At 47.2% G+C, this 72,089-nt stretch overlaps 1 protein-coding gene across 3 annotated transcripts; it reads left to right on the top strand.

The window, feature by feature from the left end:
• The first annotated feature begins 31,102 nt into the window (after window positions 1-31,102).
• LOC136489981 (uncharacterized) lies at window positions 31,103-36,825 on the top strand. 3 transcript variants are annotated; one of them, XR_010767457.1, is made up of 6 exons: window positions 31,103-31,456; window positions 32,914-33,430; window positions 33,557-33,846; window positions 35,172-35,333; window positions 35,414-35,567; window positions 36,296-36,825. XR_010767457.1 is itself a non-coding variant. In XM_066486484.1 (6 exons), exons 3-6 carry the CDS (start codon window positions 33,481-33,483, stop codon window positions 36,328-36,330), a joined length of 717 nt encoding a protein of 238 aa, XP_066342581.1. In that variant the 5' UTR covers window positions 31,103-31,456; window positions 32,914-33,277; window positions 33,349-33,480; the 3' UTR covers window positions 36,331-36,823. The 3 variants fall into 3 exon arrangements, 2 of the variants coding, with proteins under 2 accessions (XP_066342581.1, XP_066342580.1); XM_066486484.1 differs by having other exon boundaries at window positions 32,914-33,277; window positions 33,349-33,846; window positions 36,296-36,823; XM_066486483.1 differs by having other exon boundaries at window positions 32,914-33,846; window positions 36,296-36,823.
• The last annotated feature ends 35,264 nt before the right edge of the window (window positions 36,826-72,089 follow it).

The raw sequence follows: 72,089 nt of genomic DNA, 5'->3' as shown, positions 1-72,089 counted from the left end.
CTATTGTCTGACAGTTGAGGAGGCGGCGATGGACTAGAGACCCCAGGAATAATGATGTAGCGCTTGGGCCATAGTATGAATGTCTTCTCTGCTTCTCCTAGAGTCTTCTCCCCATCACCTCCTGGAATGTCAAGAGGCAGATCACTAAAACCTTTGTTAACTCTATCCACTGAGACACTAACATGTCCAGGTGGTATTATTGCCCCATAGATTCTTGGTGTCTTGGTAGGATCTAGAGGAGAAAAAACACCGAGAGCCACTATGATTGTGGCATTCTCTTTTGGAATATGTAGCTCACATGATGTAAACGGTGCAGTGATGTCATCCACGGGGAAACGTAGCATTGCGTCATCTTGATTTGGCAACTTCGTGGAAGCGCAGCTGCTTTTCAACTGATCAGGGGGGCTAATATTAATGTTGATTCCTGGATCTGATGCCTGCCTTTGGGCACTCATTGCTATTTGCACTTGCTTTCTGATTTCGTCATGCATTCTAGCTTGCATGTCTTTTTCGCGCTCCTGTGCTTGAAGCAACGCCTCCCGTGACTCACGAACCAATTCCTCCAACCTGCTGATCCGCGATGTATCCTCATCCTTCCTTCTCTACCAGCTTCTGTAGGTATCTCTGTCGTCAGGGAAACCATGCTCCCAAGAAATATTCCGTCCTAAACCTCTCGGTCGGCCACTGTGTTCAGCGGTCCCGATGGCATACATCAGTTCATCCTTCTCTCTATTGGGCCTGAACGCACCAATAGCTTTAGCTTGTAGAGCATAAGACAATCTTTGTGTTGCTCTTTCGAGTTTTGTGCCATGAACTAGCTTCCCGGTCTCTAGGTCCAGTCTTCCCCCCATGAGCGAAAAACCAATTCTTCGCGCGTTTGGGCCAATTGAGTGATTCTGGTGTGATACCCTTGGCAAGAATGTCCGCTTCTATTTTCTCCCACTTGGGAATGGCAGTCGTGTAGCCACCTGATCCCATGCCATGGTGGTATACCTTCTGTCGGGCATTCTCTTGGTTCCTTCTCACCCGTTCCTCACGCTCTTCAGATGTCTTGTACTATACAAAATCATTCCAGTAGGGCCTCAACTTCGCGAGCGGGCCGCTAGTATTGAAATTGGGCGTTAGGTTCTTCTTAACGTATTTCGTGTATAGGGATTTCTTCCAAGTCTGGAATTGTGTGACCATCTTCTTCATAGCCCACTTTCGAACTAGTTCCTTCAATTCATCATCGTTGATAGCATCATAATCATCCGCTTGCAATGTGAAATGTTGAAGGATATCATCCCAAATTAAATTTTTATCAAGATCAGAGACAAAACTAACATGAGGCTCGTTGATCTTTTGCTTCCATTCACGGGCACTGATCGGAAGACTGCCCCTTACAAGGTACCCACAGTGTTGCATGAATTTCCTTGCATGTGGACCAAGTGGTTCGCCTGTCTCGATATTGAATTCCGATATTATGTAGCGCCCCTCCAATGGTTTTTTCGGTCCTCGAATATTTTTGCTTTTCGCCGTTGTGGTCGTCGATCCAGAGGGCTACGTATAAAAAAAGAATAAATAAATATCATGTGTACACATAATAGATGATAGATGTTCAAATATATATATATATAATATTCAAATATATATATAAATATATATACCTCGCTAGTATTTTCTTGCATAATATTTTCTTGGTTATCTTCAAGAGCCAGGTATTGACTCCCGTCATCTACATCATGCTGGTCACCACCGGCAAATTGAGTGCCGGTGTTGATAATATCCATCATTTCTTCATCCAAGTTGTCTCTCGGGTCAGCCATCTAACTTTTACTCCACTAGATATATCTACAAAAAATAAAAACTATATCTATAAAATGGACTCCTACAGGACGTGCCACCTCGAGGATAGTAACAATTGTAGATGACATTTGTAGGTCTGAAGTTATCAAATATCCATCAATTTCTAGCTCAAAAACATGTTTAAATAAGTAACCATCCGTACTAGTTGACCTTGCTTACGTGATCATCTCGGCGAGCATTTCTCCACCGGACAACACCGTACTTGGCCACGGAAGAGCTCTGTTTCTACGAGGAAGGAAACACGGTCTTCCACGATCGTTGCCGCTCTCCCTCGTAGAATCAAAGCTCCTCCTTGACGTCTATTACCGCTCGGCAGAGAACATGCTAGCCGAGATGAACACGGTCCGCAAGTTTAACTAGTACGGATTTTCTACAATTTTCTGTATTTTCATATTTTAAAATAAGGTTCTAGCTGGGGTTCTAGCTAGATAGGTGTATGAGAAATAAGGTGTAGGAAAAAGGAGCCATCGAGTCACCCACAATGAGGTTGATAGCCACATATATGTTCCGGCCAATAACCAAAACAAACTAGATAGGTACATACAAGGTGAAACGCATACATGTATCTTTGCTATGTACGGTTGATGTCGTCCGTGGATGTGTGTGATTGCGTCTCGACTTAATTGATAGCATGTGCGCTGATGTAGCTAAACATCCCTCGCCAAACTAAATAGCACTAAATATCATCATCTCTCAATCTATCCCTTGATGATGAAGAAGTGCCATATATTCTCTTTATTATGTTGGAGTCATATATTTGACAGTTACGAATTCCTATCCAAATCAGGGCTGTTTGTTTCCCTTTATTTGTTCTTTCAATGCTAAAAACTCAGGTTCGTGCCTACGAACGCCGCCGATGAAATAAAATAAACTCTAATGGTACATTGGAGATGAAGGGCGCCCGTTTGGTTCGTGCCTACGAACGCCGCCGATGATGCAGTCGCGGCAGAAACGCGACGATGAAATCGGCCTAGAAATGCAGGTTCGGCATGAACCAAACACGAGTGGATCGGAAGTCATGAACCAAACAAGTTCGGCGGTTCGGCGTGGCGAGCTGTGGCAAGGTGAAGGCATGAACCAAACACGCCCGAAGTCCTCCAGAGCTGTACTCCATGGCTGCCCCATTCCCTTGCTCCCTCTCCATGGCCGTCGGTCCGAGCACACACATACACAAATGCAATCTACAAATAAAATCTATCTATGTGCACACACTATTGCTGACGAGGATGACGAGGGTGGAGGACGACGAGGATGGCCAGAGGTGATCTCTCGATGACGAGGATACGACGGGGACAACGACGAGCGCTCTGACAAAGGGGACGACGACGAGCGCTCCGGTGAAGGGGACGACGAGCGCACGGTGATGGCAAGCGCTCCGGTGAAGAGGACGACGAGCGCACGGCGACAGCGAGCGCTCTGGTGAAGGGGACGACGAGCGCTCCGGTGAAGGGGACGACGAGCGCACGGCGTGGATCCGGGCCGCTGGTGGAGATGGCGAGAGACTGGAGAGGCGCGTGGAGGCGGCTGGAGGCTATGGGGAGCGGCGGCGGCGCGGTGGCTCTCGAGTGAAGAATGAAGACGATGGATGGGAGAAGAAGACGAGGCGATATATATATTAGGGATCTTTAGTCCCGGGTGAAGCCACGGACCTGGGACTAAAGGCCTTTAGTCCCGGGTGATGGTAAGAACCGGGACTAAAGGTCTAACCTTTAGTCCCGGGTGCATCCATTTAGTCCCGGGTGATGGTAAGAACCGGGACTAAAGGTCTGACCTTTAGTCCCGGGTGCATCCATGACCCGGGACTAAAGGTATTTTTTTGGCGGGCCGCGAAAACGTAGCCCACCTTTAGTCCCGGGTGGTTGATCGACCCGGGAGTAAAGGTGGGCTGCAGTTGGCTTCCTACCGGATCCAGAAGTTTTTCCTTTTTTTATATATTTCTTTTATATAAATATGCAGACAGTTATTAATTGCCTAATAAATAAAATATCATCCAAAAAATTATAATAAATATTCCTGGCATTGGTTTTGCATTATTATACACAACAAAAATTTGTAACCTATACTCTTTTGTTTTACTGTATAAATATTTAACATTGTGTAAATAATAATTACAATTTGCACCATGCAAAAATATACTACTTGATTAAAATCATTAAAACTATTACTTTTCGATAGGAAATAAGTTTTCACATCTTATTAACGTTGATCATTTGGTTTTTCATCACACATTCTCCACGAGGAAATCCACCGTCAAGCAGAAAATTCATTTAAACCGTAGAAAATACGAAAACACGACAAAAAAATCTGAAGTCACAATTATTACATAATAGGTCTAATACATCACTATATATATCAAGCGGGCACAGTAGTGAACTTCTTCTTAACGTATATCCCTTGGTTATGATCGCGCCGTAACCATGGAGTGTCCTCATCATTTAGCTGGATGCTTGGGTCTTTGTTCACTGTGAAGGGTGGAATTCGGTCATCCTTTTCATAATCTTCTGATATGTCTGACTTGTCTTCAATTCCGACTGATGTTTCTTTTCCCTGAAAGAACTATGTGGCGCTTTGGCTCAATGATTGGGTCGTTGTTGTTTTTCCCTCTCTTCGGTTTTGTAGACATGTCCTTGACATAGAACACCTGATTCACATCCTTGACAAGGACGAACGGTTCGTCTTTGTACCCAATATTGTTGAGGTCCACGGTTGTCATTCCATACTGGTTGTCGACTGCTACCCCGCCTCCAGTCGCCTTTACCCATTGGCACTTGAACAAAGGTACCTTAAAAGTAGGTGCATAGTTTAGTTCCCATATCTCCTCTATGCGGCCATAATATGTTTGCTTATTTCCATTAGGGTCGGTGGCATCTATGCGGACACCACTAGTTTTGGTTGGTGCTCCTTTTATCTTGGGCTACTGTGTAAAATGTATTCCCATTTATCTCGTACCCTTTGTATGTGAGGATATGCCACGATGGCTGCCTAGCCAACAAATACAGTTGGTCATCAATACTCTCATCACCCTGACATTCTTTTCGCAACCAGTCGCTGAAAGTTTCCATGTGCTGACGCGTAATCCAAGCTTCAGACTTCCCTGAAAACTCTAGATCGGAGCAACTCTTTATGTGTCTCGATATACGGTGTCACCAAGGAAGGAGTTTTGCAGAACTATGTAGTGTGCTTTATTAAAATAATTGTCCTGCATACCAATATATGTTTTCTTCCCTAGTGTCCCCTTTCCACTTAGTCTCCCCTCGTGTCGTGATTCAGGAACACCAATCGGGTCAAGGTCGGGAATAAAGTCAACACAAAACTCAATGACCTCCTCTGTTCCATAGCCCTTGACGATGCTTCCTTCTGGACGAGCACGGTTGTGAACATATTTCTTTAGGACTCCCATGAACCTCTCAAAGGGGAACATGTTGTGCAGGAACACAGGACCGAGAATGCTAATCTCCTTGACCAGGTGAACTAGAAGGTGTGTCATGATATTAAAGAAGGAAGGAGGGAACACCAACTCAAAGCTGACAAGACATTGAACCACATCATTCTGTAGTTTAGCTAGATCCATTGGATCGATTGCCTTCTGAGAAATTGCATTGAGGAATGCACATAGCTTCACGGTGGCTAGACGTACATTTGGAGGTAGAATTCCTCTTAATGCAACTGGAAGCAATTGCGTCATTAGCACAGTGGCAGTCATGGGACTTTAAGTTTAGGAATTTCTTCTCTGGCACATTTATTATACCCTTTATATTCGAGGAGAACCCAGATGGTACCTTGATGCTTGCTAGGCATTCAAACATGCTTTCCTTCTCTTCTTTGCTAAGAGTGTAGCTGGCAGGACTTAAGTAATGGCGTCCATCATCTATCTTCTCTGGATGTAGGTTGTCTCATTCTTTTAAACACCAGCAGGTCCTATCGTGCTTCAAGTGTGTCCTTAGGCTTCCCATACACACCCATGAAGCCTAGCAGGTTCACACAAAGATTCTTCGTCAGGTGCATCACGTCGATCGCGCTACGGACCTCTAGGACTTTGCCAATAGGGTAGCTCCCAAAATATGGACTTCTTCTTCCACATGGGTGCGTGACCGTCGGCGTCGTTCGGAACAGGTTCGCTGCCATGTGCCTTTCCAAATACTACTTTCACATCCTTGACCATATTGAGTACATCCTCACCAGTTCGGTTGCCCGGCTTGGTCTGGTGGTCTGCCTTACCTTTAAAATGCTTGCCTTTCTTTCTTAGGGGGTGATTCGCAGGAAGAAATCGACGATGGCCAAGGTACACTGACCTTTCGACATTTTTTCAAGAATATACCTTTAATGTCATCGAAACAGTGCTGTGCATGCATTATATCCCTTGTTTGATTGTCCTGAAAGATTACTTAGAGCAGGCCAATCATTGATTGTTACGAACAACAATGCTCGTAGGTCAAAGTGCTCCTGTTTGTGCTCATCCCACACACGTACACCTGGTCTGTTCCACAAAATTAGAAGTTCTTCAACTAGTGGCCTCAGGTACACATCGATGTCGTTGCCAGGTTGCCTTGGGCCTTGGATGAGCACTGGCATCATAATAAACTTACGCTTCATGCATAACCAGGGAGGAAGGTTGTAGATACATAGAGTAACAGGCCAAGTGCTATGACTACTGCTCTGCTCCCCTGAAAGGATTCATACCATCCGTACTTAAAGCAAACCTTAAGTTTCTTGCGTCATTTGCAAACTCCAGGAATTCTCTATCGATTGCTCTCCACTGGGACCCATCAGCAGGGTGTCTCAACATATTGTCTACCTTACGGTCTTCTTTGTGCCATCGCAACAACTTTGCATGGTCTTTGTTTCTGAACAGACGTTTCAAGCGTGGTATTATAGGAGCATACCACATAATCTTGGTAGGGATTTTCTTCGTGGGACGTTCGCCCTCAACATCACCAGGGTCATCTCGCCTGATCTTATACCGCGATGCATGACATACCGGGCATGCATCTAACTTCTCATACTCCTCACCATGGTAGAGGATGCAGTCATTAGGACATGCATGTATCTTCTGGATTTCTAATCCCAAAGGGCAGACTACCTGTTTTGCTTCGTACGTAGTGACGGGCAATTCGTTATCCTTCGGAAGCATCTTCTTTTGGATTTTCAGTAACTCCCCAAATCCCTTGTCAGATACACCATTCTTTGCCTTCCATTGCAGCAATTCCAGTGTGGTACCCAACTTTTTCTGTCCCGCATCACAAGTTGGGTATAGCAATTTCTTGTGATCCTCTAGCATGCGCTCGAACTTGATCTTCTCCTTTTCACTTTCGCATTCTCTTTGTGCGTCACGAATGGCCTGACCAAGATCATCAGCAGGCTCATCTTCTGCCACTACCTCTTCATTAGCTTCCCCCATTGCAGTATCATTGAAGGCACCATATTCAGCAATAATGTCATCATCGTCCCATTGTTCTTCTTCACCTTCTTCTATTACAACCCCGGTTTCTCCGTGTTTCGTCCAACAAATATAGTTTGGCATGAAACCCGACTTCAACAAGTGTGAATGAAGACTCCTTGAGCTAGCATATTCCTTCAAATTCTTACATATGGCACATGGGCAGCACATGAAACCATCGCGTTTGTTTGCCTCGGCCACACGTAAGAAAGAATGCACGCCCTCAATGAACTCTTGGGAGCGGCGATCAGCATTGTACATCCAATGCCGGCTCATCTGCATTACATGACATACATACCATATTAAAACCTAGAACATAATTAGTTAATTATAAGACATGCATGCCACCACACAAGGTATTAATTTATGAAAGTCTCGCTACAATGTAGACAATCCCAACTACCAGTAAAAAAACTAAAGCTAAAATGCACTTCAGCATCATAAGGATTTCGCGACCAATCCCAACTAAAACAGACAGATCATGCGTTTGTTCAACATCTATGGGCTTCTTCCGCAGGATCACTGCCTCATCAGCCGCCAGTAGCCGCCTGTGCAAGAGAGTTTTGCACGTGTTCAACATACTCTTCCTCCCAGTACCAGCCTGAACATCCAGTGCCATCCCACTGAAATTAAAACAAAAAATTAGAACTTTAATCACAATCATCATGAAAATAAGTATAAATTAACCATAATCATCAAATTCGACAAAATAACTCACATTGCGATCCGGACACTTGTAGAAGATACGGCCTTTGTTGGGACACTCCTTCCTCACCCGGTACTCCATCACAATCTTCTCCTCACACTTGCCGCATGCAATGAGAGGGAGGTCCGGCCTCAGTCGCTTTGGAACCCGATGAGAGGCCGAGGACCCAGAAGCAGTTGCCATCTACTCTCTATACTCATTTTTAATATAATATAAATTTCTCATTTTATAAACAAATAAAATTAAAAAAACTCTAAAATTCTCTATATCTCTAAACCATGAAGTTTGCTATGCATGCTAGAAATGAAAGCTGAATACTAGTTTTGAATAACTACTTTAACCTTCCTTCATCCAAATATGCAAACTTTAAAGTGATTTTGAGCTTAAATGGCTTACAAATAAAAAAAATTCCACCATAAAAAACCACATATATCTAGTCTACAAAATGAGATATGCTACTGATGAAATATGAGAGTATAAAGTTGGTAACCTTTATAACCGAAGAATCAATGGAGGAATCGAAGAAAATCTTATGATTACCGGCGATGAGGAAGAAGAGAGGCCAGTGATGAAGCAAGAACACTGAGCTCGAAGTGGCTTGGGCTCGGGTAGGAAGAAAGGCTATATAGGAGGGAACCTTTAGTCCCGGTTGGACTACCAACCGGGACTAAAGGTCCCTTTCTAGTCCCGGACAGAGTCTCCAGCCGGGAGTAGACTTTTACTCCCGGTGAGAGGTACCAACCGGGAGTAAAATTAACCTTTAGTCCCGGTTGGCAGCTCCAACCGGGACTAAAGGTCCTCTACAGCAAAAGCCTGCCGCAGTAGCCGTTGGGCAGGGACCTTTAGTCCCGGTTAGAGCTACAAACCGGAACTAAAGGTCTCTCTAGTCCCGGACAGGAAAAATACTGGGACTAAAGCCAAATTTCAAGATGGGATCAAAGGTCGTTTCTCTGCTAGTGTGGCGTCCTCGTGGCGAAACAACTTGGTTATACCTGTCGGCAACCAGCTGCTCTGCTGGGTCGACTTGGCGCGCGGCCTCCTCTTCTCCGACGACGTGTTCGACGAGAGCGCCCCAGCCTGCGGTACAAGCCGCTCCCCGAGGATGCCGATCTCAGCCTGCGGAGCGTGTGTGTCACCGCCGACGGCTGCACGATAAAGTTCGTCAACGTCTTTCCCCGTTGCTGCTGCGGTGGCGCCGGCAAATCCAAGTGCCGTGCTTCTCACCATGCCTACGCCATCCACACCTGGACGCTGAGGATGGACGTCGACATTGCCTGGGTGATGGACGGCAGTCTCGACGCCACCCAGCTCTGGGCCCTCGACGGCTACAAGGGCCTCCCACGCGTCGAGCTGGACAGCCCCGTCATGAGCATGGACAAAACCGATGCCATCTGCTTCGTGGTGTGCGAGAGACATCAAGAAAAACATGGCGACGAGACAATGTGATGGATCATGGTCGATATGAAGAGCAAGACGCTTGGATCGGTCTTTCGCTACCCCGAAGGGCGGAGGTGCAGTAGATGGGGCCGTCCCTTGCCTAGCAGAGTCTCCAAATACTTCAACTCTAAACCAAGCACGGGCCAGCCAGGTCCAGCTGCACAAACAGAAGCTATGCTAAACTTGAGGAAGAGAAGGATCAATAATAAGCTGCAAGCAATCAACAGCACTATGCAGGCAGCTTCACCTTCACCGGATACGGCGATCTTGACCGCTCTTCAAGAGATGCCTAGCTTGGATCGTGATGAATTGCTGAAAGCCTATCGGATTCTTACACATGACGATAGTGGCCGCCGGTTCAGAGCTCTTATAGGGCTGCCAATGGATTCGAGGAAGGATTGTGTGCTGATGGAGATCAAAGCCAGTGAAGCTTGTGTTTTGTGCTCTGCATGCTCAGCAGACTTGCAAATAAAAGAATGAGCACAAGAGACAGCATCAATGAACTTTTTTACTTCCGTCTATGGCCTAATAAGTTTTGAGTTATACTCTTTGTTTTTGTTTCTTTTGTATAACAGTAATTTGTTTAATTCTCATTGTCACAAGAGATGAACCTGGATTCATTTTCTTTATCTAAAAAGCGTTAGCTTATATTTATGTTAGTACTTGTATATGTATATACTAGCATTACTTTTTGGACTTGGAACATTTCTATGTGGAGATCAGTTTTAATATGGGTGATATATAATGACTATACATGTAATATGTTTTTTTGGTTGAGTTAATGATGAGAATATTATATATTATATATGATTATGTTCAATGTGCTCTATACTTGTTTATGTGATACACAACAAAAAAGCACGCTGGACTTGAAGGCGGTCGGATGGTGATGGAGGTACAATCCAGGAGTAGGTCAAGAAGCAGCGGCGGTTAAAGGCGCCCGGATTTGGGGTAACTGACCGAGGTCATGTGGATCAGTAAAGAAGGTGGGGTAGGATGGAGTGGGCAAGGACTGAGGTGGAGAAGGTGTCTAGTCACAATGTACTCGTACCTACTGGTCCATCCTGGGCTAGAGTTTCTATGGTTCTTTATTTTGCTAGTTTGTCCATAACTTAACCATTCTTCATTGTATAATTGCGATAGTTTCTCTTTGCTGGTTTGCTCGTAAATCTTATCATTCTTCACCATGTAAGCATGATTTGCTATCGTTCCTTGGGCGAAGACACATGAGATTTTAGATCTGCCCAGGATAGATCGGCCATGCCGACCCCAAAGTTGGATAGGCCTATTTCCTTGCCTCTTGCAGGCCTAGGTTGGCTAGACCTACTTGGCTCATACCCGATGCATTCTTTGTTGTGGAGCCTCTTGCAGGCCTAGGTTGGCTAGACCTACTTGGCTCCAGTGTAGCTGTGTTTGATTCTATAACCTGTGCAATATTGCCACCGTCGAACGGTCCGGTGCATATATTTTCATCGAATGTACATGCTCCAGCGTGGTGTTGTGATTGTCCAATGCACGTGTCTACACCGACGTTGGATGGTTCGATGCATACAATTTTGTCTCAGGTTCCCTGATTCGAGATCTGTGCATTCTAGCACTTTAGGTGTGCGACAAATATTCGCGTCAACACATTTTTTGATGACTTCGCTAGGGAATGATTGTTTCGGCTTTATCTCATAGCCGATTTTTTTTTATTGATCTATCTCTCTTGTGTACGCCACTTCCGTTGCATCTTGCAACAAAAGGTCAATCACATCTGGTATTGGTCATCTGTAGTTTTACTCACTATTGACCTGTTATGCTACGTTCTACTATCGTTACTGTGGAGATCAGCAAAAAGCAATTAGGGGATCAAATTCCTGTCATTGATCATGGCGTACCAAGGTGCTGCTATGAAGTATACTATTACATCAAGCCCGAGGTCCAACTTGCAAGTAAGTTCCGTGAATTATAGTGCTGGTGTTGCTAGTCATAATGATAATAGGCATGCGTGTTGCATTGCATCAGCTGATATATTTTCTGCTAGTGGTTGTCATCATGCAAATTATAATTCTGGTTATCATATGTAAGAGACAATGTCAACCTACACATACTTTAAGTCTTAATGCATATTCTCATGCATCGGCAATGGAACAAGTTCATATGTTGCTGGACAATTATGATGGCAAAACTAACTTGATGAGTTTGGCCAATCCTTATGAGGCCTCACATGTGAGAAATTATGCTAACATGCAACGCGATGATTCACACTTTAATCATCGGCAGCAAATTCACAATATGTGGTTTCACCACAAAACATGTCGGTGAATGAGAGAATTTGCTATGTTGATGCTAATTATCTAGCCAATTACTCTCAATCCTTGTACGCTGTGGAGGTTGCAACTACAAATTCAGCAACATATATATGCAAATATAACAATCATGATTTGTCTAACTCGAACTGTATTGATGAAATTTCAGCAAACAAGCATACGCCTCCATACACCAACATGTAGTTTGCCATAGAATTCTAGCATATATATGACGCATTTGATAACTACTTTGTGATTACTAACAAGAAGTCAATCAACCCCTAAGTCATCGGCTATTGATTGGGTAAAAAGGGTATTACCAGTTGATAGGATTGGCGGAAACAAAATTGATTTGGATCCAAGAAAAAAAAATAGCTACCAAAGTTGAACAACAGAACATACCATCCGAACCAATTATACCTCAAAAGATATATTCTAGCTATCTAGGTATAGAAAAACATAGGATTCGAAGAAACACAAGTAGAAATTGACCAATTACTATGTTACTATACACAAAAGAAAAAAAAACAGAGTTTTAACTCACGACTTAGGCCATAAAAGGAAGCAAAAAAGATCCTCGTGTGTCTCTAGCGCTCATTCTTTTAGTTGCAAGTCCACGGAGCATGCAGAGCACAGAACACAATCTTCACTGGCCTTGATCTCCATCAGCACACAATCCTTCCTCAAATCCATTGGCAGCCCCATAAGGGATCTGAACCGGCGGCCACTATCGTCGTGGGTAAGAATGCGATAGGCCTTCAGCATATCATCACGATCCAAGCCAGGTATCTCTTGAAGCGCGGCCATGGTCGCCGCCTCCCGTGAAGCTGCCTGCATAGTGTCCATTGCTTGCAGCTTATTGTTAATCCTTGAGCTCATCAAGTTTTGCATAGCTTCTGCTTGTGCAGCTGGACCTGGTGGCTGGCCGCTGCTTGGTTTAGAGTTGAAGTATTTGGAGACCCTGCTGGGAACGAGATGTTCCCAACTATTGCACCTCCGTTCCTTGGGGTCAGGGTAGCGAAAGACCGATCCAAGCGTCTTGCTCTTCATATCGACCATGATCCGCCACGTCGTCTCGTCACCATGTTTTTCATGATGATCCTCGCACACCACGAAGCAGATGGCATCGGGTTCGTCCATGCTCACGACGGGGTAGTCCAGCTCGACACGTGGGAGGCCCTGTAACCATCGAGTGCCCAGAGCTGTGCGGCGTCGAGAGTGCCGTCCATTGCCCAGTGTAACAACCCCGGTTTTTGGAGGAGCCAAAAATATGAACTTTTTAAAAAATTTCCTGCAATGTGTGAAGCATGTAGATGCTAGTCAAACAAAGAACAATTTATAAATAAATTGTTGCATACATATAGTGTTGCTTGTAGGAGCTTGCCAGAGTTCCTTATTTGGTTTAGGGTTTTGTGTTGGAGAGCACAAGTCCGTAGCAAATCTTTTTGACTCCTTCTGGAATCTCTCATGAATCCTTCTACCTCTCTCTCTCAATTCATCTCTTTAGTTTCGAACCCCCTTGACCTAATTTCTATAGTCAACCAACTATCTTTATCAAATCAATGCACGTGAGTTGCCGACCCTTGGCATGGATCCCCACCACCCTAGCAGACCCTTACTGGACCCCACATAGAAGGCCTTGGTTTATTTAGAAGGTAGAAAATAGAAATAGAAAGGAATAGAACAGGGAGGCAAAAAAGGAAATGGCCAAACCAGCCCAAGCAACAGAGTCGGCCCAGCTCGCCTCCTCGGCCCGTGACCACCTCACCTCCCAGCTGGCCTCTCCCACTTGAGCTGGAGGCCCAACCCGTCACCCCATCCTCTTCTGGCCCACGCGGGCAGCAGCTGCAGCCCAACAACCAAGCCCCCTCTCCTTGCCCAGCCGGCCCAAGCCGCCTCGGAGAAACCCTATCAAGCAGCCGCTCCCAGCCGCCGCCGCCAGACCGCATGCGGGCGCCCGACACCGCCCCGCGTTCCACGCCGCATGATGCGCACCGCGTGCCCCTTCTCTGCACGAAAGCCGAGGATCATCGTCCACAGTGCCTAGAGCCCTAGCCGCTCGCCCTATAAAAACGCCGCAACCGGCCACCCCTCTTCTTCTTCCTCCAAGCCCCTGCCATCCCTCTGCACGCCCCCGCGACGTCGCCCGCGCGTGCTACGCTCCTCGGGCAGCCGTTCCCGGAGATCGTGCCCTTGCCATGACGTCGTGCCATGCCTCGTCGTGCTCTGCCCCTCCTCTACGTCAAGCAGCAACCCCGCGAACCACGCCGAGCACCTTCGCCACGCTGCTCCGAAGCACGCCGAGCCGGAGCCGCTGCCAAAGCCGCGGTGCCGCCCGCGATGCCGTGCTCCCCGGCCGCCCGACGAGCGCCGTCCCGGACCTGAGGCTGAGCCCGAAGCGCCGTCCTCCATCTCCTCGCCTAAGCCTGCGTCGCGTCGACATATGTGGCCACAACACTGGCCTCGCCGCGCCGAGCCTGTCCGCCACCGCGCGTCTGCCTCTCGTCCGCGAGCACCATCTCGCCCCTACGTTCGCGTTGTCCTCGACGTCGTCCGTGGCCGCGTCTCCGCGAGCGCATCCGCGACAACCGCCGCAGGCCGAGCCCGAGGACCCCGCGACGTCCACGCAGCTGCACCACCTTGTCGACGTCCACCTCGAGCCTCTGCTCCGCGCCTCGTCCTCGGCCGTGGCCACGCCAAGCCCGACGGTGAGCACTGGACTCCCAAGCCCCCACCTTTGTTCATGCCTTTGTTGCCTGCCTGTCCCGGCCTTCGACGCCGGCTTGACCCCGGAGCATTCCTGGAGTCCGCAGCGCCTCGCCACGCCGGCAGCCACGACCACCTCGCCCCGAGCCTACAGAACTGCCGGTGCCATGCCAGGCCACTCCATCGTCCTCTGCTCTAGGCCGGTCTACGCTCGCGAGCCCCCTGGACACGCGCACGCACGCACCTACGTACATGGCCAAGGCCCTGCCTTGCCGGGCCGATGGCGCCCGGGAACACAGCCGCCACCATGCCTTGCTGTAGCCGTTCCGGCCATCTCCGGCCACCTCGTGTCGCGAGGATGCACCGTCGAGCTTCACCGTGACCCAGCGCACCCTGCCGACTCACCGGATGGGGAGGAAGCGACCCCACAACGCCACCATGCCGGAGGACGACAGCACCACCTGGCCATGTCCATCCTTGTGTCCGGCCTTCGAGCCATGCAACTCTATGTGCAAGGAAGAAACCGGCCCCTTGCGGCGTCTTTCGCGAACCATGGCCGAGCTCCGTCCAACAGCCACCACCGAGCCCCTCTTTCCAACCCTGACTTTGCTTACCGGCCATGGCGTAACAACCATGGGACGCGTAGACCGAGGCCACCTCCGGCCTTTGGACACAAGCACACACACGTGACTAACCCAAGCCAAATCGAACCGCCGGAGTTCCAAGAACACCGGTGTGGTTGCCGACTACCATTGAAGCATTCTCTAAAGCCATGCCTCGTCCATCGAGAACCACGCCCGAATGAGTCAAGCCTTGATCGCCATCTCCGACGTTGTGACGGAACTCTACCGCTCCTAGACACGCCCGCACTCACTAGCACGAGACCGGACTTAGCCAAACGGATCCACGGCGTAGGAGACGCCGGAAAGGACTTGTCGCCGATAAAACCCGTCATGGCCAAGCCATGCCGCGGTGAAGAGCTACCATGACCTCATCGTGAGCCCCGAAGCCATAATTGGACCACGTGGTATTGATCGCCGCATCATGGACTGCATGATTCCCTTTTTGGTTGCCCTGACTGTTCCGTGGAAATCTGTGCCCATGTTTCAGCACTGTTCCCGCTACCTTGAGTCACGAGAACATGCAGTCGAGATCTACTGGGACCCGCACTAAAGGCCTTTTGAAGTAGTCACATGGCACAACTCACGGACAAAGCCCTGGTATGCACCGCATGACCTAGCACCGTGCCGTCGTTGTATTGAGTCTGTTCCTGACATTCCAGCTACCTCGTTAAACGAGGGCGAGCTGTTGAGAAACCGTGTGATCCCTAGCATCATACCGATGACAAGTGGAGTCTTTCCGACGTCCCGGTCGCCTTGCCTTGCAAGTGCGTGCCGTTGAGGAGATATCATGACCCCGTCTACTGCGAGCTGTACCCTCTGGACCATGAACCCTAGTTCTATGTCTTATCGAGACCATGGAAAGCCCTATCTTGCATCTTTCTGTTTACGCATATCTACCTTGTTGGGCCCTATTCTTACGACCTATCTGTCCATGACTGTCTTACAGGATCTATCCATCACCCAGCTATGGAATGTGCTACTCCGCAGTCGTGTCGAGTTGTTGCATCTTTCGGTCATGTTTGGTTCTTAACGCTGGTTGTTGGTGTTGTTGCCTGTGTGCCGAGCTTTCGAGTCGGCTAAGGGATCGTACCTCATTCGGACGTTACGATCGTGGGATTTGTCTCGCCATGGCCGTGATGCCGAGTGTAACTCGACCCCTCGCTCTTTAGTTGACTTCATAATACTATGAGTGTTAACTCCTACCTTTGGCCCTAGGACATGGTCGCGATGGATTCGATATCGATATCGATGTGGATATCACCCGCTCACATCGAGCCTTTCGCAACCTACCCTATGGGACATGACCTGGGGGATAACAATCATGGAACGATAGATGCCAACTCGTTGGTGTAGCTTGTGGCCATGAGTTCGCCTCGCCATGACCATGGAGCTACGCCTCTCTTTCGCTTTTGTTTGCTTCTTCGTGCACAAGCCCTTGTATGCTTGTACCCCGTTCGACCATCGTGTTTCTTTTATTCTCGCGGTGACAACCGCACCGCTGCGAATCTGAGAGATGACTTAGTGCCAGTGCACCCAGGTCGGGTACCCTATGAGTGGTTTGCGCACTTGTATCCTTTAGTAAGTCGCTCCTTCCGATGCCCGTCTTTTGTCGTGGCGTGTGCGTTGGAAGCAGTAGATCTCCGCTCTCTATGGTTTCTTGCTCTAATTGCCCTGTTAGCCCGCTCTGTTTGACCCCGCCCTATCCATGGCGATTGGATCAAAGACCGGACTATTCCCCTTTTTTGTTAGCAAAGCTATGGTCTATGTCGTACCTCGGACCCGTGCGTATCGACCTGATCGACCGTCTAAAACCATCTTTCCCGAAGATGTGTCTGAGAACATGACATGGATGTGCCTAGCTAACCCCCGCATCTTTTGCCATGTTGAGCGACCCTCTTCTCGGCTCCTGACGTTATTGTGTCGTGTGGATCGAGGGGAACCGTTGATGTCCAATCTCTTTGCGCTACCGCTTTCTACCATAGCGGGTGAGCCGAAGTACATTGGAGCCAAGTCACAATAGTGTTAATCATTCTTGTATGCTACTCGTGTCCAATTGTGACTTGCGGGTTAAGGCTATAAGAGCCGAACCCCGTCGTTCTTCTTTCTTGGGGCCCGACTTCCAATCCCCGTCAATTCAATGACACCGGATCAAAAGATCGTGAGCCGTGGAGTTTGCTCTGGATAAGCTCTGGCCTAAACCGTTTAATGTAAAGCCATACTGGCTTGGCCATGACTTAAGCTTGTGCTCAGCATACCACCACTCATGTTTCTTTGGCCCGAGGAAATCGGACAACCGCCGAGAGGGCTAAGACGTGTATCTTTTATTGTCTCGTTGGTGATATTGGATCTCCCTACGCCTTGTCATATTTTTCGGGTGTCGAGTGTTCTCTTGCCTTGCGTGACGCTTAGCGAAGTAGCTGGCGATCGGACCAAGAGAATGTGAACGACGACAAGGACTGTGGACAGAGTCAACCTAGGAGGAGGAGACCCCGCTGATTGGATAATTGAACCACTACTACCTCTACATCGTAGGTGTCATGGCAGCACCCTCTTTTAGAGAATCCTATTAGACATTGCATAATATCTAGAACTGCTAGCACTTTATAATTATTCCTTTGATAATACTTTGATGCATGCTACTACCTGAGCCATTATTACCCTGATGCAACCCACTCTACCACGTCACCCTACTTTGCGCATTCGCTCGCTTATATATGCTTATTTGCCTGCTTGCTTGCATATTACACCACTATACTTATTATTAACTCCACTTCGCATTATATCGGGGATATGATGCTGGTGGTGAACCCCCTGGGGATGGTTTGGCTATGGGTGTCGGACTTGGTGGTGTGTGAGCGTGCTGCGTGTGTCTTGGGTGCGTGGAGAGTGAGGGTTGTGTCGACCGAGCTGGGATAACGACGAGCCTAGGGCGAGTCTTGTTATGTGGTGCTACCTGGGCATTTGGATATGGAATACCTGTGGCGGGTAAATGGTAATTGGAGGTGTCCTTGGGTGTGAACCTCGGAGAGGTGGAGCCCAGGATGGAGGTGCTGTGGTGGCACGTAAAATGGAAACCCTGATGACGACATTCTGGCTTGGTCAATCCCTAAGGACTTACTAGTACTCAGACTCATCGGGAATCCTTTACATCCCACTCACCCTATATGGTGCGGGACGGTCGGACTACTTGGTAGAACAATGCCACTACTGCTTGGCGAACGTGTGCAAGGAGGTACGGGGCGCGTGGTTTCCCCTACACCATTCTGAGACTTCAGGAGGCCTTGTGGACTGGGCTCTTGACATCCGGAGAGCCCCGGCTCTGTCTACGACTCACAGTATCAGCCATCCCAGACTAGACTTGGGATGTTCCAGGGCTGAGAGGTAGGGTGGCATCGTTCTAGGCTAGCAAGCAGCCAGAATCTGCCTAGACGGGGCACCGTCGAGGATGGCTATCTTGTGGGTATGTGAAACCTCTGTAGAGTGTTTGGTTGATCGATCGATACATATGCCGACTTGTCGGCTATGGACCTTTCCTGGGTTTCGCTTAAACTAGATAGGAGATGAGTCCTTTCCTCCCTCTAGGGTTGGGGTATTTTCCGGTCGCGAGCCTTGGGGGCTGCGGGCCGTTGAGACAAGGCCGAGAGGGAGTTGGCCTGTCGACCTGAGTGTGTGAGATGAGATGTGGTGTGGTGGTGTGGAGATGGTTTGGGATGGATGGTTAGCGGATGGATATGGATGGTGTGGTGGTGAATGTGTTAAAAATTGGATATTATTATTATTATATTACTAATGTTATTTACTTCTCATGCGCTAAGGATGCAAACCACCGCCAAATATTAGGATCGCCAGATCCCTTGTTTATCTTTTTCACTAAAGCTTATCGGTGCTGACCATGGCCTGCACACATCTAGCGGTGTGCAGATTTCCTGCTTCTCAGAGATGCTGACTTTAGAAGGATTAGAAGATCTCGTGCCTACGCTCAAGTTTGGTTCGGAGATGGAATCTACGCTGCACTACGCCAACTTTGATGATGCCCGTGAAGGAGGAGCCTTCACCCGATAGTCTTCTGCTAGATTAACTCTGTAATAGGTGTGTTCTCCAGTGATGTAATATCTTGTATCCTTGTAATCTTACGATGTATGACTGTGACATCGACTGAAATATGATAATATGATGGAATCAGTTCTTGGTTTTATCATATTAAAATTTATTTTGTGGATTTTCCCTTCAAGGAAAATTGAGGATGTTTAAGTTGGTATCAGAGCCATACTTGACCTTAGGACGAGACCTTTAGTACCAAACACTAGTTTAGAAGCCAAACATTCTATCTGTAGTGGAGTCATAGCTACTAACACTTGATTCCCCGTCTCTACCTTGAGTTCTACTACTAACTGACTATCCCCAATCTGAAAAGTTGACCACTAGGAAATGATTCCCTTTGTCGCCCACGCAAGATCGATAGAAGTGTGAGACTCAAAGGCTTAGGAGTCGCCTTAAGTCAACACTATGCATATAGGAGTTGTAATGTTGCTTGAGTGCTTGGATCTTTTTGCTTCTTATGCTTCTTGTGTTTATATTGCTTGAGTGAAGAATATAAAAGTATTTTATCTACGTGTGACTCCAGGCAAAAATCAAGGCCGTAATATGACTAGACAAGTGATTTTGACCACCGGTTGGACATATTAAGCCGAAACGCCATATCTTTACCCGTCCATTTCAAAATCGACTTCAATTTTCAACCAGGCATGTTAAAAATGCTCTCTCTCATTTGTTGAAAACTTCTCCCGTTTGCAAAAGCAACTCCATCATAAATGAAAACTGTTTTAAAACCCTCTAAAGCTACCAAAAGAAAGTGATTTCGACTCTTTTCCAAACCTACCTTAAATTTCAAAAGCTTTAAGGAAAGCAAATTGAAAACCAACCTTGTTTCAAAAGTGTTGTGAACTCATTTTTTAAAGACAAAAGTTTTGTTTTACACCATACCTTTAAAAAGCTTGTATTTATTCGATTCCAAAACAAAGATCTTGACTCTATTCTTAATATAAGAAGTTCGTACAAATAAACCCTACCATTGAATCAAACTAAAGATGAATTACTAAATAAAATATCTATAAAAGCGTTACTTTTCAAAATGAGAACAAAATTTCCAACTATTTTTGAAACCCTTGAGTCTTAAAACCAAAATGGGGCACAACCTACTTTAAAAGGGCATTTTTATAATGATTTCAAAATTCTTAAGGTTGTACCCTTCTTGCTTACGAAATCTATGAAACAAATTATTTGGAACAATGTTTCAAAAGTCTTCACCACCAATTTAAAACCCACTTAAAAAGAGCCTTTCTCAAATTTTCATAAAGGACTCTTTGCAAAAATTAAAATTGTGACAAACCCCGATTTGATCCTTTAAAGGATCTCTTCCTCATTTATAAAATAAAGTTTCTCCATTTAAAAAGCCGTATGCAAACAACGCTTTCCAAAAGCTCCTATTCACAACTCCAACTGCGAAACAAATGCATTGGTGCATATGACTTGACAACGAGGACCCCTCTTCTCTAGTGACACTAACCCCTAAATCTCGAGGACGAGATTCCTGTAAGGAGGGTGGACTGTAACAACTCGGGTTTTTGGAGAAGCCAAAAATACAAACTTTTTAAAAATTTTCCTGCAATGTGTGAAGCATGTAGATGCTAGGTCAAATAAAGAACAATTTATAAATAAATTGTTGCATACATATAGTGTCGCTTGTAGGAGCTTGCCAGAGTTCCTTATTTGGTTTAGGGTTTTGTGCTGGAGAGCACAAGTCCGTAGCAAATCCTTTTGACTCCTTCTGGAATCTCTCATGAATCCTTTTACCTCTCTCTCTCTCAATTCATCTCTTTAGTTTCGAACCCCCTTGACCTAATTTCTATAGTCAACCAACTATCTTTATCAAATCAATGCACGTGAGTTGCCGACCCTTGGCATGGATCCCCACCACCCTAGCTGACCCTTACTGGACCCCACATAGAAGCCCTTGGTTTATTTAGAAGGTAGAAAATAGAAATAGAAAGGAATAGAACAGGGAGGAGAAAAAGGAAATGGCCAAACCAGCCCAAGCAACAGAGTCGGCCCAGCTCGCCTCCTCGGCCCATGACCACCTCACCTCCCAGCCGGCCTCTCCCACTTGAGCTAGAGGCCCAACCCGTCACCCCATCCTCTTCTGGCCCACGTGGGCAGCAGCAGCAGCCCAACAACCGAGCCCCTCTCCTTGCCCAGCCGGCCCAAGCCGCCCCGGAGAAACCCTAGCAAGCAGCCGCTCCCAGCCGCCGCAGCCAGACCACGTGCGGGCGCCCAACACCGCCCCGCGTTCCACGCCGCACGATGCGCACCGCGTGCCCCTTCTCCACATGGAAGCCGAGGATCGCTTCCACAGTGCCTGGAGCCCTAGCCGCTCGCCCTATAAAAACGCCGCAACCGGCCGCCCCTCTTCTTCTCCCTCCAAGCCGCCGCCATCCCTCTGCACGCCCCCACGATGTCGCCCGCGCGTGCTACGCTCCTCGAGCAGCCATTCCCAAAGACCGTGCCCTTGCCATGATGCCGTGCCATGCCTCGTCGTGCTCTACCCCTCCTCTGCGTCAAGCAGCAACCCCGCGAACCACGCCGAGCACCTTTGCCACGCTGCTCTGAAGCACGTCGAGCCGGAGCCGCTGCCGAAGCCGCGGCGCCACCCACGACGCCGTGCTCCCCGGCCGCCCGACGAGCACCGTCCCGAACCTGAGGCTGAGCCCGAAGTGCCGTCATCCGTCTCCTTGCCCAAGCCTGCGTCGCGTCGACATATGTGGCCACGACACCGGCCTCACCGTGCTGAGCCTGTCCGCCACCGCGCGTCTGCCTCTCGTCCGCAAGCACCATCTCGCCCCTGCGTTCGCATTGTCCTCGACGTTGTTTGTGGCCGCGTCTCCCCAAGCGCGTCCGCGACAACCACCGCAGGCCGAGCCCGAGGACCCCGCGACGTCCACGCAGCTGCACCACCTTGTCGACGTCCACCTCGAGCCTCTGCTCCATGCCTCGTCCTCGGCCGCGGCCACACCAAGCCCGACGGTGAGCACTGGACTCCCAAGCCCCCACCTTTGTTCATGCCTTTGTTGCCTGCCTGTCCCGGCCTTTGACGCCGGCTTGACCCCAGAGCATTCCTGGAGTCCGCAGCGCCTCGCCACGCCGGCAGCCATGACCACCTCGCCTCGAGCCTACAGAACTGCCGGTGCCATGCCAGGCCGCTCCATCATCCTCTGCTCCAGGCCAGTCTGTGCTCGCGAGCCCCCTGGACATGCGCACGCACGCACCTACATACACGGCCAAGGCCCTACCTTACCGGGCCGATGGCGCCCAGGAACACAGCCGCCACCATGCCATGCCACAGCCGTTCCGGCCATCTCCGGCCACCTCGTGTCGCGAGGATGCGCCGTCGAGCTTCACCGTGACCCAGCGCACCCTGCCGACTCACCGGATGGGGAGGAAGCGACCCCGCAACGCCACCATGCCGGAGGACGACAGCACCACCTGGCCATGTCCATCCTTGTGTCCGGCCTTCGAGCCATGCAACTCTAGGTGCAGGGAAGAAATCGGCCCCTTGCGGCGTCTTTCGCGAACCATGGCCGAGCTCCATCCAACAGCCACCACCGAGCCCCTCTTTCCAACCCCGACTTTGCTTACCGGCCATGGCGTTCCAACCATGGGACGCGTAGACCGAGGCCACCTCCGGCCTTTGGACACAAGCACACACACACGTGACTAACCCAAGCCAAATCGAACCGCCGGAGTTCCAAGAACGCCGGTGTGGTTGCCGACTACCATTGAAGCATTCTCTAAAGCCATGCCTCGTCCACCGAGAACCACGCCCGAATGAGTCAAGCGTTGATCGTCGTCTCTGACGTTGCGATGGAACTCTACCGCTCCTAGACACGCCCGCACTCACTAGCACGAGACCGGACTTAGCCAAACAGATCCACGGCATAGGAGACGCCGGAAAGGACTTGTCGCCTGTAAAACCCGTCGTGGCCAAGCCATGCCGCGGCGAAGAGCTACCATGACCTCATCGTGAGCCCCGAAGCCGTAATTGGACCACGTGGTATTGATCGCCGCATCATGGACTGCAGGATTCCCTTTTTGGTTGCCCTGACGGTTCCGTGGAACCCTGTGCCCGTGTTTCACCACTGTTCCGGCTACCTCGAGTCACAAGAACATGCAGTTGAGATCTACCGGGACCCGCACTAAAGGCCTTTTGAAGTAGTCACATTGCACAACTCACGGACAAAGCCCTGGTATGCACCGCATGACCTAGCACCGTGCCGTCATTGTATTGAGTCCGTTCCCAACATTCCGGCTGCCTCGTAAAACGAGGGCGAGCTGTTGAGAAACCGTGTGATCCCTAGCATCGTACCGATGACAAGTGGAGTCTTTCCGACGTCTCGGTCGCCTTGCCTTGCAAGTGCGTGCCATTGAGGAGATATCATGACCCTGTCTACTACGAGCCGTACCCTCTGGACCATGAACCCTAGTTGTATGTCTTATCGAGGCCATGGAAAGCCCCATCTCGCATCTTTCCGTTTACGCATATCTACCTTGTTGGGCCCTATTCTTACGACCTATCTGTCCATTACTGTCTTATAGGATCTATCCATCACCCAGCTATGGAATGTGCTACTCCGCAGTCGTGTCGAGTTGTTGCGTCTTTCGGTCGTGTTTGGTTCTTAACGCTGGTTGTTGGTGTTGTTGCCTGTGTGCCGAGCTTTCGAGCCGGCTAAGGGATCGTACCTCATTTGGACGTTACGATCACGGGATTTGTCTCGCCATGGCCGTGATGCCGAGTGTAACTCGACCCCTCGCTCTTTAGTTGACTTCATAATACTATGAGTGTTAACTCCTACCTTCGGCCCTAGGACATGGTCGCGATGGATTCGATATTGATGTCGATGCGGATATCATCCGCTCACATCGAGCCTTTCGCAACCTAGCCTGTGGGAGATGACCTGGGCGATAACAATCGTGGAACGATGGATGCCAACTCGTTGGTGTAGCTTGTGGCCGTGAGTTCGCCTCGCCATGACCATGGAGCTACGCCTCTCTTTCGCTTTTGTTTGCTTCTTCGTGCACAAGCCCTTGTATGCTTGTACCCTGTTCGACCATCGCGTTTCTTTGATTCTCGCGGTGACAACCGCACCGCTGCGAATCTGAGAGATGACTTAGTGCCAGTGCACCCAGGTCGGGTACCCTATGAGTGGTTTGCGCACTTGTATCCTTTAGTAAGTCGCTCCTTCCGATGCCTGTCTTTTGTCATGTCGTGGCGTGTGCGTTCGAAGCAGTAGATCTCCGCTCTCTGTGGTTTCTTGCTCCAATTGCCCTGTTAGCCCGCTCTGTTCGACCCGCCCTGTCCATGGCGATTGGATCAAAGACCGGACTATTCCCCTTTTTTGTTAGCGAAGCTATGGTCTATGTCGTACCTTGGACCCGTGCGTGTCGACCTGATCGACCGTCTAAAACCATCTTTCCTGAATATATGTTTGAGAACATGACACAGATGTGCCTAGCTAACCCCCGCATCTTTTGCCATGTTGAGCGACCCTCTTCTCGGCTCCCGATGTTATTGTGTCGTGTGGATTGAGGGGAACCGTTGATGTCCAATCTCTTTGCGCTACCGCTTTCTACCATAGCGGGCGAGCCGAAGTACGTTGGAGCCAAGTCACAATAGTGTTAATCATCTTGTATGCTACTCGTGTCCAATTGTGACTTGCGGGTTAAGGCTATAAGAGCCGAACCCCGTCGTTCTTCTTTCTTGGGGCCCGACTTCCAATCCCCGTCAATTCAATGACACTGGATCAAAAGATCGTGAGCCGTGGTGTTTGCTCTGGATAAGCTCTGGCCTAAACCCTTTATCGTAAAGCCATACTGGCTTGGCCATGACTTAAGCTTGTGCTCAGCATACCACCACTCATGTTTCTTTTGCCCGAGGAAATCGGACAACCGCCGAGAGGGCTAAGCCATGTATCTTTTATTGTCTCGTTGGTGATATTGGATCTTCCTGCGCCTTGTCATTTTTTTCGGGTGTCGAGTGTTCTCTTGCCTTGCGTGACGCTTAGCGGAGTAGCTGGCGATCGGACCAAGAGAACGTGAACGACGACAAGGACTGTGGACAGAGTCAACCTAGGAGGAGGAGACCCCGCTGATCGGATAATTGAACCACTACTACCTCTACATCGCAGGTGTCATGGCAGCACCCTCTTTTAGAGAATCCTATTAGACATTGCATAATATCTAGAACTGCTAGCGCTTTATAATTATTCCTTTGATAATACTTTGATGCATGCTACTACCTGAGCCATTATTACCGTGATGCAACCCAGTCTACCACGTCACCCTGCTTTGCGCATTCGCTCGCTTATATATGCTTACTTGCCTGCTTGCTTGCATATTACACCACTATACTTATTATTAACTCCACTTCGCATTATATCGGGGATATGATGCTGGTGGTGAACCCCCTAGGAATGGTTTGGCTATGGGTGCCGGACTTGGTGGTGTGTGAGCGTGCTGCGTGTGTCTTGGGTGCGTGGAGAGTGAGGGTTGTGTCGACCGAGCTAGGATAACGACGAGCCTAGGGCAAGTCTTGCTATGTGGTGCTACCTGGGCATTTGGATATGGAATACCTATGGCGGGTAAATGGTAATTGGAGGTGTCCTTGGGTGTGAACCTCGGAGAGGTGGAGCCCAGGGTGGAGGTGCTGTGGTGGCACGTAAAATGGAAACCCTGATGAAGACATTCTGGCTTGGTCAATCCCTACTTCCCACTCGCCCTATATGGTGCGGGACGGTCGGACTACTTGGTAGAACAATGCCACTACTGCTAGGCGAACGTGTGCAAGGAGGTACGGGGCACACGGTTTCCCCCACACCCTTTCGAGACTTCAGGAGGCCTTGTGGACCTGGCTGTTGACATCCGGAGGGCCCCGACTCTGTCTACGACTCACAGTATCTGCCATCCCATACTAGACTTGGGATGTTCCAGGGCTGAGTGGTAGGGTGGCATCGTTCTAGGCTAGCAAGCGGTCGGAATCTGCCTAGACGGGGCACCGTCGAGGATGGCTATCTTGTGGGTATGTGAAACCTCTGCAGAGTGTTTGGTTGATCAATCGATACATATGCCGACTTGTCGGCTATGGACCTTTCCTGGGTTTCGCTTAAACTAGATAGGAGATGAGTCCTTTCCTCCCTCCAGGGTTGTGGTATTTTCCGGTCGCGAGCCTTGGGGGCTGCGGGCCGTTGAGACAAGGCCGAGAGGGAGTTGGCCTGTCGACCTGAGTGTGTGAGATGAGATGTGGTGTGGTGGTGTGGAGATGGTTTGGGATGGATGGTTAGCGGATGGATATGGATGGTGTGGTGGTGAATGTGTTAAAAATTGGATATTATTATTATTGTGCTGCCGTTGCCGGTGTGGACGGCGTAGGCATGGTGAGAAGCACGGCAGCAACGGGGAAAGACGTTAACAAACTTTATCGTGCTGCCGTTGCCGGTGACACATACGTTCCGGTAGGATGGATGGCGGAAATTGGGATCCATGGGGAGCGGCACGTACCGCAGGCTGGGGCTCTCGTCAAACACGCGGTCCGAGAAGAGGAGGCCGCGCGCCAAGTCGACCCAGCAAAGCATCTGGTCGCCGACGGGGATAACGATGCTGTTTCGCCACCAGGACGTCAGGTCCACACACTCACTGCCGTCGGCATAGCGGCTGATCACGGGCCGCTTGACGTACCACTCGCCAGAGCCGGAACGGAGCAGGTGGAGCACGGCCTCCTTGTGCTTTTGCCCGGATCCTCCCCCTCCATCACATAGTCCATCTTGAGCTCCGCCACCAAGAAATCGCCGTCGCCATGGCGCAGGAGGCCGGTGCTATCACTATCCAGGCAGTTACACTCGGGACTACGCCTCAGGTAGTGCCACTGGAGATAACGATGCTTGTCTTCTTCATAGGTGATGCAGTGAGGCGGGAGCAGCGACAGCGACGGCGGCCGCGGGGGTTCGGCGGCAGCGTCGCCCGCGCTGTAGACGAAGTGGTCAGTTGACTTGGTGCTGGAGAACGCGCCGCGGTTCGTGATCCCCGCGACCTGGACGACCACGGAGTCGCCGTGTGCCGCGAGGACCACGGCGTAGTCCACCTCGACGCCGGCGGGAAGCTGGACGCATACGCGCGACCCCTCCGGGGGCGCCGCCAGGCAGAGCGAGACGTTGATGGGATGGCCGCTGGTGGTGCGGCAGCTCGCCAGTGTGTTCGTGTCGGCAATGGAGGAGGAGCAGCCCTGGACCTCCCGCGTGCAGGAGTGCTCCAACATTACCCATGGAGGGTAGGCCGCCGCCGCCATCCGCCGTGGGTTGAGAGATGGGTTCGTGATGTTTTACTGATGATGAGTCCGGGGGATGATGGTTTGTTTTGCGGTGCGGCGTCCTACCAAGAATGCAAGATCTTCTTTTATAAACCGCTGGAATGATCTCTCCGTTTTGATCACGAACCGTATCTGCGTCCGATTACAAGGCAGATGCTATATATACGGGCAACATAATTTTTGGTATTCTTTCGGCCGACGTACCAGGGACTGTACGTGGATCTCCAATAATCAAGGGTGGATCTCCTGTCCCCTTTTGCTAGATGAACTGTCCATCGCTTCTCTTGCCAGCGAGGAACATAAATAAAACACGGAAAAAAAAATAGATGCAGTCGGCCTGTACCAACGCACCGTGCAGACTTCCACGTCATCCCACAGGCCGGCCACAGCAGCCAAAAAGCGGTCGTGGCTAAATTTGCTGCGAGGCACGTCGGCTTGCTCCCTGGCTCTCCATCCGGCTTGGCTCATCCAATGATCCAATAGACTAGAAAGCCCATTATCGCCGCAAATAACCCAGGAAAAGGCTACGACTCGAACATCGTGACTACGTGAGTGCCGACAAAAGCGGTTGGAGTTGTCATCTGCGACGCCTGTCATCGATCCGTCGCCGGCAATTCGTTTCGTCGTAAACGATCGTGGATTATTTACTGCTGGCTGGTTTGGCTCGTTTGGTGTGAGAGAAAAATACTATTCCAGCTTATAATCCACGATCGTATACGATCGTATAAGCCGAGCCAAACAGGGTGCGTCACGCCTCGCCGCTGCAATACATGGAGGACGATCCAGCCTTCGCCTCACGGCAGCAGCCGACCGCCATGGGTCATCTTCGAACATTTCAGCTCCTTTCTTCCAAGGTGGACTCACGTACTGGTCTTCTGCTTGGAGTTGAACAAGATGCCACATTGTCCAAATATTCTAGAAAGTTACACTTCAATGAATAATAGTCATTTTTGGTCTCTGAATTGTATCATTTTAATTCCAGTTTGAATTAATAGCACTCTGTAAGACTTAGCTGCATCCTGTTTGAATGCAGTTTGTTTTATTTTGGCATACAAACATTCAGTCATCAACGTTTTGGTCTTGTCAATGCAACTGTTTGAATTTCTACACTAAACGGAACATCTAGATGATGAGTTTGAGAACATCCTCTCTGTTCGATTTCAAATATAGCAATACTTACTGAATACAAGGTCATTGCAGACAATGAGCTGCTTATCCTTTTCCGCTAAGAAAAAAGACCTTATCCATTTCAAAAGAAACATCCACATGACATGCATTTGACTGCAGTCCTGGACCTGAGTTTACTATAATCAGCCTACAAAGAAGGGATACAATCATCAAACTGCAGTCTTATACAGAGTTCTAAGTCTATCACTGGCATTCCATCGAGCATGTGGTGGGCTTCGGGCGCACCGATCCTTGCTCGCACGAGGACCTTCGCCCGGCATCGTCACCGGCAGATGGACGACCCAAGGGGAACGCGGCTGACCTTCGCCCTCCATTGCCTCCCCAGAGACGCTGTCCAGCAGCACCATGGCGCGCGCATCGGCGGTGACGGCTCGTAGGGCACTGCAGGGGTAACGTGACTGACCTTCACCCTCCCTTGCCTCCTCGGAGATGCAGTCCTGCAGCGCCATGGTGCGCGCCGCGTGCGCCTCGGCCCCGTAGCGGCGCGGCGGCGGTGACGCGGTCGTAGCGCTGCAGCGTGGGCAAGCCGAGCCGTAGCCTTTGCAGCGGAGCCACTGTGCCGAGGGAAAGTAGCAGCGGACGAGCCGAACCTCACCTGACCGTGCGATGAAGTGCTAGCACACGTGCCTATCATCCGCGCTGGGCCTGCACCGAGGCGACGCTACAGCCAGCCTCCACCCAATTTTTTTCCACACATAAAACACACGCTCCTCAGGCTACATGCCTCAGCATAGAAATTACGATATTTAACATCAAATGCACACGCCACCACTTTTAACATTCAATTCGCTCGTCATTAGAAATTCAACCTTGTGTGAGATAAAAAAAAGGAATTCAACCTTGTGGCTTCGAATTATTTTGTTTAGACTTCCTCTCTTTTCATTTGTCAGGCCACCTGAAATGACCAAACCACCCTTGGCCATATAGTCCCCATCGATTGAGACTGTCCTAGATGGTTCTAATCATCCTCTCCCGATGGAGGGGTCTGGAGTCTAGGGATGGCAACAGGTAAGTACCCAACAGATAATGTTATCTCATACTCGTACCCAATAAGTGAAATTTCATCCGTCGGGTTACCCATCCCTACATGCGAGTAGGAAATATCACCATACCCGCATCCACACAGATAATGCTACCCGACGGGGTAACTCGCACTTGACTTCACACCCGTGCGGCGGTACTGTGTGAGCACGTGGGCGGTGGGTGTCGATGTTGTGCGCTGCCGCAACTGCATCACCATGTGTGATGCTTTGAGTTCTTGACCCCGATTTCGTGAGACCTCGACCTTGATTCTGTGCAGAGGTGGCCATGTAGACTTGGTGCAAAGCTACAGTGGTTCACTCGAAGTCGACACCTCTACCAAGCGCGTTGCTTGGCTCGACACAGATATAGCTGCTCCTGCAACGTGGCACGGCGAGAGGGGAAGCACTAGTCTTGCAGAGGAGAAAGAGATAGATGAATTGGAGGGTGTTTGGGCGGTGGAGGGGTGAGATGCGAGTGTATGGTTTGTGGCGGCTGGGAGATTGGGAGGGAGAAATGAGAGCTAGGGTTATAGGTTTGTCGACCATTATGTATATCAGCATGTTGTTAGGATTGGACCAAATACTTGGACTATATGGGTCAAATTTAGTAGGGGACTAGTTGTATATACATGTATTTATTACCTATAGGTAGACGGGTATGGGTAATATATACCAACATCCACACCTGCACCTACCTTACCCTATGGGTAGATGATTCCACCCATTAACGTACCTGTGGGTAGGAATGGACGGAAACGGGCAAAAAAAACTCCTCTACCGTTTCCGTTTCTATATTTTTAGCGGAAACGGGATAAAAACGGATGGAGATATATGGAAAGATGGAAACTGACAAATACGGATGAAGAGCCGAAAAATTGAGTTAGAATAACATGATCAAGATTTCTCGAGTATACATGAACGAAGTCACAAGACATTATACACGTACGAAGCTATCGGTCCAATATTCACTAACATGCCATGTGTTAACATGCTAACATAATTTGTGATTAGTAGGTTTACAACCATATCAATTTCTAGCCATATCTCACATTGATTGAAAACGGGATGAAAAACGGAATAAATATGGGTCAATTTCCGATAAAAGCGGTATTCCACATAAACGAGCTAACCCCTCTCCGGTTTTGTAAATACAGAAACGGGATCCCACAAATACGGAAACGGGCGGAACAAAATAGAAAACGGGATGGGATGAAACGGGATTTTTTTTTCGTCCGTTTTCTACCGTCGCCTTGCTTGTTCAGCAATTGGCACCGGTGTGCTCGTGGGTGCCTGTAAAAATGATGAACAAATCGCAACTTTGGGCCAGCGCACAAGTGGACAGCGAGTGTTTTCCTAATTGGGCCGAAGCAACAGTACCTTGCCATCGCCCGGCCTATTTCTCCACAAGTGCCGACGTGCGTCACCAATTCGCGAAGTTCTCCGATGCCCAAAATCCCCAATCCTCCCGAATCGGCCGAATCCAAACCCTAGCGGCCACTGCTCACCGGACAGAGGGCTAGCGGGGCGAGTGAGCAGAAGAGCAGGATCGAGGGAGCGGCACCGGCGTGGGCATCAGGCTGAGCTGGGGCGCGGCGCGGTCAGGGCCGTTGGCGTCCAGCCGTGCAGGCGACCGGCTGCCAGACGGCCGGGTGCCAGCCGGTCCGGGCGCAGGGCGGCCAGCCAGCAAAGCGGAGGCGGGTGACGGCCTGCCCCAGCCGGCCAGAGGCCAGTGCGTGAGCGACCAAGGACATGGGCTGTCTGCGAGACCAGTGCTGCCGCCGACAGTGAGGTGAGGCCGGCACCAGCCTTCCAGCGAGGTCTCCGTCTCCCTCGCCGCCTCTCGTCTGTTTGCCCCTCAGTGGGAGATTTACATATGTACCATTATTAAGATTTGACACTCATCCGAATATTACAACTTTACGAGATGGGAGAAGTTTTAGATTTAGATTTACCATGTTTGGGCACGTCGCATGCCACGCCAGCTCGACACGTTGGTGCCTAGTCAGCATGGGCACGTGAAATGTCCTTGCTACCCCTGTCTTGCTCCTCTCTCCCTCTCTGACAGCCAGGTCCCGCAGCTCCTGTCACTACCAGGTGGCCCCCACTCGTCAGCTTCGTCTTCTAGCTCCAGCAACGGTGTCCGGACATTGCACATGAGCAGGTTCTTGAGGTTGCTGAGCTTGCCGAGCTGCGGCGGGATGGACCCGGAGGCGGTTGGAGTTGAGGTAGAGGCTCTCGAGCCTGCTCTCGGGCCGGCACAGGGTGGCCTGGATCGACCCCATGAGCGTTGTTGCTGAGGTCGAGGTACACCAGAGCTGGCAGGTCCTCGAGCCGTGGCGGGATGGGGCCCGTGAGGTTGGTGCCCGTGAGCATGAGGCGCGTCAGCGTGGCGCCCACGACGGAGGCGGACAGGTCGGCCGGGACGCCGCCGTGCAGGTCGATGAACTGTAGGCTGAGCTCCGTGACCCGGCCCGCGGCGTTGCAGGACACGCCCGTCCACCGGCACGGTGACGCGTCGGTGTCCCTCCAGTCCCCCAGCGTCTCCGCGCCGCCCCGCAGCGTGCGCTTCCACGCCAGCAACGCCGCGCCCTGCGTGTCCGCGGCCAGCACGCCGCCCACGCATGCCATGACGAGCACGCATCGCAGCAGCAGCGGCGCCACGCACGAGGTCCTCCACCTGCTTCAAGTTTGACTCCTGCTGCTCTCCGACCACCTGCCAAGTCGCCAGACAGCAAGCACTACACTTGACACTGTGCTTCACTCCCAAAGCATAACTGAGCTGCTGACAAGCCTGACATTGCAAAGTGTACTACTCCTAGTACGGTACATGAAGGTGTGTGTGGGTGGCACTGGCAGGCACTCATGTGTGTCTGCGGAATCTCTAGATCCGAGGCCACCGGTTGGGTCTAGGTGCTGGAGGTGGAAGACGAAGCTGACGAGTAGGGCTCACCTGGCAGCGATAGGAGTTGCGGGACTTGGTTGTCGGAGAGGGGGAGAGAGGAGCCAGGCAGGGGCAGCAAGGACATTTGACGTGCCTATGCTGACTAGGCGCCAGCGTGTCGAGCTGGCGTGGCATGCCACATGCGCAAATATGGTAAATCTAAAACAAAAACTTCTCTCATCTGGTAAAGTTGTAAGTGTCATCCTAGGAGTGATATTCCGACGAGTGCCAATCTTAATAATGGTAAAAATGTAAATCTCCTAGCATAACTGATCCTCTTCTTCTGACCGTATCTTGTCCCGCAGTGCCAAGGCCCGGTTGCTGTTCGGCAAAATGCCTCAAGGGAAAACGGCCAAGGGAGCGGTGCTGCAGACCGCTGGTGGTAGCAGGGGCATTGAATCCCTGCCTGATGGAGTCCTTGAACACATCCTTGGCATCTTGCCATCTGAGGAGGCCGTCCGCACTAGCGTCCTTGCCCGCAGATGGCGCCACCTCTGGAAATCCGCCACGGGCCTATGGGTGGGGTCCGTCGACCCAGATCAACCGGAGCCTGTGGAGGTTCTCCGGAGCTTGGTGAACCATCTGCTGCTCCTCTGCAGAGACTCACCCCTCGAGAAATGCTATTTCGCGTTCAATGCTTAGCTCAGCAGCCATGATGATGTGTCCCACGTAAACCTCTGGTTCCAGCATGTTGTGATGTGCAAAGTTCATGTTCTCAGCCTCTCTATGTTTGTACGCAGTCAGGATGAGCCCTTTCTTCCACTAGACAACCTGCCTCTCATCTCCCAGCACCTGAGGAGGCTGGAGCTCGCTGGTGTACAGGTCCACACTTTAACTTTACAAACTGTCCATCCTTGGATCATCTAAAGCTCATGGATTGTGAGTTGTCATCGGTCAACAAGATTGTGTACGAGTCCCTGAAACATCTTATCATCATTTTTTCCATAGGCAGCTCTGATTCTCGCATCAACATTTACACCCCAAATGTTGCCTCACTGCGCCTTGAGCATTTTGGAGGGAGGACTCCCATTGTTGAGGGGATCCCCTCATTACTTGAGTCATCCGTCAAAATAACAGGGGCGTGTAGGGACCGCTGCACTAATGCAAATTACTTTTGGACTTGTGATTGTGAATCTTGTGATAGTTCTGATAGCACAGCTAATGCCAGTATCAACTGTGTGCTTCTAAGAGGTTTATCGGAGGCTAAGAGCTTGGTGTTGAAATCTGCATCTGACGTGGTATAGTTTTACTTTAAAGTTTCATCTTTAACCCTTTTTTTGTATTAGGTGTCGTCAAGTTGAAATTTGATATACGTTGCTTCTTTTTCTTTTGCATGCGCCGCCGACTATGGTTATGAATATAGATGGCCAACGGGCCGGGCCGGCCCGGCATGGCACGGGCCCGTGAAAGCATGGCCCGATGGGGGTCGGGCCGGCACGGCACGACGTGCCTCCCTGGCCGTGCCTGACAAGGCCACGGGCCTGGCCTCCGGCCTAGGCACGGCACTATAGGCCGATTTTCGTGCCGGGCCGGCCTGAGAAGCACGGCCAATTTCACAGGCCGTGCCAGCCCGAGGCCCAGTGGCTGCCGAGAGAGAGAGAGAGAGAGAGAGAGGGGAAGGGCGATGTCGCTCAAGAGGTGTAGGGGGTCGACGTCGCTCGCCGTCGAGGAGATCGACGCCGGATCCGGAGGAAGCCAGCGCGCTCGCCACTTGCCGGATCCGTTGCACCGGTGCCGGATCCGCCGCCGTTGTTCACTGGATCCGCCGGAGAAGGGAGGGAGGGAGGACGCGGGGAGCGGATCCGCCACGGAGGAGGAGATTCGCGCCGTCCAACGCTGGATCCTCGCCGCCCCTGCCCGGAGACGTTTGCGCTGGAGGAGAGCCGCCCTGCTCCGTGCTGCCAACTCCTCAGGTCGGATCTCGCCGGCCGCTTGCAGGGGAGCATCAAAGCTGCAGGGGAGCACCGGATCCCGCCGCTTCCTAGTGAGAGTGCCGTTGCAGGGGCCGCGCGAGCTCCGCCGCGGGGGGCCACGCGAGCTCCACCGCGGAGCGCCGCTGCAGGGGCCGCTCGAGAGGGAGGGAGAGGGGCGCCGTTGTTGCGCCGGGAGAGAGTGGAGGGAGGGCCGGAGGGAGAGAGAGTGGAGGAGGGAGAGATCGACGGCGCGTGAGGGAGAGAGAGGGCGCCGCATCCGCGCGGGTAGAATTTAGGGTTTGGGGTGACGTGGGAGGAGGCAGCCGAGCCGAGTCCCCGCTTATATATGCGGGCCACGAGGAGGGGGCGCGGGGAGGCTGCAGGCCGGGCCGCTAGCGGGCCGGCTGCTCTGTAGCAGGCCGTGTCGTGCCAGCCCACGTGCCTGGGGTAAGGCCCAGGCACGGCCTGCTCCTCCGGACCGGGCCAGCCTGGGCCTGCTAGCCGCCGGGCCGGTCCGTGCTTGGGCCGGGCCAAAAAAAACAGGCCTTGGGCCAGGCCGACGGGCTCGGGCTGCATGGCCAACTATGGTTATGAATCAAATATGTTCAGAGTGTTGATTATTTGATCTATGTTGTTTGCACTTTGTGCAGTTTATTTTTAAAAGAGATTTGAGATGGTGCCCTGTGTTTACAAATCTAAAGACCTTGTTGCTGAATGGCTACTGGTATGTGCCTGATGATTTCCATGCACTAGCGTGCATTTTTGAACACTCACGTGTTCTAGAGAAGCTCACTTTTGAACTCCACAACATGGTATGCACTTTACAAATGCTGAACTGCTAGTTTGTAGAGTTATTAGTTGACAGTTGATCATGCTCGGTTGTTCTCTGCAGTGGTTTAAACATAAAGTGGAAATCATACTACGTGTCAGTTCGATGAAGAGATCAACTGCAATTTCAGAACACCTTAAGATAGTCAAGATCAAGTGTGAAGTGGTTGACCATAGAGTTCTCAAGATTATGAAGTTCCTGTGTGCATTTAACATATGTAAGATAACTTGCAACGCTCCTCATGCATTTATATTCCTAACATTTAACGTAATGTCCATTTGTATGAAAGAAAGTATGCAGCCTAGTAAGTTAGTTAGGAAATCATGATTGGTTGGACCTAAGGTGCCAATTTATAGATGAATTTCAACTCTCTGCCATGAATTCTCGTTTTGTTCTAGTTTTTCCCTTGCTCCGGCTGCCATATGTGAAATTATGTTGTTACCAGTTCAAAAAGGCTGTAGTTCTGTATGATCAATCAAATGTTTATTTTTTTTTCATTTCTGTGTGTCAGTTCTTTCTGTGAGTTATGAAGTATCCGAGAATATTGTGAGATAAAAATTGCCAATACTGTCATATCCAATTTACTTTTTGTTTGGTTTATTTGTTTAATTATTGGCTTCAAAGTCTACTTTATCTGCTAGGTTTTGTATTTTTAATCCATTGTATTCTCATAATGAGCTGAATCGTTGTTTCTGCTACTAGGGTTTGTGGTGGAAATGATTAGGTGAGCACTGGTAGAAATTGATCTAATAATCATGAGAGCTAACAGCCTAACACTAACTTCATTTTAATAGAACATTTACCCAACTTTGGCATAACTGCATTGTTCTGAAGTTTAATCAAACGAAAATATGTGGTCAACCCTCAACCGTGCCCATGGCTAGATAATTTCTAATTTCTTACTCTATTCCCCTTGGATCTTATTCCTATGTTCACATTGCTCAGGTTTCAGCTTAGATGAAATGAAGACTTTGGAGTAGAAATTGGAGCCACAGGGATGCTATATTCTATTCTTCTGTCTTGTAATGTGGTTCGTGATGGGTGAAGATAGAGTCTCTAGTCACCTGCTTGGACCATCTACCTGTAACTTAAGTGCTGCCTTATATTATCAATCTCGCTTTTGTTCATCTAATGCTATTTTGCAGCTTCCATGTCTTGTAAGCTGTAAAAAAGATTGTCCAATTCCTTTTAGGCCTTGATAATCTATGTCTAGGTTGATTCGACTTCATGTACATGGTTTCAAAGGGGACCAGGTGTCCCGAAGGTGAGCTAGGTATGCCTGGATGCCTAGGTGATGCCTTTGAAACAGAGTCCATGTACATGGATCTCTCTTGCTATTAGTACTAACGTTGTTGATTCCTTGTCCAATTGTGTTATCCTTGAAGAAAGCGCACTGCCGTGAACTTGCTTCATTTGAGCAGTATTTGTATGCTTGACAAACATATCTTCGGCCTTATTGCTTAACTGCTGAGTTGATGTATGCATTGCTGAGTTTTGTTGACCTGTATCCATGTCTTATTGTCTTGCTCAAACTTTTTCTGAAATATCTTTGGACTTTCGTTGTGTGACGGATACGATTAAAATGAAACAGAGAGAGTGTGACAAGGTTTCGAACATGACTAGTGATCAATTATGGAATCTCTCATGCATGTGGATACTTTTAAAGTTTTAAGACCATGAAAACTCTTGTTAGGCTACTTAAGGCCGCGCTTGGTAGTGCTTCTGGAGCCGCTCTAGAAGTAGCTTCGCCTTGTCGCCAACCAAACGAGTCCGAATGACGCCGCTCCGCCCCGCTTCACCTGCAATTTTTGCTCTCTGGACAGTGAGGGAAAAAAAAAACTTCCACTCGGCTTCTTGTCCATGCATGCGGTCCTCTGAAATGCCCTTGCGCGGGTGAGGCCAACTGGGGTGCGGCGCCGCCGGGCCATGGAGCCGCGGGGTCGCCGGGGAGCCTGGGCACGGGGGCACAGGACCACAGAGACGCTGGTCACTGGGGTGTCGGGGCATGGAGTCGCGAGGCTGCCGGAGAGCCTGGATGTAGGGCCGTGGAGACATCGGCCACCGCGGCGCAGGTCCCGAGGGCTGCCGGTATGGAAGAACCTTTGGGCGAGGGAAGCCGGAGTGCCTCCTGTGGACAAGGAAGAAAGCAGAGAAGAACAGGAAGAAAGAAAATAAATGAAGAAAAGAAAAAAAGATTAAGGATATAATAAATGAAGAAAAAAAGATTAAGGGTATTATAAACAACTCTTTTATCTACCGTGAGAAGTTAGTTTACTAAATATTTTCAACGAAACAGTTTTAAATCCACCAATGAAGTTGATCATGGAGCCGAAGAAAAAAAAAAAGGCCCTACGTTGATGGTTTTCATGTTCGTTGATGCTACCGATACACATTCTTACAAAGTCTAGTATTATTTACCTAATAAAGGTTTAAAAGAACTGTAATGCTCCCACACGAGCGTCCTTCCATCCAGATGCCGCGTGCCCCACTCTGCCTGGCTGCTGCCGTCTCTTGCCCCGTCACACGCGCGCTCTACCTGCGCTGCTTGCTCCTATCTCTTGCCCGTCGCGTGCGCCCACCTCTGCTGGTCGGGCCGCTCGCTCCACGTCGCTCGCCTTAGCTGGTACTGGAGCTGCCGTCGCGCGCCTTAGGTCAGTCCCGGCCGAGCCAAGGGAACCCACGAGCGCGACCCATGCTGGTGGTGCTCGCACGCCGTTGGCTCCCACCCTGAGGCCGGAATCGACCGGGCCCGGCCCCCTTCCCCTATTATGCAAATGCATGTTTCAAGTGTTTCAGATGTTTTATTGGTATGTTGCGAGTGTCTCATATGGATGTTGCAAAAGTAGATCGGGATGTTGTAAGTGTTTTAGAGGCATGTTGCAAGCGTTTGTTCAAAATGTTTCATATGTTTTCAGACGTATGTTGCAAGTGTTTTGATCTGGGTGTTGTATATGTTTCACACATATGTTGCAAGAGTATGTTCAAAATGTTTCAGCTGTTTTAGTCTTATGTTGCAAATCAGTGTTTTCATGTTGCAAGTTGCAAGTGTTTTATTTGGATGTTGCATATGTTTCACACATATGTTTCAAGTGTATGTTCCAAATATTTTATCTGTTTCAGACGTATGTTGCATCCAAGTGTTTCATATTTCAGAGGTAGAGAATCATGGGGGCATGGCCCGGGCGCCAAAGGATGGGGCGTAGCGAGCCAGGGCCGATAGACGGGGCATTCTGGGGGCCAGCGGTCGAGGTGCACGGTGCACCTAGGGTCGTGCGGATGGGGCATGCTCGTCCCTATCCTAGCTCCCGCGTGGAGATAGAGGAGGGGGTTCAAGGAGAAGGAGCGGTGGGCGCGGGGAGGAAGCGCAGGCGTCTGGACTCGCGGAGAGAGAGGAGGGGGTCAGGGGGAAGGAGCGACGGGCATGGCATTTTTTGTGAGCGTCCGGACTCGCGCGAGAGAGGAGGGTGTCAGGTAGAAGGAGCGGGCGTTCGGATGCACACTTCTGTCCGAACGTCCAGGCACTAGTATCTCCCATAAAAGAAATTCGAGTGGTGGACAGTTGGTATTAACTACACAATCTGTCGTTGAGGGATTGCCACACCCGCTATTTACATCATCAAGCTAAGCTTCACGCACACAAACATGTTACTCATAGATCTACAACATAACTAGTAACTAGTAGTATCTAGCTGGATATCTTAAATTTTCTTGTACAACAACCTAATGTTCTTGCCTTATGTATGGGAAGAGTTAAAGCACAACCGGTCATGCCTTCGATGAGCATGCAACCCTTGTTGTTTGTGCCCAGTCGATCTCTTCTTCTGGAGTGCTGCCCTTGTATGTCCCATCTTCCTTGTGCACCCCTCCTCTGTCCCAATACCCTCGCACTTCCACCATTAGTGGCTCCCACTACCTCACCACCCCTCCTGCTTGTTGTCGCCTCGATCCCACCCTCCCCTAATCACAAGGTCATCAACGATCACTCACATCACTACGCCCTTGCCACCAACCTTGGCTAGCACCCTCTTGCCTCCCCACAGATTCGACAATGACCCCATCGCACTATTGGGCCGCCGCTCGCTCTAGTGTCATGAAGGAACCCAAAATCGCTTCTAGAGTTGTCGGTAAGTTGAGAAACCCAAACCCCCAACCTTCTTCTCTAGTGGTGGGTGGTGGCAGGTGGGAGCACTAGGATTAGTGGCGAAGCATGTGAAAGGTCCTAATATGACTAGAGGGGGGGGGTGAATAGCCTATTTAAAAATCTACAAACCAACTAGAGCAATTTGATTAGTATAACCAAAAGCGAAATGCAAACTTGCTCTAGCTCTATAAGGGTTGCAAGCCACCTATCCAACAATTCTAGTTGCTATGATCACTAAACACACAACTTTCTATGTCACTACTCACTAAAGAGCTCCACTAGATGAACTTAAACTACAAAGCAAGCTCTCAATTCTAGCTACACTAAAGAGCTTGCTACAACTACTTTGCAAGAATATAAATGAGTGAGTAGGGTGATTATACCGCCGTGTAGAGGAGTGAACCAATCATAAGACGAATACTAAATCAATCACCGGGAGAATACCAAAGGGCAAGAGACAACCAATTTTTCTCCCGAGGTTCACGTGGTTGCCGGCACGCTAGTCCCTGTTGTGTCGACCAACACTTGGTGGTTCAGCGGCTAAGAGGTGTTGCAGGAACCTCGTCCACATAATAGGACACCGCAAGAACCTACCCACAAGTGAGGTAACTCAATGGCACGAGCAATCCACTAGAGTTACCTTTTGGCGCACCGTCGGGGAAGGCACAAGACCCCTCACAATCACCACGATCAGAGCAAGAGACAATCACCAACCTCCGCTCGATGATCCTCGCTGCTTCAAGCCATCTAGGTGGTGGCAACCACCAAGAGAAACAAGTGAATCCCGTAGCGAAACACGAATACCAAGTGCCTCTAGATGCAATCACTCAAGCAATGCACTTTGATTCTCTCCCAATCTCACAAAGATGATGAATCAATGATGGAGATGAGTGGGAGGGCTTTGGCTAAGCTCACAAGGTTGCTATGTCAATGTAAATGGCCAAGAGAGTGAGCTTGAGCCGGCCATGGGGCTTAAATAGAGAGCCCCCACGAATAGAGCCATTAGCTCTCTGTTCTTTGAAAAGTCGGGGCGACCAGACATGCCGGTCAGATCGACCGAACGCAGGACCCCAGCATCTGGTCTCACGATACACGCCACATGTCCCCTGCTTCAAACGCGGATCGCCCAATCTCAACGGTCATCAGTACATCTAAGTTATGATCGGACGCGCTGCTTGAAAGTGACCGGATGCACGGCCCCAGCGTCCGGTCGTTTCTAGTAAGGTACCAGTCACGACCGGGCGTGTCTGGTCACGCCCGATCAGACTCACTGAGCGTCCGATCATTCTCCCTCATCTCTGTGCGCTGCCACATCAGCATGACCGGACGCTGAACAGTGTTCAGCTAGAGTTCGGTTACTTTTGAACTTAGCGTCCGGTCAAGAGACCGAGGGTGGACTTCACTGTGAGCCACTGACCGGACGCAGGACCCCAGCGTCCGGTCACTACGTGACCAGTGTCCGGTCACTCTATAAAATCCTATCTTTTCTGTATAGGGCGCCGGTGGAGTTTCAAACCCTTGCTCCCAAGTGCTAAACACAATGTGTATCACCTTCGTGCATGTGTGTTAGCATATTTTCACAAACATTTTCAAGGTTGTTAGCACTCCACTAGATCCTAAATGCATATGCAATGAGCTAGAGCATCTAGTGGCACTTTGATAACTGTATTTTGATACGAGTTTCACCCCTCTTAATAGTATGGCTATCGAACCTAAATGTGATCACACTCGCTAAGTGTCTTGATCATCGAAACAAAAAGGCTCCTACCACTTATACCTTTGCCTTGAGCCTTTTGTTTTCCATTCTCCTTTTCCAAGTCCAAGCACTTGATCATCACCATAGATCACCATCATCATGTCATAATCTTCATTTGCTTCACCACTTGGAATAGTGCTACCTATCTCATAATCACTTTAATAAACAAGGTTAGCATTTAGGGTTTCATCAATTAACCAAAACCAAACTAGAGCTTCCAGTCTCCCCCTTTTTGGTAATTGATGACAACCCTTACACAAAGATATGAATTGAGATTTAATTGAATCCATGTTGCTTGCCCAAGCATATTTACCATGTGTAAAAGGATATGGACAAGTTTCATGAATCCCATATGGTAGCAATTGCTCCCCCTACAAATGTGCTAAGAGTTTGGATTGAAGCTTGCACATATGCTTAGATTGGGAATATAGGAGACAATGTCTACCAAATGATGCTAAGATATAAGAGATAGACCTTTGAAGCGTGATACCAATCGGAGTGCACCAATATACCATCCTTAGCACCATTAGTAACTAGACATACACAAAAACTAGAATACCCCATGAGATCAACATTACAAGCAAGGGTCTAGTTTCCATAAAATGAACATAAGTCTAGTTACTTTAGCCTATGCATGCTAGTTTTTCATTTCACCATTCAAGCATATAACTAGCATACACCACACAAGCATGGATATTGAAATTTAAAACTTGTGCCATGCAAGCAAATATATGAAATGCACATTCAAATGCAACATACAAGTTTATGAGCTTGCTCCCCATACTTGTTTGCATTTTTGATTGATCCCCTTACAATGTCATTTCATTTGTTTTCATTTGATTGCTCCTCCTATTTTACTATCTTTGTGAATTTCTCTCCCCCTTTGTCAACAATTAGCACAAAAAGGTGAGCTCAAATTATAGATAGGTTGGGGTGAAACCATGTGAAATGAGGATCATTTTCCCAATTTGGTTCAATCTAGATTACTTGCAAAAGATATTTAACTTAGTTTGATCCAAGGACAAGCTTCTTCACACCTCCAAATAAGGGTTATCTTGTACCATGTTGAGTTAAACACTTATAGCTTATTTTCTAGATCAAACACTAGGTTTACAAGCCCACAAACATGTCATATGCTACCACTAGATCATTTCAAACATACAAGCAATAGTGGTACCATACAAGCATCAAATTCATTTGATTTTCATGAATGAGCCTAGGACATGATAGGAATGACTAGATGCACTAAACAAGTCCTTAGCAATGGATGTATGACATGTCAATCAACTTTACCTTGCTTTGCTTGAAGGAGAGGCATGTCATATAATGGGGGGGGGGGTGCATCAACACATATTGGAGAAGTCATGTATGTTCAATTCATTCCTTGGTTTGCAAAACCTCTTCTCATCAAGTGGCTTGGTGAAGATATCGACAAGTTGATCTTCAGTGCCCACACTCTCAATGCAAATGTCCCCTTTTTGTTGGTGATCTCTTATGAAATGATGGCGGACATCTATGTGCTTTGTTCTTGCATGTTGAACTGGATTGTTGGTTAACTTGATTGCACTCTCATTGTCATATAGCAATGGCACTTGCTTGAATTTGATTTCAAAGTCATTCAAAGTAGCCTTCATCCAAAGTAATTGAGCACAACAACTACCGGCCGAAATGTACTCCGCTTCGGTGTTTGAAAGTGCTACACTATTTTGCTTCTTTGATGACCAAGACACAAGTGATCTTTCCAATAGTTGACATGTGCCCGATGTGCTCTTTCTCTCAACTTTGCATCCCGCATAATCGGAGTCCGAATATCCAATATACTCAAATCTTGCTCCTTTGGGATACCACAATCCAACATTTTGTGTATGCTTCAAGTACCTCAATATTCTCTTTGTTGCCTTCAAATGACTTTCTCTTGGTGAGGCTTGAAATCTAGCACACATACATACACTAAACATCACATCCGTCCTTGATGCAGTCACAAGAGTAGGCTTCCAATCATAGACCGATACATCTTTTGATCCACCATGTTGCCACTAGCATCACTATCCAAGCTTCCACTTGTCCCCATTGGTGTACTAATAGCTTTAGCATCATCCATTCCAAACTTCTTGAGCATGTCCTTGATATACTTTCCTTAACTCACAAATGTGCCATTCTTCATTTGCTTGATTTGAAGACCAAGGAAGTAACTAAGCTCTCTAATCATGGACATCTCAAACTCACTTGCCATCATCTTGCCAAACTCTTCACAAAAATCTTGATTTGTTGACCCAAATATGATATCATCAACATAGATTTGTATTACAAACAAGTCATTTCCAGGCTTCTTAGTGAAGAGAGTGGCGTCAACCTTTCCCATTTTGAATCTCTTAGAGAGTAGGAAATCCCTCAATCTCTCATACCATGCTCTTGGTGCTTGTTTCAATCCATATAAAGCCTTTCTCAACTGGCAAATATGGTTGGGTTTCTTTTCATCTTCAAAACCAGGAGGTTGCTCAACATACACAAGCTCATTGATATACCCATTGAGAAATGCACTCTTCACACCCATTTGGTACAACTTGATGTTGTGGGCACAAGCATAGGCTAACAAGATCCTAATTGCTTCCAATCTTGCAACTAGGGCATATATTTCTCCAAAGTCAAGACCTTCAACTTGAGTGTAACCTTGAGCCACTAATCTTGCTTTGTTCCTTATTAGTATCCCATCTTGATCTTGCTTGTTCCAAACAACCCACTTGGTTCCAATCACATTATGATCCTTAGGCCTCTCAACTAACTCCCATACTTGGTTTCTTGTGAAGTTGTTTAGCTCTTTATGCATAGCATTGACCCAATCAACATCCTTCAAAGCTTCATCTATCTTCTTAGGTTCAATGGATGACACAAATGAGAAATGCTCACAAAATGAAACCAATCTTGATCTAGTTTGCACACCTCTTGAAATATCACCAATTATAGTGTCCAATGGATGATCTCTTGCAACATTGGTTGGTTGAAGCACTTGCACTTGATTGCTTGCATTTTGTTGATCACTTGGTTGAGATGATGAACTAGCCACTTGTTGTTGATCATGCACTTTGTCATCACTAGTACTTGCTTGAACTTGATCATGAGAACCCCTAGCTTGCATATTTGAGTTAGAGAGCACTTGATTCTTGTCATCTTCAACATCAATCACCTCTCTAGGCCTTATATCACCAATGTCCATGTTCTTCATTGCATTGACCAATTGAGTGCCTCTTACATCATCTAGATTCTCATCTTCCTCTTGGGAACCATTTGTTCAATCGATACGAGTTTCACCCTTCTTAATAGTACGACTATTGAACCTAAATGTGATCACACTCGCTAAGTGTCTTGATCACCGAAACAAAAAGGCTCCTACCACTTATACCTTTGCCTTGATCCTTTTGTTTTACTTTCTCCTTTTCCAAGTCCAAGCACTTGATCATCACCATGGAATCACCATCATCATGCCATGATCTTTATTTGCTTCACCACTTGGAATAGTGCTACCTATCTCATAATCACTTTGATAAACTAGGTTAGCACTTAGGGTTTCATTAATTAACCAAAACCAAACTAGAGCTTTCAGCATGCCAACAAATCGAGGGGGTGGGGCAATTTGGGTTGTGTGAACTAGCCCATGCAGAATCGCTTTGGCCTCTAGCTACTTGCTACACTACTATAGATTGATTTACATCACTGTTGCCACTATCACTGCCATAGTGATAGAAGCGACAGTGTGATACCTCCATCGTTGGTTGGACCGATAGGGAGGCCTCCTAAGGAAGGAAACCGACAGTTCAAACTTTTCCACCCATGGGTTAACAATAGATGTGGTAGTGGTATTTTCTCCATCGTATGAAAAGACGAGTCGACTAGGATAGGCTTTATGGCCGCCGGCCTACACAACCATTTGGTGTACCGGTGGTAGTAAATTCAGCGTGAGTTATTTCCCCATTTTCCAACTACCCACAACACAGTTGCATCACCATTAGTTTCCGATGAAGTATGCCTCATCTTCCTTGATGCGTATTAACTGCTCCTCTTCGCTTCTCCATCTTCAAGGTTGGCCTATTTAAGCCGGGGCTAGATGTGCTTCTTGGCAATCCACACACTCCTTCCTCCTTAGATATAGATAGATATAGAGAAAGGTCTTGAGCCAACTATCTATATTTTCTTCATTGCCATAGCGCTCCTTCTCCAACTCCTCTGGCGACAGCGGTGGCGTTGGGAGAATGCCTTCAAGATTGGGTACTGCCGGCATCTAGGCGCAACGAGGGCTCCTCAATCTAGGTGCTAGTGGAAGTTTTGGGATTAAGGGGGTTTGCTTATTTGGGCAAGCCAAGGGGTACTGAATTCACTTTGGTATCCCTGGTTTGGTATCCGATATGTGCAGGGCTGCTAGGAAGGTGATATGTCTATATGTACAGTTGCCACCTTTCTGCCCTGTGTATTTCTTGTACTACCGCTGATTCATCAGTCCCGATGCCCTAGTGATCCTCTCCTTCCTCTGGAGCAGCAGCGACGACGACAATGCTTCTCTTCCACGCCTCCTCTTATTGCCTCTGTCTCTCCTGACCATAAGAGGTGCAATAAGGAAGGTAAAACACCTCACTGAGATGCTAGTGGAAGTTTTGCGAGGTGCTGCCTCATCCTTAGTTTGCACTGCCTATCTCCAGACTTGACTATGGGATGTACCTGTACTCAATAGGTCTTTGTTATTTTACACCCAGTAGCTGTAACACCCTCGGTGTTACCGCTTAAACAACTTGCTAGACTATGTCATGGGCATCATGTTTTTGTGATAATGCATGTGAGAAGGTGTAAAAATAAATTTCTTGGCATGAAAAATGATTAACACAAATGATACATAAAAAGAATTCAATAGTCATGTTATATCACTTAAGTTTGAAAACCAATTTTTATTAAGCAAAAATACTATAGAACATGTATGTGACACTTAAATAAAGTTTGAAGTGCAAACTTTGTAGATGACAATGAAATACTTGCTGTAGAAAAATAATGTTACTAGCTGGTATTTCTAATAGTCTAGAAATAGAACTTGAAAACAAATCCAGCTCAAAAACTTAGAAATTTTCAAGTCGACCAAACAGCTAGACATTGCTATGTTTAGCAATTTATTGTGAGAGATTGGGTTAAAGGGTGGTGTAGTGTTATAGCTCAATTTGGTAGTCTCATATGCCATCTTGAGCATGGTGAAGCTGGTTTGGCTCCTGGAGCGACCGTTTGGTCATGTTGAGTGCTTTAAACTTCGTGCACGTCACATGTCTCAGGATTGTGGCGCTATGTGTGCGGCCACCCCACGCCGCGCCCATGACCTCATCCTGCACGATCACCCCATACCACCACGCTTGGTCGGTCATGCCGCCTGGGCTTGGTCAAGGCCGGCCACAGCGAGCCACTGGCCCCGCGCCCTGCTGCCCAGCCTCACACTGCCGCTGTTGGTGCCACCACAACCGTGCTGCGCTGCCATTGCATCCATCCACTGCTGCCTCACATCATGACGCTGCTGCTGTAGTCGCATCGTCGTCATGTCCGTGCCTATCCGCTGCATCTCTACGCTATTACTGGTCCTGTGCGTGTCGCCTCTGCCGCACGCACGTGGTCGAGCCACCGTCGCCATGTCAATTAAGACACTATGGCCGCAGGGGCCACGCCGGTCGGGCACACGTGCCTATCGGCTAGCGCCGGTGCATGATTCTTTCGATCTCACCACTCGCATCCCACCAAGGCGAGGACGAGCCAAGCCCACCTGCCGCGCCCCGTCTCTCTCTTTCTCTCTTCCTCTGCTTTCTGCCACCGTCGAGTCGCCGTCATGGCGAGTCAGAGAGCGAGCACCTCTCATCAATTCCAATTGCCCGCGTCTCCGCCTTTATGTCCTCTTGCCGACCGCCCCATCCTGCCTTGTTTATGGCCAGACCAAGCTCCAATTTTGGAGCTTTGCTTTCGCCGCCGCACAATTAAGGCCCAACCCGCCTCATCGTGGTAAGCTCCAACCTTGCCATCTCACGTCAAATTGACCGCACCACTAGCCTCACCTAGAACCCCTCTTCATCATGCGCACACTTGTCGTAGCCCTAGTGCCACCTTCACGCCGCTTACACGGCCGTGTCGCTGTGGTTCGCCGTTGAGCTCGCCGCGCGCATGCGACCAGACTTGCTCGGGGCGTTTTCGGCTAGGACACCACCACAGGTAGGATTGTGGTGCATCACTGATGCTTACCCATCACCTCTATTATCTGTTATACACTATGGCTCACCGAAACATGGTTGCCGCCACTGTAGGTTGCCGCTGCTAGGGAGAGCCCGCTCTGCTTCACCCCTGTTCGTGCAACCACCGCCCATAGGTGAGCATCGGTCCCCTAGGTCTGCAAGGGTCTCGGGTGGCCAGCGTACCGCCTAGTGCTACCGCCCGCCGTGCCAGTGAGCACGGGGTGTCTCGGGGATCTCTCCGGTGTGAAGGTGAAAAGATACGAGGGCTTTGTTGCAAAGTCGTTGTCTATAGAAATAGTACGTGTAGTGTTTGCGCTATTATCTGATAACGCGAGGGCATTTTTGGAAGAGTGCCAGCGCGCTCATGGGCTCCCTACCATGGGCCGCCTCCGTGCGTGGGCCGCACCCCGCGTGGGCCGCGTTGAGCCAAAATAGGTTTATCTTTTTCGTGGAAAATAGAAATAGCTTTTCATTTTAATTCTGAGCTAAATTTAGTAATTAATATAAAATAATGTAGATATCCAAAAATTGTGAAACAAATTTTGTTCGGTTCCTAAAATTTTTCTCTATCTGTTAGTGTATTTAGTTCATATAGGTATTTGTTGATACTAGGAGCTATTAAATCATTTGAGAGTGCTCAATATTATTAAGTTAATTATTGTAGGAATTTTTGTGGTAGATTGGTGATAGCAAAAACCCTAAAATTTTTATAGTAGATTCATTGTATTATTATGTGCTCACTATAATTTTTGTAGCCCTAAAATAGACTATTTAATATGGTAGCTAAATACCCATTAAGGCTAAATGAATAGTGGCATGATATTGGTTTATAAAAGTTAAGCACTTGTAGAATGAGCTTGGAATCTATTTAGTAGAAATAATGATTAGCTTAGTGCCTTAGTCATTAGAGCTAGCTTAGTAGCTTAGCATGTGTGTTCTTATTTTAAGAGTTGTTGTTGCCAAAATACTATGTGTTGCATCATCATTGCATGCATGTAGAGAACGAGTTGGTGGAGTTCGTGACCGTCGGAGAGCAGGAGTACGAAGAGGTGATCGAGGAGTATGAGGAGGAGGTCCTTGCGCAGGAGGAGGTCCTGGAGCTGTCACTAACTGACTTAGCTGACACCCCGCCTACCCAAGGCAAGCCCCGGTGCATAACCCTTATTTTGAATAATCACTGGATATATATGTGTGATGTGCAGTTATGTTACATGATTTATATTGAAACTACATGCATATATAACCTACCTATGAGTCCTACTAGCATAGGTCAAGTAGTTGCTATGCTTGGACTATCGATAGCGTGAGTAACCTGCCGTTACTCATAATAGGTGATTATTATTATTTCTCTCATGATAAAATGGTGAAAGGAAATGAAGACCAGGTAGGGATATGGTACGGGTATTGGTGGGTGTAATAGGTTGTGTCCCGCAGCCAATGGGGCATAGCTTGGTTACACTGTTTTCCCTATCCTTGTCGGTTAAGGACCGTCCGTTGCTGTGGATTCTAGTTAGGTCACAGACTTATTATCCTGAGCACATACTTGCTTATGGGAGCGAGAAGGATCGTTGCTCTCTTGTTGTGGGTTCTGGCTCTTTCTGGACCGACTGATTAGAGGCAGAGATGGTGGAGGTCTAAGCACCACACTAAGTTCAGGACTTAGGAGTGGGGGCTTGGAGTCCAAGTTTGGACGGGGACCTGGACCCCTTGACAGGAGAGTGGTGGGTTGGTCTTGCTTGTGCCTGGGGTACAAGCAGGGCATGTGTTTCGGGGTACCCAGCTGGAATATATTGGTTCGTGAATCACCGTGTGATACGGTATGACTTGTCTACGATCTAGCACCATAGTAATAACTGAAAGATGAAAGATGGTGAAATGGATCTGATTGCTCAACTCTTGCTTGAAAGTAGAACAGGTGCTTACATGGAATGGTTAGCTAATGAACTAATCATGACTGCTAATAAAATATATACATAAAGATTCACTACTAGTAATGCTTTTGCAAAAAGGAAACCCAACAAACCATAAAGCTTATCATATCCTTTGGAGTCGAGAAATTATTCCCACTAGTCAGGTAAGTCTTGCGAGTACATTGTGTACTCATGGTTTATTTACCCCTATTGCATGTGTAGCTTGAGGAGTGGCTATTGTGTGGAGTATTCTTCTAGTGGGCAAAGGCGGATCCTTGTATTTTATAGTTAGATGTTTATTTTAATTCCACTGTTTAAATTCCGCACTCTGAACTTGGTATTGTAATAATGTATTTCCGAGAACTCTTGTTGTATGAAATGGACTAAGTGATGCAAATTCGTTCTCATTATTGGATCCTAGGTGAAAACATGGATTGTTTGAGTTCTCCCTTGGGGTGTGCTCGATGGAACCATCCGATGTAGCTAATTTTCGGGGTGCTTAGTGTCTAGTGGAAGATGAGTGCCTCCGAAAGTGTGTTATTTTGGGCGGTTCTGCCACAGGTGGTATCAGAGCCAATAATGAGCTATGAGTTTCATAACTCTTTTCAAAACCTAAAATTTGACCAACAAAAGTTTTGTGAAAATAGGATGCGATAAAATTATGTAAATAAGTATAAGCCCTAGCAATATGGTCTATCTAGGATAGCGGCACTGGTTTTATCTAATTAGTTTTCTGCAGGTACACTAACTTACGCTGTGTAAGAAATATTTAATAAGCGGAAAGTGAGTGTGCGATGTGCCGAAAATTTTTGCGAATGCCGCTATATTCTGGCTTGAGTGAACTAGTAGGCTGATGCATGCATCATGAAAAGAGAATCTTGCTTAAACTAAACTCCCCCCACATGTATAATTTGGATTAGTGAATTGATAGGATAACCTAAAAGAATGCTTTAATAAAAACCTTGTCATTTCTCTATGTCTCTAGTTCCTAATCTGGAGGGTTGTTCCTAATGGTTGGTTCTTATCTGGTTATAGAAGAACCTAAGGTCTGGTCGGGGAGTACCAGTGCTGGGATGGGTCGTGGTCTTGGTGAAGACCAGGGTGATAACGGTTGTGGTGAGGACAATGTCAACACCAATGGGGATAGCCACGAGGCCCCACTTGTGGCTCCTCCTCCTCCACCACCACCACCTCCGATGACCCATGCAAAGATGATGGTAGAGATGCTGGCTACTCAGCATGAGTCAACCCGTGCCTTGGAGATGCTTGCCTAGGCTATCGGTGGCTTCACCCGTGGAGGCTCCGGTGGCAACGACAGGAATGGGGGTGGTGCCCGTGGTCTCGAGGGGCCTTGTTCCTACCAGGACTTCCTGAAGACACACCCACCCATGTCCACACCAACTGCTGAGCCTCTGGATGCGGAGCATTGGCTTCGTATTCTAGAGCAGAAGTTATATATGCTCACTGTGACTAAAGAGCAGAAGGTGTGCTTTGCTGCACAATAGCTTCTAGGGTCTGCCAGTGCATGGTGGGATACTTTCAATGCCATGCAGCCTATGGACCACCGTGTGACTTGGTAGGAGTTTACCACTGCTTTCTATGAGTACTATATTCCGTTGGTTTGCTGAACAGGAAGTGGACTGAGTTCCTAGATCTGAAGCAAGTGAGTATGACTATGATGGATTATGTGAACAAGTTCAACCATCTTGCACAGTATGCTGGGACCCAAGTAGACACTGATGAGAAGAAGAGGGATCATTTCTACCATGGCCTCTCTTGCATCTTACAAAAGGAGCTATACACTGGGGGATATCAGACTTTTGGTGCTTTGATGAATGCAGCCATTGCTATGGAGGGACTTTAGCGTGATTCTTAGGTGGAGTGGAAGCACAAGTGAGTGATCGCTAGATCTTCTAGTCACCCACAGGTTTAGAAGGTGCAGGTTGTCAGGAGGATGTCCTATCTCTCTAGGTGGATAGCCATCCCGTCAGACTCCATAGACGTACCAGGCACCTCCCACCCAGTATCGTGCACCTACTCAGCAGATGCAACAACAGCCTCAGGGATAGCAGGTTCCGCCTCATCAGGGACAAGGGAACAAGTCTGGTGCTTGTTTCAAGTGTGGCAAGGAGGGCCACTATGCTTGGGAGTGTCCACAGAACTAGCCTGCGTAGTCTTCCCAGCCTTCAGCCAACTCCCGTCTGGTCAAGAGGACGATTATCAAGAAGAAGGTGCTCGTAAGCCACTCTGGGCAAGTCAACTTCACTGAGGCTGAGGAGATTTTGTAGAATGAACTTGTGATGGGTGGTATGTGTACCATTGATTCCCACCCAGCATATGTGTTGTTTGATTCTAGTACATCACATTCATTCATGAGCATAGGGTTTGCACAGAGGCACAATATATCTCTTATGGCTATTTCTATTGCCTATAGAATCAGTACTCCAGGTACATAGTTATGCATTAATACTCATATGGACACAGTCAGATTAGTGCTAGCCACTCATACTTATCGCCTCCAGTTCATGGTGCTGCCCGGGCAAGGCATAGATGCAATTCTGGGCATGAACTGGTTGCGAGTTTATGGAGTAGTCTTGAACCTTAAGCAGAGAGTTGTTGAGTTACGACTTCCTTTTTCTGAGGATAGAATGTCTCTTCTTATGCCCTCTGATCTAGCTTTACCAGTTGTTGCTCAAGTTGAAGCTTCTCTTGATCTTGCTTCTACTCCTGTGGTATGTGAGATTTTGGATGTCTTTCCTGAAGATCTACCTAGGTTGCCACCTGATAGGGACATGGAGTTTACTATTGAGTTAGAACCTAGCACTGCTCCTATCTCACGGCATCCCTACCACATGGCTTTATCCATCCTAGCTCTTCACCATGGGGTTGCCTAGCTATTTTTGTGAAGAAGAAGGACGATACTCTACGGATGTGTGTGGATTACCACCCTCTCAATGCGGTAACCATTAAGAGCAAGTATCCTTTACCTCGTATTGATACTTTGTTTGATCAGTTGGATGGTGCCAGGGTGTTTTCAAAGATTGATCTTCGTTCTGGGTATCACCAAATTAAGATCTGGCCACAAGATATAACAAAGACAGCTGTTTACACCAAAATTTGGAGAGAACAACATGGGAATTCGAAGGCTTCCAAAATTGTGCCCATCAAGGAATCGATTCATGAGGATTGATATCAACTAATTCAGATACGACTCTGGTATCGGATCTCTTTAGATGACATCAGCAGATAGCGATGATGAGCTACGGTTAGCACCAAGAAATTGCATATCAGATTCTACAAAAAGGGAAAGATTAGGGCCCAAGTTATCTTAAATTAGGAATGTTGTCTTCTATGCCAAAGATTGTAACAAGTCATGCTCGAGTAGGATTCATGTTTAGGCTCCGGGTATAAATATTGGACCCCGGCTATTGTAAAAGGACACACAATCAATCAAATACAAGTTACTTTTTTTGGCTCTGGCCACCCCTTAGGAGTAGGAGTAGAGTAGATCTCGGCGAGTTCTTCAGCAAGTACGACTGCATCGATCCGGTCGACCTCCACTGCTTGTCTGTAAGTACCGTCATGGCATATACTTTTGTTCGTACGGCTGCATCGATCCGGTCAACCTCCATTGCGACTCTGGTATAAGCTAGTTATCGACTCTTGTCTAGTTTAAGTAAGGCTACATCGATCCGGTCGACCTCCACTAATCGAACTAGATTAAGGTCAAGTTATCAGCTCTATCTAAGGGTGGCATTCCTTCGGATAGATTCATTAAGTTACCGATATTGCTTATTGCTTCCATTATTTATTCAATTACAGCAATATCACTTCGCCCGATTGGGATTGATCTAGATCGGCCATATATCCTATTTAACCCATCGTTTGTTAATCTAAACTGATTTAATCTGCATCTTAAACGATGAGTTATGTTTTATTGGCTGTTTTATGTCAATCTTGATCATGCATAGTGTGCGGTTAAGGCATGTTTTGCCTTGAACAGATCTGTTGGCTAACGAAAACCGTTTCATGGCCCGTTATCACGGCCTATGTGATTCTATCTCACACCCCACTGTTAGCACCATGGAGTGGGGATCGTTACTTGGTAGATTTGTTTCTGATAGGGCATGACCTTAACAGTGCACTATGCCTGAATCGGCTGTTTTAGCCGATATCAAGTGCTTTTACATATGCAGTTCACGTTATGAGACTGTTGAAGTAAAGATAGGTTGAAAGATGTGTCAGCCCCATGATCTTATTATTGTATTACGGCCTATATGATTTTGCCTCATGCCCCACTGATATTAGTAATGAGTTAGGGTCATCAAATCTATTGTTGTTTCTACGGCCTACATGATTCTGCCTCATGCCCCACTGGTCATAGTGATAGACGAGATCTAATATGTTCATTAGATTTATCTTTATTAAATGGTTAAATGATGATGAGCCACTTATTCTATATAAAAAGGAATTCGGTTACTTGCAGTCATTGGCTGAGCATAAATTAATTATTGTTGATATCCTTTTGCCATTGACTAATGCTTGTCTAAATAACGAGATCTATCCTGAGCGATAACCGATTTACCTTCCATAATTCCATGAGCTTTAATTGATTTATGAGTATGCTGGAACCGACTATTTAGTCGATTTCCTTCCATATCGGCTCTCAGAGCCGCACATTTGGGACTGTCTGGCAATACCGGCATGTTCTGCCTTAAATTACTGATTAACTTTCTCTCCTTATCAATTGTAGGGTCAAATTGACTGGCACGTCTCGGGAGGAGTGCGCAGGATTGACCATCCCTATGCTGAAGCTAGGCGGATCTCTAGCTCCATCGAGCGGACCCTTCCGGCTTGCTCGTGTGCCCTCGGCATGGGATGAAATTTTGTGCTGACACACGTTCTTGGCACGCCCAGTGGGATACCACAATCGTCATGGCGGTTCACAACAACAACGACATCCTTATGGTACATTATGAAGATCTACCTGATGGAGATAAAGATGTCATCGGCAAAGTTATAGAAGAATTTCAGAACAAGTGTTTGTTGTCCTACACCAAAATACGTGACAATGCAATTGTTCAGAAATATCCACTGCCAAGAGTTCTATTGCATGAGTGGACAGATGTAGTTGAAGCTGAAGATAGGCATTTCTTCACGGAAGCTGTAAACAAATCTGTTCATGATGCCATATCAAGCCATAATGAAGCTTTCCTGGACACATTCCACAACGCCATGAAAGAGGTGTTTTATGGGTTTCCAGTTGGTCAGGTTGGGCTGGCTTATTATAACATTCCACATCCGTCAACCCAAGGGACTAATCAAATCGGTACCAGCCATCAAGAAGTAGCATCAGCTGATAATGATGATGTCTAGGCAGTTCAGAGTTCATCTAAACAAGCTCAAGGTATTACTACAAATTAGATACAGTATAATCTTGGATCGTCAGTGCAACATGTGCAATAGCCAACGGAGCAAGGTCAGATCCAAGTGATTAATTTTGGCACATCGGGCCACATACCGTCGTCAGCTCAAAAAATAGGACCATCAGTTCAAAGGATCCATAGAGATATAGATCCTTATGTCTATAATCAGAGACTTCAAGCAGCAAACCAGCAAAGGACCCAGCAGATAGAGATTCCACAAGGGTATCATTATGGCACATATTATAACACCCTTCATATGATTCCGAATCTAGGGTATCAAGGCACATGGGATTTCAATCCACAGATGGGTCACCAGGTGCAGAGAAATCCAAATTCACATGCTGACGAGTTGTTGCTAAAGGTGACTGAGATGATGAAGAATCAGTTCGGTCTGAAGCCAAAAGGGCTGACCTTTTTGTACAAACGCCCATATCCAGAATGGTATGATTTGGTCGCTCTTCCTACAAATTATAGGCTTCTAGAGTTTGCTAAGTTCACTGGTCAAGACAGTACAAGCACAATAGAACATGTCAGTCGGTGTCTTACATAGTTGGGCGAGGCATCAGTTGAGGAGGCCCATTGAGTTTGATTCTTCTCCTTGTCCCAGTCAGGGCCAACCTTCACTTGGTTTTCATCACTGCCGGTCAACTCCATTGCTAATTGGGCAGATCTGGAAAAGAAATTTCATACAAAATTTTATACTGGGACTAGAGAAAAGAAGATTACTGATCTGACAACTATAAGACAGAAGACTAATGAATCAGGCACTGAGTTTCTTCAGAGGTTCCGAGAGACTAGGAACTTATTCTTCTCATTAAACTTGGTAGATGATTAGCTAGCTGCTTTATCTGTTTAAGGAATGCTGCCAACGTGGAAAGAAAAACTGCTGGGACCAGAATTTGACAACTTGGGTCAATTGGCTCAACGAGTGGCAGCACTCAATAGCCAATTCTAGAGTATACGCAGAGATACCCGATTCTAGAAGAGTACCATAGTGGTCGAAGCTTATAATCCATACTCAGTCGATGACGGCTATGAAGATGAAGAAGAAGAGGTTGCTGCGGCTGAATGGAATTGGGGCAAAAAGACAGTAATGGTGCCAAATCCTTGGGGAAGAGGAGTTGAGAAGAGCTATGACTTTGATGTCACAAAATCAGACAAGCTCTTTGATTTCTTGCTTGAGAAGGGATAGATCAAGTTGCCCGATAATCATGTCATGTTGCCCCCTGATCAATTGAAGAATAAGAAGTTCTGCAAGTTCCATAATGCTACTTCTCATTCCACTAATGAATGCAGCATTTTCAAGCAGCATATACAGAGGGTTATTCAACAAGGATGGCTCAAATTTGATACGCCTTGGAAAATGAAAGTTGATGATAATTCTTTCCCAGGAGATCAAAACATGGTTGATGCTAGGCTGCTCAAAGGAAAAACTAAGGTCCTAACATCACCCAAATCAAGCGAAGCTGGAACAGTTGATCTCGAGAGGCAAATATCGTCCGACGAATACAGGGAAATTAAAAGACGTCGTGATAAGCAAAAGAGCCGATATGAGTAGGGAGAAACATCAAAAGAAGGGGCGACAAAGCCACGAGTGACATCTCTAATTCTGTTGAATAAATGGCAGCAACAGAAGGAAAAGGATTATCAGCATTGGTTGGAAAAGCAAGAATACCAGCGTCAACAGGAAAAAGTGAGGTACGAAAGAAAGCAAACTAATTGCATTGGATTAGACATTGTTGGAACGAAGGTTTGAAGTTGCCTACCAAGAGTAACTGTCTAGAGTGCAGCGATCAGTGTTGGGAGTTTAGGCAATCTCAAGCCAACCGCCGGTCTATCCATGCTCAAGATGCATATCACCATAATAACATGGATCGGCGCTTAAAAAATGGAAGTGTTCATAATTGGCTGGGAAAAAGAGTTGTTGATCAAGACTAGGCTGATTATGAAGAAGAAGGCAACGAGAGAGAATATGTTTGGTAGGAAGGCCAATGGTATCCAGGAGGTTTGACAAGAAGTCAGAAGAGAAGGGTGCAATGCCTAAGGAATAAAGAGTTGGAACAAGCTCAGGCATCTGGTAAACCTCAAGTATGGCGTGCTAAGCAAACAACCGATAGAAAGCAACCATTGGCTAATATTCAAATGGCTTTTCGGTTGCCATCAGAGTTCAGAGCTCCGGCAGATCAAGAAGTTTATTCAAATTTCGATGAATCAGAGTATGAGGAGATAGTTGCCAAGTTAACGGTTATACAATAAGCAATATTTGATAAACCAGTCAAGCATTGGTACCTAAAGGCTTTATATGTAAAAGGTTTGGTTGATGGGAAGTCGATGAACAAGATGTTGGTGGACGGAGGTGCTTCTATTAATCTCATGCCTTACACCACTTTTCGTAAACTTGGCAAGGGACTAGGAGATCTGATTGAGACTGACATGATGCTTAAGGACTTTGGAGGTAATATGTCTAAGACCTAGGGGGCAATGAATGTCGAACTGATAATCGAGAGTAAGACTCTGCTCACCATGTTCTTCGTCATCGATGGAAAAGGGTCATACAATTTACTCCTTGGTCGTGATTGGATTCATGCGAACTGTTGTGTACCATCGACCATGCATCAGTGTTTGATTCAATGGCATGGAGATGATGTTGAACTGGTTCGTGCTGATGAGTCTGTAAGTATCGCAACAGCCGATCCAGTCTTTTGGGAGCTAGGAGACTTCGAATGCTTTTCTGGCAAGTTATTGGAAGGAGGCTTCATTAAAATTAGTAATGAAAGCCAACAACCGATGCAAGCAATTGACTCTGAGGGTTTGTTATAGTAAATAGTCACAGCTCCACATCGGCCATTGGATTAAGAAAGAATAAGCACTAGTCCTAGAGATGGGCTTAGGCCAACGTATGTGAACGCTAAGTCAAGACATAAGTGTAATTCAGAGTTGATAAATCTATTAAAGGAAGTTCTGTTTCGCTTAATGGGATGCTTGACCTAGGTTGATCAATCGTTTAAACTTTGGTATGAAAAGTTCTACGGCAAAAAATATTTAAAGGGATGTTATCCTAGCATTTGATCAACACTTGATATCCGATTTGTTTACTCATCGACTCTAATAGCTGGTACCAGAAGGGTATCGCCTCTAGTTCAAAAAAATGAAAAGTCCTCAAAGACATAAAAGCCGATACGATGTGTATCGCCTCTAGAGCAAGAAATAAAAACAAAGACAGTCATACACAAGGACATTGCACTAAGACACGTTCATAGAAGAGCAAAAGATTTCATTCATTTGTTCGCCCTAAGTATAATCTAATCGAAGACCTTGTTCACCACATCCTGAGCGGATGTGATGTCCACTATGGCCTCCACCACTATGATGAATTCTTCCATTAGGTCCTCATGCTCCTCGAGGCTGTTGCCCATTGGGAAGCCAGTCTCTATGGCATGGAGCTTGTACCCTGTCTGGACTTGCGCCATAGTCAGCGCCACCGATGCGCCATGATGAACGCCGTGGAGGGCGATCTCTTGAACGCAAGCTGGGATGTCTTGGAGGCGAGCGTTGATGAGGGGACCATGAGCGTTGATGGTGTCCACGGCCGCGTTCGCCTCCAGTTGGAGAGACTCCAACTGCACCGTCAGGGCTGGAGATCACAGAAAACAGAAGAACTATCAAGATAAAGTCAGTGGAAACCAGAATAGAAGCATTCATGGAACTCATCTTACCTGCCACCGCGGCGTCAGACTCAGCCAGCCATACTCGAACGACACTAGCCTCCTCCTCGGCCACTTTAAGGGCCGCTTGGAAGACCCCGAGATGGATCTCAAGCTGGTTGTTTTTCCGAATCGCCTCGGAATAGCGGTCCTCGGCCGTCCTCCATTCTCGGAAGAAGCACCGGGCATCATCGCCGTTATATGAGTTGGAAGAATTCAATGACAAAGCCGGCGCGGAAGATGCAGCATCAGAGGGCTTGCTAGCCCTGGGGAGGGGATGAAGACTATCATTCACGATGAACCAATGGGCGAGTCAGAATAGATCATCATCATGAACATAGGATGTCAATCTTACCTCATGCATCAGAGGCACTGGTTCATTGGCATGTTTTCCTCCGGGATCTCCTCCACCGCACGCTTGCCGCGGTTATCTTCGCCAGCCATGGGATTAATTGGATCTACAGGAAGGGAGGAAAGCCGCTATGGAGTTTTTTTTGCAAAGGTGGAGAAATGCAAGGGAACAGGAATGGTTGCAAGTGTAGATATGTTCGAGGCCGAAGCCCTCAGCTAGTATTTGAAGCCACGGAGCGAAGAGGTGGACGCCTCGAGACGTGCAAAAGGCAACCACAATTAATAGAAGGTGAAGCACCACCTCACTAATACCGAAGAGAATACGACGCCGAGTGACTAAGGACAGAAGATCGAAGGGCTCTCTTAATAAAGGCCATGTTTTCAGACCTAAATGGGATTAAGATCGGGAGTCTGGAATCGGCTCTTTTCAAATTGGCTATTTAGCCGAAACAAAGAAAAACATAGTAAGACAACAGAAAGTATGGTTGTCATTGGTTCTACACAAGACATATGTTGACATACAAATTACAAGTCTAGAACATGCTAGATCGCTTTCAACACTTCTAGCCAAATAGCATCAGCTTCTGTGATCTGTTGTTTGTCTTCTTCTGCTGATCCAGGAATGCTGTCGAGGCTACTTCGGATGGCTCTACCTTCTTTAACTTTGGTCAGCAGTTCCCATTTCTTTTGTTGAATGGCATCAGGTATTTGAGCCAGGATGGACTTATGACGATCAATGGCAGCCTTCATGTTTCCTAGCTCCTTCTCAAGTTCTGCACGCTTGGCTTCTAGTCGAGACAATTCTGGGTCAGCACTAAGGGAGGAGTTCTTCGAGTGATCAATTGACTATGACAGTTCTTTAGCCTCTTGCCTGTTCAAGTTCCCCTTGGCCAATAGAGTTTCACGATCAAATAGATTCCTCTAAGCCTGTTTCACCTTCAGGACCTGATCTTCAAAGATGGAAAAAGGAGACAAAACTCTAGAGAGGGCTGGGGATGGATTACCCTTGATGGCCAAGAAGACTCTATGCATTGGATCAGTGTCTTGGACCAGATTGGCTATATTCTCTTCAAACACTGGTAGAACATCTCTTAGCTGATTTCTGGTGTCTTCTGGCAAGGTTCCCTTGGAAGAAGTGGCTAACGAACTGATTTCATCTTCATCAAAATACTCCTCAAGATTGAAAGAGTAACTCAGGGTTGGAAGATTGAGTGTCTGTGTATAAGGAAATCTTAATTAGGAGGTTTGAATCAGACTATAACAAATGAATGGCATAGAGGATACAATACCTTCTCTACAGTAGCCTCTATCTAAAAAGGAGGAACAACTAATGTTGCACTGATAGCATCCGGTTGAATCGGCTCTGAGCCTTCAACATTGGTATCTGTAATGTCAAATTTTAGTTCATAATTATTGCAGAAGATTAAAGGGAACATCTAACTTCCTTACCATTAGTTGCAAGCTGAGCTGGGGAATCAACATGATCACCTTCGACGCCGACGGGATCATTAAGTGGTCTGTCAGGCTTCTGCTCTTGCGTGGGTGTTTCCTCAAGAAGTATCTAGCATGGTAAGAGTCCAAGTGAAGGATAGAAACCAAGTAAATCAAAAGGTCAAAGAAAATACTCTGACAAGCATCAGGGATAAAACTCACATTTTCTGTTGTTATGGAAGCATCGGTTATTTCAACCAAAATTGGATCCTTTCGAGGATCAGCCGATGAGTGTTCAGTTGGTGCTGAGTCAAATGCCTAGGATAGCAGTCCCGCACCTAGAGTGGGTTGAGACGCAAAGCTCGATAACTGTGAAGGAACGGGATCAGTAGTTGAACAACATTTTGAGAAGGAAGTGAATTATTTACCTGAGCAGCTGACGGTCTCATTCTATGGAGCCTCTTCCCAGTAGTGATTTTCTAGGATGTCCCTTGAGCCACCTTGCGCTTTGAAGAATGATATGTTACAACGGTGGAGGCAGCAGGAGTTTTCATAAAATTCTTCTTTGAAGGCGTAGCCGATCCCATTATCAAAACTGGGCATTGAGGCTGGTAATCTATAGGATGCCCCTTCCTATCCAAGCTCGGAGGATCAAATTCAGCATCCTAAAAAAGTCGATTAGAACAGTTGGTAGAGGAAGTCGTCAAGCAGTTTTCCTGAAAAGAAATGGCATGTTACCTCTCTATTAGTAGCAAATTCCCCATCTAGAGCTATACACAAAGGGTGAACCAACCCACAGAAAAGATGAGAGTGCCATTCTTGCCACTAGGAATCAAAGAGAGTGGAAAATAAGCTAACTCAGACCCAGTCATGCAAACAGAGGGAAGGAAGATCTGACCCCAACTGGAAAACTCTAGAGACTTCTAGTACTTCACTAATATATTCTGTTGGCTTCAGTATGTTTTTGAAGAACAACTGAGGGGGAAGTTGACCAAAACCAAACTGGCAAGCCACAAAGGATGGATGATAAAACTCATAATTTGGAAGATTGCCTGGAAGGAAGGAGCATGTAGCCATTTTGCCACGACCATGGCGAAATTTGACTGGAAGAATGCAGGGCTTGATGAAGGAATTAAAGATTGCAGCTGTTGTCTCGTTCGAATAGCCCGATTCAAATCAGAAGTGGAGTGGTAAGATCAGCTCATCATTCTCATCCTCGTTATATGGTAGCCAAGTCAGGATGCCTGCATCAAACCCTCTATATAACTTTCTAAAGAGATGGCCAATATCGATATCGATTGTTATGGCCGATGCAGCTTCACTATAGCTTGTACACTAATGGGTTCTTCCTTCTTTGCCTCTATATTTCTCATCAAAGTTGGAGGAAGGGAAACTAAGGTTTCTGAGATCAAGCCTTACAATCTTATGCATGTACAGGTTAAGCCATAGTTGTATCAACCACTAGGGGCCACTGATAGCATGCACTGGTTCATTCTTCAATAATTGGGCAGATACCTGGTACATCAGATGATAAGCGGCTCCTAACAGATACTTTCTGAGAGGGATGCCCTTGCCTACTGCTAGGTGCTCGGCCATAAGTTTATGATTATAAGTTGGGCCCCAAGATGACCCACAGAAGACGAATCTCTCAAGCCACATGTTTAGGAAGGCTACATATTCCCTTTCACTAACATTGGATTCGTCTCCGATATGGTTCAAAATGTAACTAGCCCATCCTGTGTAGTCTGATATCTTGGCTAATTTCTTGGATCCAGCACTCAAGTACTCATAAGGCTGCATTGATCCAGTAATTCTAAGGCCGGTCAACATGTAAACATCGGCCAGAGTAATGGTCATTGGACCATGACCAAATACAAAAGCATTAAGGGCATTGGACCTAAAATAAGATATGGAAATCAAGAGTGAATCATTCCTCTCCATCCTAGACAACGAGAGTGTCAAGCATTGATTCAAATCATAAAGTTCCCAATCTCCTCCCTTTTTCTCAGACACCCTACGGAACCAATTTCTCCATCCCTTAGGCATTTTGGGCCAATTTTTGAAGGGAGTTTTGGTATTCCAAGAGGACAAATCCATTGCAGACTGTTTGAAGGGGATTTGATTGGTTTCTTGATGGATGAAATCAGATGGATTAGGATCACCCATAGGCCTGAGAAAATAAGCATTGGGAATAACAGCTGATGGAATCAAGATTTTGTTCCTCATTTCCTAGAAATTGGATAAAATAAGTTTGAGGACAAAGGAAATATAGGGTAGCGAACGACTTTTGAGAATGGGAATTTGAAAGCATACCTCAGGGATGTGGTCGCTGGTTGCCATTACCGCCAAGACGGATGTGAATCTAAGGAAGACCGCTCAAATAAAGAGCTTAACGGGGCGGAAGATTTGCTAGGGTTAAAGCTTTGGCGATGGCGGCGTCGGTTGTTGAGATTTGCTCGAGGAAAAAAGGGGAAAGCCAACAGGCCGAGTAAGTCAGAAAGGATACTATTAGGACATTATATAAGACTCAGCCTGAGAAGTCAGGACTCATGCGTATATCTCGGAGCAAAACGGTTGCGGCGTGGTAAACGGATAAATAGGAATTTTGGAATAAAATCACTTTTATCCCAAAATTGGGGGGCATGTGTTTACACCAAAATTTGGAGAGAAGAACGCGGGAATTCAAAGGCTTCCAAAATTGTGCCCATCAAGGAATCGATTGCATGAGGATAAATATCAGCTGATCCAGATACGACTCTGGGATCGGATCTCTTTGGATGACGTTAGCAGATAGCGATGATGAGCTACGGTTGGCACCAGGAAATTGCATATCATACTCTACAAAAAGGGAAAGATTAGGGTCCAAGTTATCTTAAATTAGGAATGTTTTCTTCTATACCAAAGATTGTAATGAGTCATGCTCGAGTAGGATTCATGTTTAGGCTCTGGGTATAAATATCAGACCCCGACTATTGTAAAAGGACACACAATCAATCAAATACAAGTTACTTACTTTTTTCGGCTCCAGCCAGCCCTTAGGAGTAGGAGTAGAGTAGATCTCGATGAGTTCTTCAGCAAGTACGGCTGCATTGACCCAATCGACCTCCACTGCTTGTCTATAAGTACCGTCATGGCTTATACTTCTGTTCGTACGGCTGCATCGATCCGGTCGACCTCCACTGCAACTCTGGTATAAGCTAGTTATCGACTCTTGTCTAGTTCAAGTAAGGTTGCATCGATCCGGTCGACCTCCACTGCTCGAATTAGATTAAGGTCAAGTTATTGGTTCTATCTAAGGGTGGCGTTCCTTTGGATAGATTCATTAAGTTACCGATATTGCTTATTGCTTCCATTATTTATTCAATTACAGCAATATCACTTCACCCGATTGGGATTGATCTAGATCAGCCTTATATCCCATTTAACCCATCGTTTGTTAATCTAAACTGATCTAATCTGTATCTTAAATGATGAGTTATGTTTTATCGGCCGTTTTATGTCAATCTTGATCGTGCATAGTGTGCGGTTAAGGCATGTTTTGCCTTGAACAGATCTGTTGGCTAATGAAAACCGTTTCATGGCCCGTTATCACAGCCTGTGAGATTTTGCCTCACACCCCACTGTTAGCACCGTGGAGTGGGGATCGTTACTTGGTAGATTTGTTTCTGATAGGACATGACCTTAACTATGCGTTATGCCTGAATCGGACGTTTTAGCCGATATCGAGTGCTTTTACATATGCAGTTCATGTTACGAGACTGTTGAAGTAAAGATAGGTTGAAAGATGTGTCAGCTCCATGATCTTATTATTGTATTACGGCCTGCATGATTCTGCCTTATGCCCCACTGATATTAGTAATGAGTTAGGGTCATCAATTCTATTATTGTTTCTACAGCCTGCATGATTCTGCCTCATGCCCCACTGGTCATAGCGATAGACAAGATCTAATATGTTCATTAGATTTATCTTTATTAAATGGTTAAATGATGATGAGCTGCTTATTCTATATAAAAAGGAATTCGGTTACTTGCAGTCATTGGCTTAGCATAAATTAATTATTGTTGATATCCTTTTGCCATTGACTAATGTTTGTCTAAATAACGAGATCTATCCTGAGCGATAACCGATTTACCTTCTATAATTCCATGAGCTTTAATTGATTTATGAGTATGTTGGAACCGACTATTTAGTTGATTTTCTTCCATATCAGCTCTCAGAGCCACACATTCGGGAATGTTTGGCAACACCAGCATGCTCCACCTTAAATTACCGATTAGCTTTCTCTCCTTGTCAATTGTAGGGTCAAATTGACTAGCACGTCTCGGGAGGAGTGCGTAGGATCGACCATCCCTGTGCTGAAGCTAGGCGGATCTCCAGCTCCATCGAGCGGACCCTTCCGGCTTGCTCGTGTGCCCTTGGCACGGGACAAAATTTCATGCCGACGACAGCTTACTCTACTAGGTATGGTCTGTATAAATATCTAGTCATGTCCTTTGGTCTCACCAATGCTCCTACATTCTTCATGTATCTCATGAATTCAGTCTTCATGCCAGAGTTGGATAAGTTTGTAGTGGTGTTCATTGATGACATTTTGATATACTCCAAGAACAAAGAAGAGCATGCACAACATCTTTGGATAGTACTGACTCGATTAAGGGAACACAAGCTGTATGCCAAATTTAGCAAGTGTGAGTTTGGTTAGATCGAGTGCAGTTTTTGGGACATGTTCTGACACCTGAGGGTATCTCTGTGGACCCAAGCAAGGTGCAAGATGTGTTAAATTGGAAGTCTTCAAAGTCTGGGCATCAGATCCGTCAGTTCCTTGGTCTTGCTGGTAATTATCGGTGCTTAATTCCTGACTTCTCCAAAAGAGCTCAACCAATGACCAAGTTGCTCCAGAAAGATGTCAAGTTTGTATGGAGTCTGGCTTGTGAAGAAGCTTTCTAAGCTTTGAAGCATTTTCTTACCTCTACTCCTGTTCTTGCCCAACCAGATATTGATAGGCCATTTGATGTATATTGTGATGCCTCAAGGACTGGATTGGAATGTGTGCTTATGCAGGATGGACGTGTGATAGCTTATGGTTCACGCCAGCTAAAAAAGCACGAGGTGAATTATCCCACCCATGATTTAGAGCTGGATGTTGTGGTGCACGCTCTAAAAATTTGGAGACATTCTTTGTTGGGAAATAAAGTATACATTTTTATGAATCACAAGAACCTCAAATATATTTTCACTCAGTCTGAGCTGAACATGAGGCAATGGAGATGGCTGGAGCTAATCAAGGATTATAATTTGGAGGTTCATTACCATCCTGGAAAAGCTAATGTGGTAGCTGATGCCTTAAGTCGGAAGTCGCATCAAGTTGAAGAAGAATCCTTGTCTCTCAACCATGCTGAGGTGCTAGCTCACATTGCTCTAGTGTCGGATCTACTTGAGCAAATTATTGTAGAGCAAAGGCAAGAAGTTTCGGAAATTCCAAGTATCAAGTAGTTAATTGCCGAAGGGCATGGTCCTCATTTAAATGTTGATGACCAAGGTGTAGTGAAGTTCAAGAACCGATTGGTGGTTCCCTCAAGTGATGAGCTTAAGAGAAAAATTTTGGATGAAGCTCACAATTCCAAGTTATCCATTCATCCAGGAAGTAACAAGATGTATCATGATTTGCATCACTTGTATTGGTGGCCAAATATGAAACAGGATATTACTAAATACATCTCAGAATATGACATTTGTGGAAGGGTTAAGGTGGACCATATGTGTACGCCTGGATTTCTATAGCCCTTGCCTAGCCCTATTTGGAAATAAGAAGATATTTCCATGGACTTTGTTGTGGGTTGCCCCGCACGATAAAGGGGTATGACTCTATTTGGGTCATTGTGGATCGCCTTACCAAATCCGCTCATTTCCTCCCGGTGGATACCAAATATTTAGCCAAGAAGTATGCCAAGTAGTATTTTGACCAGATTGTGACCCTGCATGGAGTTCCTCTTACTATCGTCTCTGATAGAGGGTTAGTCTTTGTCTCTCGTTTCTAGGAGCAACTCCAGAAATGTCTTGGTACTAGTCTCCTCAAAAGTTTAGCTTATCATCCGTAAACTGATGGTCAGACAGAAAGAGTCAATCAGGTACTTGAGGATATATTGAGGGCTTGTGTCATCTCTTTTCTAGAAAAGTGGGATGAATGCTTAACTCTAGCTGAGTTTTCTTATAATAATAGATATCAAGAAAGCATTCGAATGGCACCATTTGAGGCTTTATATGGTAAGAAATGTAGAACACCACTTAACTGGGTTGAAGTGGGAGACTGTGGTTATTTTGGACCTAATTTTATCAAAGAAGCAAGAGAGCAAGTCAGTGTTATTCAAAGTCATTTGAAGGCAGCTTAGAATCATAAGAAAACTTATGTGGACAAGCGAAGAAGGCCCTTGCAATTTGAAGATGGTGATCATGTGTATCTCAAAGTGTCTCCCATAAGAGGGGTGCATCGCTTTGGCGTCCGGGGAAAGTTAGCCCCTTGTTATGTTGGACCTTACAAGATTTTGGCCTGGTGTGGTTCTGTTGCCTACCGTATCTAGCTTCCAGATATTTTGTCAGCAGTACATAATGTCTTTCATGTTTCCCAATTAAAGAAGTGTTTACGGGTTCCTGAGGGAGTGGTGGAAATCGAAGGACGCGCTCTCCAACCCGACTTGTCTTATATTGAGCATCCTGTCAAAATCTTAGATGAAAAAGAAAGAGTGACTAGAAATAATGTGGTGAAGTTTTATAAAGTTCAGTGGCAAAATCACTCGGAGGATGAAGCAACATGGGAGCAAGAAAGCTATATCTTGAAGCATTATCCCCACCTTCTTTCTAGATCACCGAGGTAACTGTTTAAATCAAAATTTATTTCTTATCTCCTTCCCACACTAGGCACATGAAATCTCAGGACAAGATTTTGTTTAAAGGGGTAGAGCTGTAACACCCTCGATATACTGCTTAAACAACTTGCTAAACTATGTTGTGAGCATCATGTTTTTGTGATAATGCATGTGAGAAGGCGTAAAAATAAATTTCTTGGCATGAAAAATGATTAACACAAATGATACATAAAAGGATTCAATAGTCATGTTATATCACTTAAGGTTGAAAACCAATTTTTATTAAGCAAAAATACTATAGAACATGTATCTGACACTTAAATAAAGTTTGAAGTGCAAACTTTGTAGATAATAATGGAATACTTGCTTTAGAAAAATAATGTTACTAGCTGGTATTTCTAATAGTCTAGAAACGAAACTTGAAAACAAATCCAGCTCAAAAACTTAGAAATTTTCAAGTCCGCCAAACAGCTAGACATTGCTATGTTTAGAAATTTATTGTGAGAGATTGGGTTAAAGGGTGGTGTAGTGTTATAGCATGATTTGGTAGTCTCATATGCCATCTTGAGCATGGTGAAGCTGGTTTGGCTCCTGGAGCGATTGTTTGGTCATGTTGAGCGCTTTAAAATTCGCGCACGTCACATGTCTCGGGATGGTGGCGCTGTGTGCACGATCACCGCGTGGCCACCCTGCACCGCGCCCATGACCACATCCCGTGTGGTCACCCTGTACCGCCATGCTTGGCTGGTCGTGCCACCTGGGCTTGGCCGAGGCCGGCCGAAGTGAGCTGCTGGCCCCGTGCCTTGTAGCCTAGTCTCGCGCTACCGCCGATGGTGCCGCCGTGGCCGCGCTACGCTGCCATCATATTTGTCCACTGCTGCCTCACATGGTGATGCTGTCACTGCCATCGCATCGTCATCATGTTCGCGCTTGTTCGCTGCATCTCTGCGTTGTTGCCGGTCCTATGCGTGTTGCCTCTGCCGCGCGCACGTGGTTGAGCCGCCGTCGCCATGTCAATTAAGACACTGCGGCCGCGTGGGCCACGTCGGTCAGGCACGTGCGTCTATCGGCTAGCGCCAATGTGTGGGTCTTCCGATCTCGCCGCTCACGTCCCGCCAAAGCGAGGATGAGTCGAGCCCACCTGCCGTGCCCCGTCTCTCTCTTTCTCTCTTCCTCTGCTTTTTGCCGCTGTCGAGTCACGGTCATGGCGAGTCAGAGAGTGAGCACCTATCATCAATTCCTCATGCCCACGTCTCTGCCTTTACATCCTCTTGTCGACTGCCCCCACCCCGTCTTGATTACGGCTAGGCCGAGCTCTAATTTTGGAGCTTTGTTCCCGCCGCCACGCCATTAAGGCCCAGCTCGCCTCATTGTGGCTAGCTCCAACCTCACCATCTCGCATCGAATTGACTGCACCACTAGCCTCTCCTAAAACCCCTCTTCATCTTGCGCATGCTAGTCATAGCCCTAGTGCCGCCTCCATGCCGCTGACATGGCCATGTCGCTGTGGTTCGCCGTCGAGCTCGCCGCGCGCACGCGGCCATACTTATTCGGGGCGTCTCCTGCAAGGACACCGCCACAAGTAGGATTGTGGTGCATCACTGATGCTTACCAATCACCTCTATTATCTGTTGTACACTGTGGCTCACCAGAATGTGGTTGCCGCCGCTGTAGGTCGCTGCCATCTGGGAGCCCGCTCTGCTTCACCCCCGTTCGTGCAACCACCGCCCATCATCACGCGTCGGCCCATAGGTGAGCATCGGTCCCCTAGCTAGGTCTACAAGGGTCTCGGGTGGCCGACGTTCCACCTAGTGCCATCGCCCACTACGCCGGCGAGCACGGGGCATCTCGGGGACCTCTCCGGTGCGAAGGTGAAAAGATACGAGGGCTCCGTTGCAAAGTCGATGTCTATAGAAATAGTACGTGTAGTGTTTGCACTATTGTCTGATAACGCGAGGGCGTTTTTGCAAGAGTGCTAGTGCGCGCGGGGGCTCCCTGCCGCGGGCCGCCTCCGCGCGTGGGCCACGCCCCACGTGGGCCACGTTGGGCCGAAATCGGTTTATCTTTTTCGTGGAAAATAGAAATAGCTTTTCATTTTAATTTTGAGCTAAACTTTGGTAATTAATATAAAATAATGTAGATATCCAAAAATTGTGAAACAAATTTTGTTAGGTTCCTAAAACTATGCTCTATCTGTTAGTGTATTTCGTTCATATATGTGCTTGTTGATACCAGGAGCTATTAAATCATTTGAGAGTGCTGAATATTATTAAGTTAATTATTGTAGGAATTTTTTGTGGTAGATTGGTGATAGAAAAAATCCTAAATTTTTTATAGTAGCTTCATTGTATAATTATGTGCTCACTGTAATTTTTGTATCCCTAAAATAGACTATTTAATATGGTAGCTAAATACCCATTAACGCTAAATGAATAATGCATTATATTGGTTTATAAAAATTAAGCACATGTAGGGTGAGCTTGGAATCTATTTGGTAGAGATAGTGATTAGCTTAGTGCCTTAGTCATTAGAGCTAGCTTAGTAGCTTAGCATGTGCGTTCTTATTTTAAGAGTTGCTGTTGCCAAAATACTAAGTGTTGCATCATCATTGCATGCATGTAGAGAATGAGTTGGTGGAGTTCGTGACCACTGGAGAGCAGGAGTACGAAGAGGTGATCGAGGAGTACAAGGAGGAGGTCCTAGAGCCATCACTAACTGACTTAGCTGACACCCTACCTACCCAAGGCAAGCCTCGGTGCATAACCCTTATTTTGAATAATCACTGGATATATATGTGTGATGTGCATTTATGTTACAGGATTTATATTGAAACTACATGCATAGATAACCTACCTATGAGTCCTACTAGCATAGGTCGAGTAGTTGCTATGCTTGGACTATCGATAGCATGAGTAACCTGCCGTTACTCATAATAGGTGACTATTATTATTACTCTCGTGATAAAATGGTGAAAGAAAATGGAGACCGGGCAGGGATATGGTACGAGTATTGGTGGGTGTAATAGGTTGTGTCCCGCGGCCAACGAGGCATAGCTTGGTTACACTGTTTTCCCTATCTGTGTCGGTTAAGGACCGTCCGTTGTTGTGGATTCAGTTAGGTCACAGACTTATTATCCTGAGCACATACTTGCTTATAGGAGCGGGAAGGCTCATTGCTCTCTTGTCTTGGGTTCTGGCTCTTTCTGGACCGACTGATTGGAGGCAGGGATCATGGAGGTCTAAGCACCACACTGAGTTCGGGCCTCAGGAGTGGGGGCTTGGAGTCCAAGTTTGGATGGGGACTTGGACCTGTTGACAGGAGAGTGGTGGGTTGGTCTTGCTTGTGCCTGGGGTACAAGCAGGACATGTGTTTTGGGGTACCTAGCTGGTATACATTGGTTCATGAATCGCCGTGTGATATAGTACGACTTGTCTATGATCTAGCATCGTAGTAATAACTGAAAGATGAAAGATGGTGAAATGGATCTGATTGCTCAACTCTTGCTTGAAAGTAGAACAGATGCTTACATAGAATGGTCAGCTAATGAACTAATCATGATTGCTAATAAAATACATAAATAAAGATTCATTACTAGTAATGCTTTTGCAAAAAGGAAACCCAACAAACCATAAAGCTTATCATATCCTTTGGAGTCGAGAAATTATTCCCACTAGTCGGGTAAGTCTTGTGAGTACATTGTGTACTCAGGGTTTATTTACCCCTGTTGCATGTGTAGCTTGAGGAGTGGTTGTTGTGTAGAGGATTCTTCTAGTGGGCAAAGACAGATCCTTGTATTTTATCATTAGATGTTTATTTCAATTCCGCTGTTTAAATTTCGCACTCTGAACTTGGTATTGTAATAATGTATTTCTGAGAACTCTTGTTGTATGAAATGGACTAAGTGATGTAAACTCATTCTCATTATTGGATCCTAGTTGAAAAACATGGATTGTTTGAGTTCTCCCTTGGGGTGTGCTCAACGGAACCATCTGATGTAGCAAATTTTCGGGGTGCTTAGTGTCTAGTGGAAGTCGAGTGCCTCCGAAAGCGTGTTATTTTGGGCGGTTCTACCATAGTAGCCTTCGATAGGACTTTGTTATTCTACAACTATGGAATGTAACTGAAGTTATCAATGAAATTGTTGTGATGCTTGTTACTATGTCGTTTATATATAGTTTTTGCCTTGAAAACAATTAATAACTGAATGGCTGTGATACTTGTTACTCCATTTCTTTAAGTGTCATAGTATTTTCCTTGGCTACACAAACATGAAATAAAGCACCTCACTGATATGGTGCTGGGGTGGAAGTATTTGCCTTGGTTTATTTGCAAACTAGGTTGCTGTGTTTGCAAATTGTCGTTATTGCAGCTCCCCGTCGCCGTTTCATATGGTGATTCAGTGTTAGTGTTAGATTGCAAAGTACAGGGAATCAAATGGTTTGTGTCATCTTCCCTGCTTCATTGCCCGTGACTCGTGTGGGTGACCGTGGATGTCACAGACCTTGACTGTTGCCTTTCCCGCTCGTGTTTATTAGTGGAGATGACTTGAATAACTTGTATTAAGAAATTGGAAATATGGCAAGGTAATCTGAACCGCATCATACGAGAAGGAAGGTAACTGTAACGAGTTTAGAAAGGAATCATACTTGCGTATTATTGTATTGAGGAGAATGAAGAGTTTACCATACAAATCCCCGTCATCCAGATATATACATATCAACATTGATCTGCCCAGAATCTACCACATACTTGTGAAGAACTTATCACACTCATTGATCCTACACTCCTTGCTGCAGAACATAGCCCACTCCTCCCAACCTTCCCATCCTACGTGGTCGCTGCAGCCTCCGCCTCCGCACTGATGTCTGTCTTGGCGATGCACCGGCATGGCTAGAGGAGGCAGAGGACTAG

Source organism: Miscanthus floridulus, chromosome 10, assembly GCF_019320115.1.
Source record: "Miscanthus floridulus cultivar M001 chromosome 10, ASM1932011v1, whole genome shotgun sequence".
NCBI classification, from domain to species: domain Eukaryota; kingdom Viridiplantae; phylum Streptophyta; class Magnoliopsida; order Poales; family Poaceae; genus Miscanthus; species Miscanthus floridulus.
The sequence above is the reverse complement of the archived record's forward strand: the minus strand, read 5'-3'. Positions and strand labels throughout refer to the sequence as shown.

Bases quoted from the DNA above. Each gene is read 5' to 3' on its own strand.
- LOC136489981 (XM_066486484.1), top strand. From the start codon at position 33,481: ATGGATTGTGAGTTGTCATCGGTCAACAAGATTGTGTACGAGTCCCTG. The intron at 33,847-35,171 runs GTATAGTTTTAC...CACTTTGTGCAG, and splicing joins TGAAATCTGCATCTGACGTG to TTTATTTTTAAAAGAGATTT. The intron at 35,568-36,295 runs GTAAGATAACTT...CACATTGCTCAG, and splicing joins CCTGTGTGCATTTAACATAT to GTTTCAGCTTAGATGAAATG.